The 68,961-nt window shown below is 37.0% G+C and overlaps 10 protein-coding genes and 1 pseudogene across 17 annotated transcripts in view; 5 read left to right on the top strand and 6 right to left on the bottom strand.

The window, feature by feature from the left end:
* Positions 1 to 998, top strand: part of LOC137747217 (arginine--tRNA ligase, chloroplastic/mitochondrial) — a 6,006-nt gene extending 5,008 nt beyond the window's left edge. For all 4 annotated transcript variants that reach the window (XM_068487284.2, XM_088689467.1, XM_088689476.1 and 1 more), the window contains exons 15-18: positions 1 to 81; positions 177 to 245; positions 370 to 471; positions 772 to 998. The exon at positions 1 to 81 is cut by the window's left edge and continues 9 nt beyond it. In XM_068487284.2, the coding sequence (XP_068343385.2) occupies positions 1 to 81; positions 177 to 245; positions 370 to 471; positions 772 to 882 (363 nt within the window). In that variant the 3' untranslated portion in view covers positions 883 to 998. The remainder of the gene's footprint in view (positions 82 to 176; positions 246 to 369; positions 472 to 771) is intronic.
* Positions 999 to 1,585: 587 nt separating this feature from the next.
* LOC137746967 (protein OXIDATIVE STRESS 3) lies at positions 1,586 to 2,516 on the bottom strand. Its single transcript, XM_068486970.2, has 2 exons — positions 2,133 to 2,516; positions 1,586 to 2,035 (listed from the first exon to the last, which is right to left on the bottom strand). The coding sequence occupies exons 1-2, from the start codon at positions 2,411 to 2,413 to the stop codon at positions 1,780 to 1,782; spliced, it is 537 nt and encodes a 178-aa protein (XP_068343071.2). The 5' UTR covers positions 2,414 to 2,516; the 3' UTR covers positions 1,586 to 1,779.
* A 1,937-nt stretch (positions 2,517 to 4,453) lies between these two features.
* Positions 4,454 to 7,779, bottom strand: LOC137748828 (mitogen-activated protein kinase kinase 6). Its single transcript, XM_068489017.2, has 8 exons — positions 7,488 to 7,779; positions 7,033 to 7,117; positions 6,280 to 6,420; positions 5,425 to 5,649; positions 5,168 to 5,350; positions 4,863 to 5,086; positions 4,730 to 4,775; positions 4,454 to 4,635 (listed from the first exon to the last, which is right to left on the bottom strand). Exons 1-8 carry the CDS (start codon positions 7,571 to 7,573, stop codon positions 4,543 to 4,545), a joined length of 1,083 nt encoding a protein of 360 aa, XP_068345118.2. The 5' UTR covers positions 7,574 to 7,779; the 3' UTR covers positions 4,454 to 4,542.
* Positions 7,780 to 22,838: 15,059 nt separating this feature from the next.
* Positions 22,839 to 26,248, top strand: LOC137746554 (glucan endo-1,3-beta-glucosidase 13). Its single transcript, XM_068486569.2, has 4 exons — positions 22,839 to 23,270; positions 24,471 to 25,751; positions 25,842 to 25,872; positions 25,967 to 26,248. Exons 1-4 carry the CDS (start codon positions 23,213 to 23,215, stop codon positions 26,103 to 26,105), a joined length of 1,509 nt encoding a protein of 502 aa, XP_068342670.2. The 5' UTR covers positions 22,839 to 23,212; the 3' UTR covers positions 26,106 to 26,248.
* Positions 26,249 to 26,694: 446 nt separating this feature from the next.
* Positions 26,695 to 28,420, bottom strand: LOC137746555 (profilin-2). The gene is made up of 4 exons (XM_068486570.2): positions 28,154 to 28,420; positions 27,767 to 27,904; positions 27,348 to 27,490; positions 26,695 to 26,910 (listed from the first exon to the last, which is right to left on the bottom strand). Exons 1-3 carry the CDS (start codon positions 28,274 to 28,276, stop codon positions 27,356 to 27,358), a joined length of 396 nt encoding a protein of 131 aa, XP_068342671.1. The 5' UTR covers positions 28,277 to 28,420; the 3' UTR covers positions 26,695 to 26,910; positions 27,348 to 27,355.
* Positions 28,421 to 29,958: 1,538 nt separating this feature from the next.
* LOC137748847 (profilin-2) lies at positions 29,959 to 31,577 on the bottom strand. Its single transcript, XM_068489035.2, has 3 exons — positions 31,207 to 31,577; positions 30,518 to 30,655; positions 29,959 to 30,327 (listed from the first exon to the last, which is right to left on the bottom strand). Exons 1-3 carry the CDS (start codon positions 31,333 to 31,335, stop codon positions 30,193 to 30,195), a joined length of 402 nt encoding a protein of 133 aa, XP_068345136.1. The 5' UTR covers positions 31,336 to 31,577; the 3' UTR covers positions 29,959 to 30,192.
* A 481-nt stretch (positions 31,578 to 32,058) lies between these two features.
* Positions 32,059 to 35,089, bottom strand: LOC137748517 (derlin-1). The gene is made up of 7 exons (XM_068488683.2): positions 34,912 to 35,089; positions 34,124 to 34,259; positions 33,965 to 34,038; positions 33,614 to 33,707; positions 33,082 to 33,210; positions 32,805 to 32,965; positions 32,059 to 32,410 (listed from the first exon to the last, which is right to left on the bottom strand). The coding sequence occupies exons 1-7, from the start codon at positions 34,926 to 34,928 to the stop codon at positions 32,290 to 32,292; spliced, it is 732 nt and encodes a 243-aa protein (XP_068344784.2). The 5' UTR covers positions 34,929 to 35,089; the 3' UTR covers positions 32,059 to 32,289.
* A 6,479-nt stretch (positions 35,090 to 41,568) lies between these two features.
* On the top strand, positions 41,569 to 43,974 carry LOC137748703 (uncharacterized). The gene is made up of 2 exons (XM_068488881.2): positions 41,569 to 42,277; positions 43,052 to 43,974. The coding sequence occupies exons 1-2, from the start codon at positions 41,682 to 41,684 to the stop codon at positions 43,710 to 43,712; spliced, it is 1,257 nt and encodes a 418-aa protein (XP_068344982.1). The 5' UTR covers positions 41,569 to 41,681; the 3' UTR covers positions 43,713 to 43,974.
* Positions 43,975 to 44,411: 437 nt separating this feature from the next.
* Positions 44,412 to 47,475, top strand: LOC137748797 (acid phosphatase 1). The gene is made up of 3 exons (XM_068488983.2): positions 44,412 to 45,056; positions 46,860 to 47,069; positions 47,171 to 47,475. The coding sequence occupies exons 1-3, from the start codon at positions 44,671 to 44,673 to the stop codon at positions 47,346 to 47,348; spliced, it is 774 nt and encodes a 257-aa protein (XP_068345084.2). The 5' UTR covers positions 44,412 to 44,670; the 3' UTR covers positions 47,349 to 47,475.
* Positions 47,476 to 49,004: 1,529 nt separating this feature from the next.
* On the bottom strand, positions 49,005 to 50,407 carry LOC137749044 (leucine-rich repeat extensin-like protein 2 pseudogene; annotated as a pseudogene). The gene has a single exon (XR_015958602.1). The product of XR_015958602.1 is annotated as a leucine-rich repeat extensin-like protein 2 pseudogene (transcript).
* A 9,971-nt stretch (positions 50,408 to 60,378) lies between these two features.
* On the top strand, positions 60,379 to 63,476 carry LOC137748227 (phosphatidylglycerophosphate phosphatase PTPMT2). Of its 4 annotated transcripts, none has more exons than XM_068488342.2 (7): positions 60,379 to 60,730; positions 60,882 to 61,107; positions 61,717 to 61,839; positions 62,206 to 62,299; positions 62,405 to 62,487; positions 62,603 to 62,692; positions 62,839 to 63,476. In XM_068488342.2, exons 2-7 carry the CDS (start codon positions 60,904 to 60,906, stop codon positions 63,103 to 63,105), a joined length of 861 nt encoding a protein of 286 aa, XP_068344443.2. In that variant the 5' UTR covers positions 60,379 to 60,730; positions 60,882 to 60,903; the 3' UTR covers positions 63,106 to 63,476. The 4 variants fall into 4 exon arrangements, with proteins under 4 accessions (XP_068344443.2, XP_068344442.2, XP_088545567.1 ...); XM_068488341.2 differs by having other exon boundaries at positions 62,110 to 62,299; XM_088689441.1 differs by having other exon boundaries at positions 60,400 to 60,571.
* Positions 63,477 to 68,961: the final 5,485 nt, after the last annotated feature.

Genomic DNA, 68,961 nt, shown 5'->3' with positions numbered 1-68,961 from the left:
GCTGTTTACTTGCTCTACGCTCATGCTCGGATCTGTTCCATCATAAGGAAATCTGGCAAAAACATAGAGGAATTGAAAAAAGTAAGTTCAGCTGCATTTTTCCACATTGTTAGCTTCCTATGCGCCACTGGAAACCGGGGGATGAGGTCTGATGCTATTTTTTTTATTTGAAACAGACGGGGGAAATTGTGTTGGATCATGACGGTGAGCGTGAATTGGGGCTTCATTTGCTACAGTTTTCAGAGGTATGCGCATGCAATAACTGAACTAATTGTTGCTTTCCTTGTGTCCCTAGTTTGAGTCTTCGTTGATTACTGCCGCAATACATGTGGCACTCACAGTTGTATTTTTTTTCTCTTCACTTTTCAGAACGTGGAGGAGACCTGCACCAATCTATTGCCGAATGTTCTGTGCGAATACCTATACAATTTATCAGAAGTCTTCACCAAAAAATTCTACTCCAATTGCCAGGTACATCCGTCATTGCTTGTCTCATGCTTTACGTAGATGAGTATTGACAATGTGACATTTCTGGGATGAACCGAAGCCAACTATAAACTCAACGATGGCTTTTGATCTTCTACTTAATAACAGAATCAAGTAACCAAATAGTTGTTCATTTTCCAATTTTGCCTTACCTTACTAGGCGAATGCTAGAAAAATCGCAATGCCTTGGCGTATACAATGGAATTTGGTGAATATACATGATGTTTTGTTGAATATGATCGCAACAATCTGAATGAATCTTCATTGCTTTCCGAAACTGGGCAGGTTGTCGGGTCTCCTGAGGAAACGAGCAGACTCTTGCTTTGTGAAGCAACAGCCGTTGTGATGAGGAAATGTTTTAATCTTCTCGGAATTGAACCGGTTTACAAGATATGATGGTGGACCAATACAGTGTTGTAACCCATCTTAGCAGAGATGTTTGAATGCTTGTTTTCCCTTGCACTGTAAAATTGTAATCCGACTCTTCTCATACACGACTCGTCGTTTTCGTATCTCCCTCATTTGAAGTTTTGCATCAACAGATAGATAAAAGTAGATAAAAATCAATGGCTATGGTTTTGCAAACAGAAGAACCATGTGAGTCCCATAATTAACCTAGGAAGTAAGTTTCATGCTTCCATTTTTCTTCTTCTGCAATTCTCTCATTACTTCTGTCCGATTTTTATTTGATTTGTTCAGTTTGAAAACCGCAACAATAAAGGTGTAAGATGAGAAAGAGAGCGAGTATAACTTCTTTTAAACCTATTGGAACGCCTCATTCTTTCTGTGAAAGCCTCCATACCGGTGTACAAAAAATTTGTCACCTAAAAGTCCGTTCGATAACTATTTAGTTTGATTTCATTTGCTTACACTATTTTGATCCGTATATTCTCCTCCATTTCTCCCTTTCTCTTTCTTACCACCCTCCATCCATCCTTTCCCCATATCTAATTTCTTCAATATGCCTTGACCTCTAACACAAAAAAATGAAAACTAAAAATTATCGCGATGAGAAAGGTGATCGGATTATGAATTATAGTTATAAAAATGTGCAGTTTATGTACAGAATTCTATAATTACATATTCAAAACAATAGAGCTCTGTAAAATAACAACTAATTAGCATACAAAAAAAACCCAGATCGAAATCTAAATTTTTTTTTTCTCGGTTACAAGGTTAAATCCTAACTCTGCAATACAAAACCATGCCAAAATTCTAATGTGTTTGCGCATAATTAGATTTTTTTTTTTTCTGTACAGGGATGGATAAATTAAAGCTTAATTAGCTAATTAATTAACCCAATAATTTTCCTCTGTTACTTAAGGAATACAAGAAAGATCCTTCTCCTCTCGAAGTTTTCTTTGAAATAATGGCTTTTGGAGAAAGATATGGTGATTTGTGACCGTCAAAAGCGCCACCAAAGCTCTTGCATGGCTTCATCTTCTTCCTGTAAGGTGCCACCTTTTTTCCCAGATCCTCCAAGCTCGTCGCACTTGATAGGGTTGTGAACGATTGTGACTTTCCTTCGTAACATTTCGATAAACCTCTCCTGCATATACATAACAAACCCTAATCAGAAACCCTATAATAATAACGGAAACATAACTCATCAACCTAAACAGAAAGAACATTGCCCGGCTCCGTACTTGATAGGAAGATGGATCATTAGGTCAGATAGTCCGAAGAGCGGCCCGTTCGAAGACAACGACGTCGTAGAAGAAGAAGAAGAAGCATCTTCTACCAAGTCAGATGAAGATGATGATTCCGCGGAGCTCATAGAGTTTTCCATGGAGGATTCAACAGATCTCGAGTCACAGATATCTTCTTCATGTTCTTCCTCGAAAACCCAACATTCAACTTGGTGAGCATGATTTTCTTCTTTATTTCGATTCCCAGAAACTCTCTTTTCTTCTGCACGACGACCCATTTCCTGCTATCTTAACGTTGAAGATTTTGCAGAACATACAATACAATTTCCCAATAGGTTTCTGTTTAAGGGAGCGCATATATATATGTGTGGATGAGTGGATATATATTAATGAGGAGATGGATAACACTCAGTTCTGTTATATTTTTATATTAATTTTAATTTACCTATATAACGCTTTATCCCAGATTTTGTCGTCATCACATTCTTATGGTCTGAATTTATTTGCTTTCCCTTACTACTAGAAATAGATAAGCTCCATTGCTCCAACTTGGAAGACATCCATATCTGAGTCATCATCTTTAGGGCAACTTTTGCCTCATAAAGTCATGACAGATTTCCTTATCGTGGTGATAATCTACACAACATTTGTTACTGTATACATACATTTTGTTATTTTTATTGTTTGATTTTTTTTTTTAATTCATTCGATTAATTGTCGAAAATTGAAAAAGATATGTATATAGCAGAAAAGGATGTGAGAATATCACTACCTTTTATGAATGGTTAACTTTTAGTTTGTCTTCAACAATCCAAAGAGATGATTTAAAATTTAAAATTTGAATAAAAAGGTGAAAACATAAAGAGAAAGTGTTGAAGTTTTTTTCAAGACAAAGTGAGAAATTTTTTTTAGAATTGTTATTGGCACTCCAAAAATTTCATTCTACACTCCAAATTTTCTATATTTGGAATGAAAAATACATTTATGAGGAGTATAAAATAAAATTTTTGGAGTGCCAATAACACTTTTTTTCTTTTTTTTTTTTAAATTTAACATAACTTTGAGGCTGAATTTAGAGATGATTTTATATGTGTGTTTTAGTGGTTGTAGAGTTCAACTATCACACTTCCATAACTAAAAATTGCAAGCGTACAAAATTTCATGCGTAAGAACAATACTTATTTGTTTTTAAACGATGAGAAATATTATTGTAGTTTTTGTTACGTAAATTCACAAAATTGTAAGTATAACTGTCTTATCTGATTTAATTGCAGATAAGTGCTTTTGTTTTTTGATTATTTTATCTATTAAAATTCGTAAATTTAGAAAAGTCTATAAAAAAATAATTCAAAACAAAATTATATATTGTAAAAATAAAATACGATGTTTTAACCACTTTATAAAACTTTTTTCAGTTGTGGGGTTTAGTAAAGAAAGGGAATGAGGATAAGAACCAAGGGAGGGTTGACTTAGTATTAGTCCAGCTCATGGTGATTGGATGTGTGTTTTGATGGGCAATCTCCCACCACATGCTTTCTTCTGCTTCTGCTGCCATTTCCATGTTTATTATTCTTTTTTTTTTTTTTTTTTGAAGAAATGTTTATTATTCTTCTAAATCTTATATATCCATATTAATTGCAAAAGCTTCTTACAAAACAAAAAAAATTAAAAAACTTGAAAAAATATCTTTTATTTATTTATTTTGGGTCAGGATTGCCAAATCTGCTGGACTTAAAAAAAACCCCTATATAATATAATTTGATGGATTTTTTTTTTTAATACAAAATCCCACAGAAAACCCTAGCTTGATGCCCTTCACTGACCTATCCCTATCCCTATCCCCACCACCTCCTGTTGTCTCACTAATTCACCTTTTCTTGTGTTTTTTTTCTTTCTATTTATAGAAAGGATATTTATTATTTAAATATGGAAAATAAATACCAATAGGCAATAGGATTGCTGTGAAATCATCTTGTTATATGGTGGAGATATGGAGCATTGTCTCCTTTTGTTCGTCAGTCCACCTACTCATGCTTAGGGTTTTTAAATTATTTGGCAAGATCGTATTGGATATAGGAGAAGATTTTTAATAGAACAGTTTGTCTGAATATGTCATTCATGAGATCACTCTCACAAGCGTTCAATAGGTGAGGCCATGAAACCCAATTGCAAGGATTCCTAATTTTTTTGAAAAATTTGTCTTACGAATAACGTTGTCAGCTTTTCATGTTGAAGATTCTTTTGATAGGCCTCACAAGAACGTGAATTTTAAACAATGGCGAGCAAAGTATCTGCCAACCGAACATTACGCCCCTCAATTTTTAAGAACAAATACTTCGAATGAAAAGCTGCAGTTACTACAAGAGAATACATATGGGGAAAAACATTGTTACATTGCAGCGACAAACTATCTTGGAAAATTTACAGGAGGTTCTAAGCTGCCAACCAGAATCCCGAGATCGATGTCTTTGTTTTCGAATTTCTTGATGAAGGGGTGACTCTGAAAGGGATAGCATGAATTCGTTATCAAGTTGATGACTGAAACAAAATCCAGAGCGTTCAAAACCGAAAAAGAAAATCACCGGATTACTAACCAAAAGGTCCAAAGATGATGATCTGCTTTGAGGGTCCTTCTGTATGCTGCAGATCGAATAAGAAAATATAGACAGTCAGCATTGCAGTGCATTGATATGAAAAGGTGAACAATGCATGTAAATATGTGATTACCAGGAAGACACGAAAGAACAGAACTCGGGGGAGAACTGATCTGGAGGAGCTGAAGGTGGTGGACTTTCCACAATTGCCTCCAAAAGCTCATAAAAGCTTGGCCAGCTTTGTTGATCTTCAGATTGCATGTAAGGAAACCTACCGATAGCACACTCGAGTACCACCAAGCCTAAACTCCAAATATCACTGCTATAGTCATAAGTACTCCCGCTAATCCTCTCCGGCTGAAAGACAAATGTATCATAGTTTCATGAGTCTTGTTTGATGTTTTCGGGTAATTACATGTGAAAAAGATCATTACTTACCGACATGTAATTGTAAGTACCAACGAATGTGTCTCTTTGACCCATAGAGCTAGCTAGCGAAGCACTCACGCCAAAATCGGTGATCTTCACTTGCCCTTCATGGTTTACTAGCAGATTGGATGGTTTTATGTCTCTATGTATCACATGTCTTTCATTATGCAAGTACACAAGACCTTGTAAAACCTGATGCACAAGTAAAGATCTTTAGCTAAGGGTAAAACAGACTTGAATTTCATTAATAACATATGCTCGTATACCTGTTTACAAACGACTGCAAGATATGGTTCAAGAATTGTGTTAACTTGTCTGATCACATCTGCAAGGGACCCCCGGTCCATATATTCTAACACAAGAGAAATGGCCCCGTTGTGATAGAATGAGTGGTGACAAACCACCACATGTGGACATTGTGCTGCTTGGTTTATTTTTAGCTCCTGCACAATCTGTTTACGAATTTCCTCTTGTATGTTCATCTGAATCACCTGGAGAACAGAACAAAAAAGAAATCCTAGTCAAACAGAACGAACTGAGAGCCGCAATGTCCTAATTGCATCAGATACTCATCACTTTTTACTCAGAAAGACACAGTTCTAACAAGCAATAACTAAGAGGTGGATATAACTGGACGGCATGCTACAGAAGAATCTCATGCTTTTCTTTCTGGGAAGGGAGGATTAGGAAAATCCTATTGGTTGCAATCCCCCCCATGTCTTTGCTAAACGATTTTCATAACCTCCATCAGATTTTTTTTGTTTATTTAAAAGAATTACCAAAATAAGTATATGAACTATAAGGTGCTTCTTTTCCCCCCTTTCATCACTACGTTGTTCTGGTATGCATAACACGTCAACTCTCTTAATATCCATTCCGCTTGAATCCTTAACTAAATCAAACCTTAGGTTACAAAGCAATGTTAAAAAATCCTTAACTAAATTACAATTGTAATTTGCACATAGGCCCTATGGTTCAAGAAGAAAACTTCATCTCATACCTCGCTTAAGACGACACTAAATCAATTATCATCACATAAGAAACAGAGAAAATACGACATAACACGATAAAGGCAAGTACACAAAAAATAAGAGAGCAGTTGTCATTGCTAGCGCACTGACCTTTAAGGCAAATAGTTTTCCGACCCATTTATGACGAACAAGTTGTACTACACCACCACTTCCCTTCCCGATAACTTTGATAGTCTCAAGATCTTCCAATGTAATTTCAAAGTTGAGCTCCTTACTGTCAGAAGTTTGATCCTACATACCAAATAGGCAATTGTAATATTGAGTCTATAGACCATATAGGAAACAGGAAAATATATCTATTAAAAAAGCATTCACAAGGACATTTCTGTGCAGAAAATAGAAAATATGCACATCAAAAGACAAGAACGCCGAGCATGTGTTCATGGAAGGATGCAAAAACAGACACAAAAACAAGCATTAAACCCTTCTAACTTAAGATCAGAAGTCAATCCCCAGAGGTTTAAATCATCAGCATAGGATTTAAGCACTTAAATGGAGTTTGATACACATTCGAGACACGTTTTAAATGAAATCAAAATCTTCATCCAAGAATACTAAAGGTCAAATGATGATGTTGAAATAACTTGGAATTCAAAAGCAACTCTTTTCATGGTCTGCGTAGAAGCTTACTGGTCATGCTTCTGCAGTGGGAAGCTTAACCAAATTGAGCCTAAATTTCAGGGTGGAAACCATTACGGTCTCCAAATTCCATCACTCCTAACTACCTCATTTGGGATGAGAAACATATTAAATTATCATTTACAACTTACAACCGAACACTTCAAGATCAATGTAAGATCAGAAATAAATAAGAAAAAGATGGAAACCTTAAATTAAACTTACTGGGGTCTCCTTTTCTTCAGAGATAAGCCGCAATCCTTTCTGGTTCAGACGCAGATCGCCGTCATGAAATGTGCCACTGGCAGTCCTGAAATTCAAGAAAAGAAAGCATGTCAAGGCTGGAAATTTTCATAACAAACCTAAATACAAAGGGGGATTTTCCTTCAAAGGACACTAATTATAGCAATCATAAATCCCAAAGTATGAAATTTCCATATAAATCCAGAAACCCAAATTATAGATATTCCCAGCTGGTAGTGAACGATCTAAATTTTGTTTAAGTGCCAAAGAAAAATCCAAAATTTCTTTTCTTTCTTGAAAAGCAACTTTCTTTGCAATTCCATCCATTCTCTCAGAACCCAAATGAAAAACCTAATCAAGAATTGAAATTTGGGACAAAGAAAAATGAAAGATGCAATCTTTACATTCAGCAGAGATAGAGAGAGGGAGTTACTCACAGAAAGGACTTGATGTTGGCTTCTTGAGCAGGTACATTGAGCTTAAGCTGCTTCAAGTTCAAATTCAATGGCGTCTTCGTCTTCATCTTTCGTCCTGCTGGATTTTGAACTGGTCGCTGGGGTTTCAAAGCACAGAGAGAGAGAGGGTCAGAGACTGAGTTTTTCAATTTTATGGAGAATGGATGGGTTTGACTGACTGAAAGTAGTAGACAGGTTCAAACGAGCAGACCGCGAAAATTATATAAAATATTTGTTTTTTTTTTTTTTTCTTCTTTCCGTTGTAAATAGTCTTGGAAATGGAAATTCTATGGTTTGTTTATTTGGCCTTACTAAGGTCATTTCCAACTGAGGGCTGGTCAGATGACTCGTTTTAACTCTCTGGTCCTTCAAGAAATTAATATTTTAATAAACAATACATGGTCATATTTGCCTTCATCTCCAACTAAGGGTCATAGGGCCAAATTTTGTAAAATAGAAGTTATAGGAAAAAAATGGAATTTCAAAAAAATATGAAACTAATTTTGAAGGAAAAAAAAAGGTTTAAATTCATTAAAAAAAATTTGAATACAACGGCTAGTCTAGTCGTTGGTTTCAAATTTTTGTTTAAGCATTCCTATCGGTTATAACCGACATGAATATATTTATATTAAATATGAATACATTCATGTCGGTTATATCCGACAGGATTGGTGATATTTCTGACCAGCCATTTGGCCCTTTCAAATTCCGTGGGGCTCACAAGCCATCTGGCCTAGTCCTCGGTTGGAGACGGTTTTTGGGTTATTTTCGGCCATCTGGCCCTCTGAACCCTTCGGTTAGATATGGCCTAACCTTCCTTAGACTAGACTGGACTACCTATGAATCTAATCTCGAGTTTAGTAGGTGCTAGGATTATGTTTAATGAGACTAGGGTACGTTTGTTGCACCGGACTATCTTGGATTAGACTAGCTTCAGGGACTAAGTTGGACTGGCTTAGACTACACTAAACTGGATTGACTTAATGAAGCGTTTGGTGTAGTGTCGGACTAACAAGAAAAATAATATTTATTTATTTATTTCCTTTTTCTTTTTCCTATTCCTTTTCATTTTTTCAAGAACACTCTTCCTTTTTCCAGACTCTCTCGAGAACCAGAGCTCTCCCTCTTATTTTATCCTTTTCAGAGGTTTTCCACTTTCTCTTGAGAACCAAAGCACTCTCTCTCTTTATCCCTTTCCTTTTTGCAGAAAACTATCTTGAATGAATGAAAGCTCTCACTGTTTTTCTCCTTTTTTATTCTTGAAAAGTTGTTTTGCGTAAATCTATGTTTGGCGATTGAAAGATGTGCAGAGCTTCTAACGAATTTGGTTTTGCAATTCGAGTCTGGGATTTGTGATGGAATCTGGGTTTCGTGATTCGAATGTGGGTTGCAATTTCAACAAATATGGGCTCTGTCGACTGGCTTTCAGGATTGGGTTTTGCGATTTGAATCGAAGTGAATCAAACGACGGTGAGAGCAGAGACAGAATGCGACGGGTTCTGGGTTCTGCAAGATTCGAAACGAGCAGACGATGCGATTCGGGGTTGGCGAGTGTTGACGATGTTGGCAACGCGAGCAGACGAGAGAGGAGATAAAGGATGATGAGGAGAGAGAACGTGATAAGACGAAGACGCAGTGAAGGTCGTAGCAATCTCATGGTTATTGGGGGGTCTCGCTAAGACCTCTTAGTGAAGAGTTTTGTCCATACGAGTCCCCTTTAGTCTCAGTAATGTTAATTTCAGCACGAAACAAACACAGTATTGGACTAACAGCTAGTCCAATCCAGTCCAGTCCCACTTAGTGAGGGCAAACAAACACCCCCTAAAGGGACTCAAATGGACAAACTCCTTCGCTAGGAGGTCTTAGTGAGACCCCCCAAATTGAAGCGGACTGCTAAGACCATCGCAGCCTGTCTGCTCTGAAGGGACTCGCATTGAAACATTAGCTCCGTTTCTGGTATCACCCTTATGTTTGCAGGTATATATGTTCGTTTTGTTTCAAAAGATTGCTGGCTGTCTAGTTGCGGAACCAATAAAAGAAGCACACAAAGTTCATGTGTAGTTGATGGAAGTTCTGATAAAAAGTCCAAAGCTTTTGTTGATGCTTTGCCCTCATGGTAGCTTAACAACTCTGCTGCAAAAAGCACTGCCAATATGAAGATTGAGGACGATGATCAACTATTTCAGAACAAATTGTCAAATTCTCATCTGGATTTCGCCAATTTTGCAGGAGAGAGAGGATAGAGAAAGTGGTGTTGTACTAGATGTGAAGTTCTCTATTTATTTTTATTTTTTTAAGTTTTAGATTTTCCTTTTTTAAAACAACAAGTGTGGATTAAAATGTGAATTAAAAAGGATAAGAAATGAATTTGGGTCCTAAAAATATTCTAGTCCATAGTCTAGTCCGGCACTGTACCAAACACTTCAATATTCTTATCCTGCTTAGTCCAAGCTAAGTCTGTCCAACTTAGTCTCTAAAACTAATCCAGTTGGAGATATTCCAGCGCAACAAACGCACCCTTATAATGCTGGGATAGTATTAGCTTGAAAACGAAACCTATATTACGGCTAGTCGTTCACGTGTTATGTACGAGTGAGTTTTATTTCAAACACCATCTTTATCGTACCTTTGTTATAGGTTAATTTTTCCCGTTTTATGTATGAGTCTTGCTAAATTCTTTCAGAGCTACATTAAGATCAATTAATTGTTCACGTGTTATGTATGAATGGGTCTTATTCTAAACATAATCTTAATTATGCATTTATTACATGATTAATCGTTCACGTTTTATGTACGAGTCTTACTAAATTCTCTCAATCCAAGAAAAAAAAAGTGTTTTGTAATAATCAACAAAGTACAATTAAAATTTAGCTTATAAGATATTATAATATCATATTATCGTCAGTTGTTTACGAACTTCACGTACATTGTTGGTGATAATTTTTGCGGCATGGTCATTTTGCTTAACAAACAATAATAGTAATACCTTAATGAGTTGAGTTTGTTGACCGAACTTATAACCAACCAGTTCAGTAAAACAATACAAACTACAAGTATAACTGATAAAAGATCATTTCTACATTTTTTTTACATGTGTTTGACTTAAAAAAATTTCACACGTGGAAGAGCATCTAGAGATGTGAAAAGAGAAACATTGCAAGAGTTTATGTTAGACTACTCTTTATATTATCAATTGATGTTATGGTGAAATATTATCTTTCTTCAAAAGTTTTTAAAAATGTACAATTTAAAGAATCATTAACATGTGTAAGTTTTTTATAATAAAAAGATGTACGTACGTATATAATATGCATATTATACACTAATTTACTAACTATGATTTTTAGAAGGGTGGCCTTCTGTTTGAAAGATCGTAACTAGATTTGAAGAAGTTATGATGTCAAGTACTATTTACATTTGCAACTTCAGTTTATATATAAAGAGAAATACCTAATTAATTAAATCAAACAATCGACGGCAGATTTTGATGTGTAAAAAAAACAACATATATCATTGTGGATCGATCCACTCAAGGGGATGGACACGATGATTCCATTCATATAGTATCCAGAGTACATAATAATTATTATGTATATATATATATTTTTTTTTTGGGAAGAGTTAATCTTTATCAAGATTCATCTATCAAGAAAAGAAACTATTTAGAAAACTCGTAGACGAAACAACGAAGCTTGAAGATGGCGATGAAATTATTCGGTTTCTTGTTCCCTCTTTTCTCCTTCAATTCATTCAATTCAAAAACTAAAAATAAAAGAAATGTAACACAATCACCAATTCTTCGTTATGATATTTTGTCTTCCGTAGCTTTAAACTCAACTCTTGTTTTTCATTCCCGGATTAACCATATAAATACAGATTATCATTTTGTTCGAGAAATGGTTCAAAAGGCTGATTGTTGGTACATTATATTCCCACCGATGATGAGGATGCAGATGTATTAAGAAAGGGCTTGCAGAGTCTTGTTTTTGTTCGTCGTTGCACGATGATGAGGGTGATTTGGTCGTACTATATAAACTCAATTGTTATGAGTATTGCAGATTCAGTTTTCAGTTCTACCAGAATGGGAAGAAAAAGACTCAAGTCCTTATACAAGACAAAACAGATCCTTTCAAAGTCACAAAAAAAGAGCTCGAACTGGTTACATTCCAGCCTTCCATCGAAGGATAAATTAGAGTACATAACGAACTAACTTAATATAAAAATTTATTAAACAAAGAAATATGGAATTGTCAAGGATGCTATATGAACCAAAGATACTACATCTTGACTTCAGTAATTCGGATGGAAGAGGCCCAAACCCAAACAATACACCTGAATCTAATTATTATTATTTTCCAACACGAGATTCATCTCCTCTCAAGATTCTGTGACATTGTTGTGAAGCTTAAGGGGGATGATGCTATCTTCATAACTGGTAATCAACTTCATTGGTTCTTCTGGATCGTCATAGACAGAAGGCATCCCTGTAGGAAAAGTAAAATCAAGTGTCCTCTCATGTTTGCTCTTCATATTATAAAGATAATATTGGGGTGGGGAGTCATCACATCCTGGTGAAAATCCAAACAAAGTGACCTCAATCAGTAGGTCATCACCTGCGCCAATTGTACCAAAACAATCAAGTTTCCACCTTAGGTTCATATCATGGTATTGTCTCACTGTCGACAGTAAGGGAATAGTCTCCTTAACCCACACATGGTTTTGGTAGTCCTTCAAAATCCATAACGCTATGTCTTGTTTCCGCGAGTTGTCAACAAACACCCCCAGACATCCTCCCACTTCAACTATATATGTAAAGGACAGCATAACACCCATATCCCATTCTCTAGTATAATCATATTCCTGAGGGAGTGGAAAAACTCTGAATGCCTTGTCGCCAAGGTCAAATACTAATATACTTTGATTCTCCTCGTGTAGCCAATGGATAGCCCCATGAAGACACACACTTGTGACAGTTCTGTCAAAGGGGGCATCTTGGAGATCAAAAGGAAGATCGCCAACGTCTACTTTTAATGGCCTCCATGAGTAATCCATACCAAGTGTAAAAATATTCAACGTGATATTAGGATCCCCTTTTTTATCAGAACCAAATAAGATTTGGAGAACCTTATACTCGTTTGTAAATGGAGTGAACCCAATGTAACATGTCGGGCATATCTTGAGGTCCATTTTTTCATGTGGCAGTTGGATAGACTCTCCAGTGGAAGGATTAGATATGGTGACAGGGTCATCACCATAGGATCCAATAACCAGTAAGCCACCCAAACTTATTACCCAGAAGAAGTCATGATATTGCGGATTAATATAAATGGTGGAAAGGCGGGTGACGGGTGATTCCCTTCTTGGTTTAGTTGGGCGGAGAATAAATAACTCTCCCGCAGTAGAAGGAAGTTAGTAGTACCCTTTCTGCACTGAAAGTTGCGGTAAGCAGTGACAAAAGAGTGGTGGCGGATGAGAGTGGACCAGGACTTGCATACGCGCCTGCACTGCTTTATTAAGAACTTGGGAGGTAGCCTTGGGAGTATATGCGTGAATATGATCTTACTTGGGAGCTCTGGTGTTGGATGATCATCAACTTCCATGTCCATAACTCTATATTTTTCTTCCTGTATTAAGCATTGTTGAGATACATAAAAAAGCTATATATATACATATGTATATATATTTTTCTTCCTGTATTAAGCATTGTTGAGATACATAAAAAAAGCTATACATATATATGGGTAAACTTAGTTTGACTATCTAAATTATCACCCCAGTTAAAATGACCCTGAACTTTTTTTTTAATAAATTAACTCCCTAAACTATTTAAAATCAGGAAATTTGAATAAATAACCAAAATTTGAACCCCAAATAAAATTATAACCACACTTTTAAAATTATGATAATTATAACAAAAAGTTGATTTGAAAGTAATAATCTACCTATTTAACCATGTGTCTGCAATGTCTCGAGCTTTTCTTTTCATGTCAAAGTGTTGTCGCTGCGTTGCTCTGCACTCGCACTGCAATGGAAACATAAGCTTCCTTCTTTTTATTCATCAAACACAAGGACAAGTTGCAGTAGCAACAGTAGCACCTTCTTGCCTATAGTTTCCTCTTCAACCAACAACGAAGCCATTTCATCCCCAAACCACCGTAGGTACCCTCTCTCTTGAATTTTCCCAAAATCTGATTGCATTTTGTTTAATTAATGGTGTTTTGGGATTGAAATGGTAGTTGGGTTATGATCCTTCCGAAGGGATTGAAATGGTAGTTGGGTTATGATCCTTCCGAAGACTCATTCATGTTCGAGGCCAATTAAAAGCCAAGGTTTGTAAATTTGTAAAATTTCCAACTCCTAGACTTTCATTTGTTTATAGTATCTCACTGGCTGCTATGGCGCTTCAGGCGCTGGTACGACGGCGATACGGAGTAGGAGGAGTTGGTCAGGGCTTCTTGTAGAAGCCTCTTGTTCCTAAAATCAGAGCCCATGATTTGCTCCACGGTTGCCACGGATTGCTGCGTTTTTTGCAATGGTTGGACCGTACGATCCACGATGGAAATCATCATTTCGGATTTTTTTTTAAATACTTTTTAAATTTTAATTTTTTATGGGTTTTTGTTCGGTTTGATGAGACTAGAACTTGGTTTTGAGTTTGAAGCACCTGTTGTCTTTTTGGATGTTTTGGAAACCTTAGTTTCAGGGTATATTAGTACTTTCATCTCAAATTTTGGTTATAATTATCATAAATTTAAAAAGGTGGCTATAATTCTATATGAGGTCTAAATTATAGTTATTTTTCAAAACTTCCCTTTAAAATCAGTCAATTAACCACTTGCGTTAGATTCCGTCCACTATTTTGTCAAATTCAAGGGTAAATTAGTCTTTTCATCACCAATAAAATAATGACACGTGGATATGGAATAATTTAAAAACTTATAGCATGATAAGAAACATAAAGAAAGGAAATGTTTACACAACGGACCATTTCACATTGTCATTATACATTATTATGTGTCCACATATCATAATTTTATTGGTGGTTATAAGAGACATGTAAGAATTGATGATGAAAAAAACTACTTGCCCTTGAATTGGACAGAATAGTGGATGGAATTTAACATGAGATTGAGTGAAGGAATCAAAAAGGGGCTCAAACCGGGTTGGCAGGCTTTTGGGCACACGGAAAGTAGGAAGTAGATGGAGGGTGGTCGCTATAGTTGCCAGAGCGAGTCTTCCTACACGCGTTCAGCTCTAGACTAGACGAAGCTGCAGCCTACCCTCAAAGCTCTTCATAGTCAGGCGGGGAAGACAATCTTATTTAAAAAAGAGACAGACCAGAGATGACAGAGGAAGGTATTCGGTTCAGAAGAGATATGGCAATCAAAACTGCTTATGTCCCTAGTTTTTTTGGGCTGAAGCTGAGAGTAAGAGATTAATTGACTTATTTCAAATAGTTCATAGAGTTAATATACCAAAAAAATAGTTCAGGTGTCAATTTCAAAAGTAAGAGTTCAAGGTCAAACGACAAGAAATCATCAAGATTAGTTATGAGACTCATTCCATAACGAACTTCAAGGATCTGAATCATCTATTTTGTAAGCCTCGATTCATAGATCATGCTCACAAAAATTTAATTCAATTTGAAATTATTTGCCTATTTAGTTGTCACAACGAAATTTCATTATTTCTTATAGAACAAAGAGGACGTCAATTTATTTGAACTCCATTAGAGTCTTAAATATTTCCAATTTGACTAATATTTTGAAACCATGACAGATGGTTCGGATCGTTGAAGTTTGATGTGGAAATCTTAACCCTTAAAGGCCTCCTATATATAGAATTCACAAATAATCATGCTTCAAAAGTTTAATTAAAGAGCAAATTAGACGGATGAATTTAGTTGTCAAGAATTTGATCAATAAGAAACCAAAAACTTTAAAGAAGAATATATGCAATCAGTCATAAGAAGAAAAGCCGAGAGAGAGGGGGGGAGAGAGAGAGGGAAGCATGGAAAACGCACGGCAATTATATTATATTTTAGACTTACCAATTCACTGCTCTGGGATTTTCTGACCGGCCTCCATACATATCTTGGACCGACCGATTCCCGGCTCTGAAATTTTCTGAAGGGCCTCCAGCCTCGACGGTCTCGACCCATCAAGAAACTTCAAAAGTCAGATCGCAGTAACTAGTGGCAAAGGGGAAATCCATAGTGTATATGTCCTGATACGTTTGCTAAGATTTCCCAGATATTACTTTATTAATAGTAATACAGAAGCAATGAGCCTACCCATCGGTTTCATTTGGATCTCTATGTTTCAAATTCATCAATTTCCGTCCCTCGTTAATTTTTAGTGCGTGATGTGGTACCTAAGCAATCAAATTAATCTCACAGCCATTCAAATAGAGTTGAACACCGAGTCCTAAGTGCCTATTCATATGTACATGACAGTTTTGAGTTTTTTTTTTTTTTTTGGTCAAACAATAAATTTTGTTAGAGTCATAGATGAAATTTGAACTCACGTTGCAATAGTTCAACACCTTTCTACTATTATGGTAAAGGGCTACTTGCGAGTTTTGAGTAATATTTGAGTGGGATATTGTAGTCTTAAAAAATAAGAATTAATGTTTCTTTTAAGAGAAAAATAATATATATAACGATAAAAAATAAAAGGATTTTTATTATTTTTTTCTTGTTGGGATGTCATTAGAATATCTAGGAAAATATGGGATGCAAATTTTCTCCGGACCAATCCCATGGGGATCTCCGGACAGGTTAATATCATCCATAGATACAAATACAATGGCTGAATTATTTTCACACCAAATGAGACTCTCCTATATCTCCCCCTTCCTCTCTTTCCTCTCAACTCTTCTCTTTCTCCCTGACTTTGAATCACCCACCGCCACCTCTGTCGTCTTTATCTTCTTCCCTGGGCACGGCTCTGCATCTCATCTTCGCTAGGTGTGGCTCTGAGCTAAAAAAAATTTAGATTTCTACAACTTAAAAAGAAAAAAAGGACGCTAGTTGGACACCTCGGAGGCGTGCCTCGACCACGCCGGGGTGAGTTTTCGCCTACTCCCGCTGGGCAGAGGTGATTTCATGCCCGCCCCGCCTCCAAAGCAGCCTAGGTGCGCCTCGGGGTGTGTTTTTTTTAAACACTGGTGGGACCCACAAAACTAATTAGGAAATGTCAATTGTCAAGTAAATTAATGGCGAAACCTCAACTTTTTTCAAGAGTTTTTTAAAAAGTACAATATAACGGATCATTAACATGTATACAAAAAAACTGAAGTTAAAAAAAAAATATAATTATATGTATGATACGCATATTAAACATGGATTTACTAACTAATTTTTTTTTTGTAGGGTGCCTTTCCTTCTAAAAGAACGTAACTGGCTTTGAAGAAGTTATGTTGTCAACTACTATATTACATTAGCAATTTCCAGATTATAAATAAAAAGAAATACCTATTTTAAATCCAACAATCGATGGCGGATTACGAGGTGAAACAAAATGAACATTTATCATTGTGGATATATCAATGTCAAAGGGATGGACACGATAATTCCATTTATATGGTATCCAGAGTACAAAATAATTAAGTTTTTTTTAAGAAGAAAGATTCATCTATCAAGAAAAGAAATGTATCACAACCACCAATTCTTCATTATGAATCTATGATAATTTGTCTGCCATAACTTTAAGCTCAACCCCTGCTTTTTATTCTCGGATTAATCACATGGATACTGACTATTATTTTGTTCGAGAAGAGGTTCAAAAGGGTGATTTGTTGCCGATGATGAGGTTGCAGATATATTAACAAAGGGCATGCAGAGCGTTCGTCGTTGTACCAATCTCAGCCTTGGAATCCCTAGCTGAGATGTGGCATGATTGCGTTGGGCTAATGCCACGTTCCCATTGAGAATGTGAGAGTTTGTTAGAGTCGGTGAGGAAACAGGGAAGGTACTATATATACTCAACTGTAATCAGAATTGCAGATTTAGTTTTCATTTTCCTTCTCTCTATTTTCTTGTTTGAAAATTGAATATTAGGATACGCAACGAATTAACTGAATACAAAACTTTATTAACAACAAAATACAAAACTGTCAAGAATGCTACATGAATGAGGCTACATCTTGACTGTGTTATTTTTCGTACTAAACTACCAGCTTTATATATATAGACCAAAATCTAACAAACCCTAATTAAGATCCAAACAATACAATAAATCTAATTATTATTATTTTCCAACACTTCTTCTCTCTAGATTCTGTACAACAGTTATGAAGTTTAAGGGGGATGATGCTATCTTCATAACTGGTAATCAACTCCATTGATTCTTCTCGATTATCATAGACATAACGCATCCCTGTATAAAAACTAAAATCAAGTGTCCTCTCATGTTTGCTCTTTATATTATAAAGATAATATTGTGGGAGGTCATCATATCCTGGTAAAAATCCAAACAAAGTGACCTCAAGCAGTAGCTCATCACCTTTGCCAATTGTACCAAAACAATCAACTCTCCACCTTCGTTTCCTATCATGGTATTGTCTCACTATCGACAGTAAGGGAATAGTCTCCTTAACCCACACATGGTTTTGGTAGTCCTTCAAAATCCATAACGCTATGTTTATTTCCGCGAGTTGTCAACAAACACCCCCACACATCCTCCTACTTCAACTATATATGTAAAGTTATAGGGAAGATCCGAACTATAATCATCCCAGTCCTTCAAAATCCATAACGCTATGTTTATTTCCGCGAGTTGTCAACAAACACCCCCACACATCCTCCTACTTCAACTATATATGTAAAGTTATAGGGAAGATCCGAACTATAATCATCCCATTCTCTAGTATAATCATACTCCTGAGGGAGCGGAATAACTCTGAATGACTCATCGCCAAGGTCAAATACTAATATACTTTGATTCTCCTCGTGTAGCCAATGGATAGCCCTCCTGTCAAAGGGGGGATGTTGGAGATCAAAAGGAAGATCGCCAACGTCTACTTGTAATGGCCTCCATGAATAATCCATACCAAGTACAAAAATATTCAACGTAATATTAGTATCCCCTTTTTCATCAAAACCCAAAAGATTTGGAGAACCTTATACTCGTTTGTAAATGGAGTGAACCGAATGTGATATGTCGGGCATATCTTGCGGTCGATTTTTCATGGGGCAGTTGGATAGACTCTTCAGTGGACCAATTAGATATGGTAACAGGGTCATCACCATAGGATCCAATAACCAGTAAGCCACCCAAACTTCTTACCCGAAGTAATGATATTTCGGTTCAATATAAATGGTGGAAAGGCGGGTGACGGGTGTTAGATTCCCTTCTTGGTTTAGTTGGGAGGAGAAGAAACGTCTCCCCTTCCGTAAAAGGAAGTAGTACCCTTGCTGCACTGAAAGCTGCGGTAAGCGGTGACAAAGGAATGGTGGCGGATGAGAGAGGACCATGACTTGCAAACACGCCTGCACTGCTTACTAAGAACTTGGGAGGTAGCCTTGGGAGTATATGCGTGAATATGACCTCACTTGGAAGCTCTGGTGTTGGATGATTTTCAACTTCCATGTCCATAACCCCATATTTCTTTTCCTGTATTAAGTATCGTTGAGCTACATCAAAAAGCTACATATATACACACATGTTAAGAATAACCATGCTTCAAAAGTTTACCAGCACAAAAGAAATTAAAGAGCAAATTAGACTGATGAAGTTAGTTATCAAGAACAATAATCTTTAAAGAAAACTATATAAAGTCAGTCATAAGAAGAAAAGCTATATCATATTTTAGACTTACCAATTCACTGCTCTGGAATTTTCTGACCGGCCTCCATACATATCGAGGACTGACGGATTCCCGGCCCTGGAATTTTCTGACCGGCCTCCATACATATCGAGGACTGACGGATTCCCGGCCCTGGAATTTTCTGACCGGCCTCCAACCTCGACGGTCTTGACCCATCAATGAACTTCAAAAGTCAGACCGCAATAACGAGTGGCAAACGAGAAATCAAGAGTTTATTTGTTATGATGCGTTTGCTAGGTTTCCCTAGTATTACTGTATTAATACTAAAACAGAAGAAGCAATGGGCCTACCCATTGGTTTCATTTGGGTTTTTATAGTTAGAGCAGCTCCAGCCCACCTCATTTTGTCGGGCAATTGGGCAATTTTTGCCACCACCCCACCGGCGGCCCCCTAAAAAAAAAGCAGCTTCAGCCCATTGGAAAAAAGTCGAGCAAAACGTGGGCCCAAGCCTGCTGAATGAAGCAGTCATGCAATTTGCGCCCAATCTAACGCTAGAGTGTGATTTGATGTCACGTTGATGTTAGCATAACACCGGTTATGTGCAAAAAACTTTTGCATCAAGCACGTGCAATGCACGTGCATGATGCCACGTCAAGAGACAAAGAAGCCTCGTGGGGCTCGAGTTGCAAGTTATCGAACACGTGGCAAAGTCTAGATCGTTGAATTAAAAATGACCGTTGCGTCGACATGGCACAATTTGTTACACTGAATTGAATAATTTAACATTTATACTAATTTAGTTAGTTAAAATTAAAAAATACAGAAAATTTTTAAATGTAAATTTTAGATGTTGACACATGGCTTAACGAGATTAGTTAAAATTTTGATTAGAAAATAAAAATATAAATAGAAAAATGGGAAATAATTAAATATATTCTATAAATACCTAACCTTACTCTTCTGAAGAAAAAAAATTGTAATTTCGAATAATGATACATGTAATGATGAAATTGATTTTAAATCCTATTCAAAATTAAACATAATATTATATTTTAATTTTAAAATTAACTTTTAGGTTTAATTACAAAAAACTACCTCAAGTATGGGTCAAATGACACTTTCATACCTCATCTTTTAAAATTGACAATGTCATACCTCATCTTACGAATTTGTGTCAATGTTATACCTTCCGTTAGTTTGGCCGTTTATTTCTCAGTTAAATGCTGACGTGGCTTGATCCGGGACCCATTTTTATTAAAAAATTAATAAAAAAATTATTAAAAACAAAAAAAAATCATTTAATATTATTTTAATATTAAAATAATAATAAAATAAAAAAAAAATTATCCATCATCTTCCCTCTCCTTTCGTGCATCTCCCCCCTCTCTCTTCCCCATCATCTTCCTGCAACCCACCAACCCAGAAAAGAAGAAGGAGAAAGAAGAAGAAGAAGAGAAAAAAAAAAAACCCAAACCAAACCAAACCCAGTTCATCCCCCCACTCCCCACCACAAACTCAACCCCCTGCAACGAAAGGAGGAGGAAGAAGAAGGCAACACAAAAAAAAAAAAAAAAAAAAAAAAAAAAAAAAGCAATGGGAAACCCAGTTCGTCCCTTGCAGAAGAAGAAGAGGGAAAAAGAGGGAAGAAGAAGAAGAGAGAAGAAGAAAAAAAAAAAAAAAAAAAAAAAAAAACAAACAAACAAACAACCCAGTTCGTCCCCCTGCAGAAGAAGAAGAAGAAGAAGAAGAAGAAGAGGGAAGAAGAAGGAAGAAGAAGAAGAGAGAAGGAAAAAAAAAAAAAAAAAAAAAAAAACCACCCAGTTCGTCCCTTTGCAGAAGAAGAAGAAGAAGAAGAAGAAGAAGAGAGAGAAAAAAAAAAAAAAAAAAAAAACAAACAAACAACCCAGTTCGTCCCCCTGCAGAAGAAGAAGAAGAAGAAGAAGAAGAGGGAAGAAGAGGGAAGAAGAAGAAGAGAGAAGAAAAAAAAAAAAAAACCACCCAGTTCGTCCCCTGCAGAAGAAGAAGAAGAGCAAGAGGGAAGAAGAAGAAGAGAGAAAAAAAAAAAAAAAAAAAAAAACCACCCAGTTCGTCCCCTGCAGGAGAAGAAGAAGAAGAAGAAGAGCAATAGGGAAGAAGAGGGAAGAAGAAGAAGAGAGAATAAAAAAAAAAAAAAAAAACAACCCAGTTCGTCCCCCTGCAGAAGAAGAAGAAGAAGAAGAGGGAAGAAAAAAAAAAAAAAACCACCCAGTTCGTCCCCTGCAGAAGAAGAAGAAGAGCAAGAGGGAAGAAGAAGAAGAGAGAAAAAAAAAAAAAAAAAAAAAAACCACCCAGTTCGTCCCCTGCAGGAGAAGAAGAAGAAGAAGAAGAGCAAGAGGGAAGAAGAGGGAAGAAGAAGAAGAGATAATAAAAAAAAAAAAAAAAAACAACCCAGTTCGTCCCCCTGCAGAAGAAGAAGAAGAAGAAGAAGAAGAAGAAGAGGGAAGAAGAGGGAAGAAGAAGAAAAAAAAAAAAGGGTTTTTATTATTTTAATATTTAAATAATATTAAATGATTTTTTTTGTTTTTAATAATTTTTTTATTAATTTTTTAATAAAAATGGGTCCCGGATCAAGCCACGTCAGCATTTAACTGAGAAATAAACGGCCAAGTTAACGGAAGGTATAACATTGACACAAATTCGTAAGATGAGGTATGACATTGTCAATTTTAAAAGATGAGGTATGAAAGTGTCATTTGACCCATACTTGAGGTAGTTTTTTGTAATTAACTCTAACTTTTAACGCTAATTGCTCGAGCAATTCATTACAAAGTAAAAATACACTCGAACAATTACAACTCATTAAGACAATAATTGTATATTGCCCAATTGGCCAGACAATTATTACCCTATGCAGTGAAAGTGCTCTTAAAAGCTTAAAGGGGATGTCCCTACTCCCAAGCCTTGTCATACATTCATTCCCAGTATTATTGAGGAAAATACTCAGGTTATTAAAAAAACACGAACACAAACCTTGCATAAGTTTAAAAGAAATTTAGCCACTCTTTTATCGCCAATTGATTTAAAGTAATATCTGAATTTTCTATTACTATACCGAGCGAACAAGCTTGTTTCACGTGCTTCACGTAGCTCAATTAAAGTTTTACACACGTTAAACTTAAAAATTTGCTGTACATGATGAGGTGTGAGAGAAGAGTTGAGAAATATTTAATTTAAAGGTGAAACCTCAACTTTCCGAAGTTATTCTTATTATCACATACAAAGACGGATGAATTTTTTTTAATAACAGCTAGTTGGTGCAGGTTGAAAATCTAAATCTCCTCCCTTCTCCTTCCTTCTTGTCCTCTCATTTTTTTTTTTTTATCTTTCTCTAGCTATAAAGAAGTCAATACAAAATGTTAATAAAATTAGTCGTAAGCAATGAGAGAATCCGGATCGAGACAGATAACTTGTAGCATAGGTAGTTCTAGATTTTACCCAGCAGACCAAAATCCAAAAGCAATAGACAAAGAGAAGTTTTACCTGCAAATATTCACTTTAAAATCCTAATATTCTAAATATTTAATCGAGGCAAGCAGAAAACCAACAGTAGCAGCTAACAGTGGGAAACAGATGCAAACGGACCCGATGCCTTTGAATTAACTAGATTTTATAATCAACTGCCAAGTCCGGTCCTTCCGCTGACACAAGCACTAATAACCCTGAAAAGCTTCTTCCCCCTACTTATAACTATGCATACGTACATCCAAAAGTGCTTATTAGCTTAAGTGCTTTCACGATCGAGCTCTGACTCTGACCAGAGCATAAAGGACTAAGGACAAGGGAGCCGTTGCTATTCACAAGTGGTAAGGAGAAGAACGTTGAAGAAATTGGTTGGAGCTCAGAGAGGAAGGAGAAAGGCAGAAGCAGAAGCTGTTTGAGAGAAGAAGGAAAGAGAGCAAATGGGAAGTGGGTTCTTCCGGCTTGTCATTGCCACTTCAGTGCTGCTTACACTTTTGGGTTTGTTTTTCTTTCTGGGTTCTTCTTATTTATATCTGTTGTTTTTGCTTTCTTTCTCTTTTCATGGGCAATGTTGATGATGGTGTTTGAAGTGCTTTCAAGTGGGATTTCTTTGTTCAAGAAGTGATTTTTCTTATTTGGATCTTTGTTTTCACCAAGTGCTTTTAGAGAAATTCACACACATTATGCACACAAAAAAAGGAAAATGTCGAATGTCGGTGCGGTTTCTTGCAAGTTACTATTTTTGCTGCATTATTGCTCATTATGGGATCTTTTTCTCATTTTTACCTTTTTTTTCAATATGGTGTGTGAAATTCTAAGAATTTAGGAGCTTAAAGTATTCAAGCTTCCATATTTTTTTAAAGAAGAAGAGTCCCTTTGTCTTCGTTTCTTAGATTAGATTAAAATATCGCTCAAATTATGATAAAAAATTTTATTTAAATTTTATTTTGGTCAGCTAGGTATATTTAGTGAAGGAGAGATGCCAAGAGACTCTCAAAAGTGAAACTTTCTATAGATTCTTATTTTAGACACAACGTTTTATAATGTTAGCACGAGAATTGACGTTAACTGTGAGGTCAGGCATGGAGAGTCCCACTTTAAGAGTCTCTAGCATTTCTCTTAGTTAAGTATTTATCAAGGTTACCTCATATACTTGTTTTGAAGTTGGAACCTTATTTATATAGATCTTAAAGGGGCAATGCCAAATTAATGATTTTCTTATTTAAGGTCCTCTACTATCTCTGCATCTTTAACCTTTTTTTTTCCATGTGGGTGGGATTTTGGGATATCCATTTGGACAGAGAATGCAATAATTGAGCTTTTGGGGACCCTATCTTGGCTTGGCCATATACAATATGATATGAAAACAACAAGTATAATGCGCTATGGTCAAGTGGAAAGTATTCAAATTTGAAATTTCAGCAGTTGGAAGGGTTCATTGCTGATGCTGCAAATAATCTTGAGAGGAAGCGATTATTCCGAATAATTAATGGATTTTGACATTGTTTAACTATCACTAGGAATTTGTTACGGGACTTGGTAATAGGGTTTCGGGTTTAATGGTAGTCCTTGGCTGGAAGACCACTATCCGTTGATGGTCATACGATCTTTTCAGTTGGTGTTTGTGTGTTTGAGTTACCGGACATTTTTGAATTGAATGAGTTTCATTTGTTTGAATCTTGTTGATCTTTGTGACAGATGTTTGCCGAGGAAGTACCATTGGAATTTGCTACGGTAGAAATGCTGATGATCTTCCGACGCCTGACAAAGCATCGCAGCTTGTGCAGCTCCATAACATTAAATATGTTAGGATTTACGACTCCAACATACAAGTTCTCAAGGCCTTTGCAAACACTGGCGTTGAACTTATGATTGGGGTTCCAAATTCAGATTTGTTGGCGTTTTCACAGTTCCAATCCAATGTAGACACCTGGCTCAAGAACAGTATCCTGCCTTACTACCCAGGGACGAAGATCACATACATAACGGTTGGAGCTGAAGTTACTGAGAGTTCCAGTAATTTCTCTGTCCAAGTAATGCCAGCCATGAGAAATGTCCTCACAGCCTTAAAAAAAGTTGGTCTGTCTAAGAAGATCAAATTATCAAGCACACATTCCCTCGGTGTTCTGTCCCGATCATTTCCTCCCTCAGCAGGGGCTTTTAATAGCAGCCATGCGTCTTTCCTGAAACCGCTGTTGGAATTCCTCGCTGAAAACCAGTCACCCTTCATGGTTGATATTTATCCATACTATGCTTACAGAGATTCTCCAAGCAATGTCACTTTGGATTACGCTCTATTTGATGCATCGTCAGAAGTTATTGATCCAAACACTGGTTTGATATACACTAACATGCTCGATGCTCAGATTGACGCTATATATTACGCGCTGATGGCCCTGAATTTCAAAACAATCAAAGTTATGGTCACTGAGACGGGCTGGCCTTCAAAAGGATCGCCTAAAGAGACAGCTGCAACTCCTGATAATGCACAAACTTACAATACCAATTTGATTCGCCATGTCATTAACAACACTGGCACTCCTGCAAAGCCGGGAGAGAGGCTGGATGTGTACATCTTCTCTTTGTTCAACGAAAATAGGAAGCCAGGGTTGGAATCTGAGAGGAACTGGGGGCTATTTTACCCAGACCAGACTAGCGTCTACAACCTGGATTTCACTGGAAAAAGTTCGGTGGATATGATTACAGAGACTAATGTTACCAGTTCAAATGGAACGACACCGACATGGTGCATTGCTTCGAGTAAGGCTTCTGAACTCGACTTGCAGAATGCCTTGGATTGGGCTTGTGGTCCTGGGAATGTGGACTGTAGAGCTATTCAGCCTAGCCAGCCTTGTTTCGAGCCAGATAATACCGTTTCTCATGCGTCATACGCATTCAACAGTTATTACCAGCAAAATGGGGCTACTGATATTGCTTGCAGTTTCGGAGGAACAGGGTTCAAGGTCGATAAGAACCCAAGTATGTATTCACGGATCCAAACTCCGCTCTTAAATTGAATTTCTTTTACAAGTCTCGCTGAAAACTAACTAATTTCCTCTGTTTTTGCAGGCTATGACAACTGCATCTATATGACTACTGGGTAAGTTTTATATATACGAAACCCTACGGATTCTGTTTGTTAATGTTGCACTCCATATTGACCTAGCTTTTCTTGTTTTGCAACTGTTGTACAGGAGCAACAAAACCGTGCCAAGTAATACGACTGCAATATCTTCTACTTCTTCCTCTTCCACAATGAGCGGAGTTCCGGTGTGGATTTGTAGTTGCTTTCTGGTGACTTTCATGTCGTTTCTTTCCCCCGATACCAGATAATGGCGATTCTTGTATTCCGGTGATTAGTGTAACGCAGGGAGCGGCGTTGGTTTGAAAGTTTTTGCCCCATTTTCAAGGGGAATGTAATTGCTGAACATCAAACTGCTCCCCAAGTTTTGTATGATAGTGCTTCGTCTTCTGAAGATGCGATCACGTGAATTACATATTTTTGCACACAAGAGGTTTAAGTTTGAACTAAAGATGTTGCATCTTATGTTGAAACTTCACGCCTCAATTGGAGAGGACGAATCGATGTAGCTACGATGAACATCTGCAATATGTCGAGGCAATACTGAAGTTTATGAATCGATTAAAGTTCAGCAAGAGGAATTAAAATACACCTCCAAGCATTACAATCGTGTAACTGTGCCTGTAACTTCGGCCACCATCACCTCAACGGAAGCCGGAATGTCACATACGTAGATTTCATCAACCCGACGCCCCGATGCTAACACGGCTTCCCCTGAGTCAAGGGTGCAACACAGATTTCATCGACTCGATGCTAACACGGCTTCCCCTGAATTCAACCGGTGTAAGGGATCATATCTTGTAAACAAAGAACCATTCACTGAAAACCGGAGAAAAACCATGATAAAAATAGAATTTCTATAAATTCATGCAAATTAATTTGGCACATCCATTTACTGAAATCCATTGGGCAAGCACCTCACTTGAAAATCATACAATACAAATCATCAAAGAAGTACAAAGACAATAATACAAGACCAATAATCATCAGTTCTCAAGCACCAAACTTTGTTTCCAAACGAGGTTCCAACGCTAGCAACACAGGTAGTTCTTCTCACTGCAACAAAACAATTCCGGCAGACGGGTTAGGATGTGCAGATGAAAACTTCTATAGAAATCGAGACGATTTCCCTAAGTAAAAGCATAAGAGCTTGCGTAAACTAGGATACACCGTGATCGTATCCCAAGCCAAACAAACTAGAGCATTTTTGCTCACTACTCTTACGCTGTGAGCATTACCACCACATTAAGTGCTGTTGGATGAGTTTAAATTTTGAGATTTGTGTAACAAACAGAGTAAATCACACTCATCCAATGGGGATTAATGTGGTGTAATGTTCACCGTTTCTTAAGGACAGCGAGCAAAAATGCACTCCTGGTCAAGCACTGAATCTGCATGTATTATAACTTTTCCACATGAAAGTGCTTCGTTGGCTTGTAGCGACATCCTAGTTGTATGTAAGTTTCTCTCAAGTGAAAGAGCGAGCAACATACCAAGGTATTTAGAGACCCTGCTCAACGAGGTAATCGCCAAGCCTTTCGACAACCATGTTGCATTGGCCAGGAGTCATCGGCTCGTCATAAATCCCGATCAGCAAAGCCATAGTGCTCTTCTTGACAGTAACACCACCAGGGCCCTGAAATTAAAGTGAACAAACCCAGATAAAAAACCATGAAAACAAGAAACTAAAGGGAAATACGCACAATTGGAACCCGTTACAAATGAAATGGAAACTAATCTGCGAGTATTTCCCAAAACCAAAATGCATAGGCATGAATCCTAATTTTGATTAAAAGTCATGTAACCGGTTCTATCTGCGAGTATTTCCCGAAACCAAAATGCATAGGCATGAATCATGCATGTGGGTTGTAAGTATTGGAACGAATGAATCAAATTAAGCGATGAAAATTACCTTCTTTCCTCGAATCACAACTCCTGGTTCACCCTGGATGACCATGTATTTGGTCCCTCCAAGATACAGCCCGGTCGGAGCAAGTGAACCCGGTTCATTGAAGTCATTCATAATGCCAGTCACCTCCTCAGGCTTCAACTAATTATCCCAAACAAAAACAACCAAAACACTAATCGATCAATAATTAAGCACAAATCTTTATAAAATTATAACATCCAACGATTCGATCAGATGAAAACCCAAACCACAGATCGCAGAAATGGATTTGTTTACTGAATCAAACTCTGACTTGCCCACCAAAATCTAAGATTTAAGCAAGATGGGATCATAAAAATTGAAAATTTGAAGTGTTATTGTGAGAAGAGAGTGAGAAAAAACGATGGGTACCTGAGGGAAGGTGGCACTCTGGGCCCAGACGCTGCCGTCGTGGCCGATGATGGCGGCGGCGGAGAGGTGGTTGCCTTCGATTTCGCACATCAGATGGTCGTCGACGTACGTTTGCCACGACATCTTGTTTCTGTTTTTTTTTGAGGTTTTTCGTAGGTTTGTGTGTGTCTGGTGGGATTTGCTGCTGAATCGGAGGTTTTGGGGTGTCTGCGGAGGAAATTCAGCTCTCGTTTCAAGCCTCTGTCTTCTATACTCAACAGCCAGCGTTCAAACAACGCACGCTGTTTTTAAATATGTTATTTTTATTTTTATTTTTTGTCTGAAGGGTGAATCAATTTAATTCAGAATTTTTTTACCATTTTTTGGTCGGATCCTATTTTTTCCTTATAAAAAAAAAGGGATGTATCAAGTGATTTTTCCCCTAAAAAAAACACATAGTTAGGAGATATTATGTGTTCAATATATTTATATGGTTGGAATTTGTGTGATTACTGGAACTCGTTTGGATAATGTTTTTAGAGAGTTAAAAATACTTCTTAAAGAGTAAAAGCACTTTCATTTTATAAATAGTTGTTTGTCAAACATTTTAAAAGTATTTTGAGATAAGAAGTGAAGCACTTTGAGTATTTTTTTTTTACAAGCACCGTTTTCTCTTAGAAGTGTTTCCAAAGGGAAACACGGGAAGCACTTGGCCTGATTAATGAAATTTTTTATATGCCTAAACTACTACTATTTGTTAATTTCGGAAGTCCAAAGTATCTCTGACTTTCACAAAGCCTCATAACTGACTTTAGACTCTCTATCACTCTCTTCGGGTTGGCATTTAACCGCTCATAGATTTCAATGGTTGGCATTGAGATCCACTCTTAATCTTTGTGTCCAGAGTCTACAAACCGAGAGATTCAAACCACTCAATTTAACCATACTGTCCCAATTAATCCACTACACTAATCCACCTCACAACAACTCAAAAACTTAAACGATCTGGATCTCTTTCTCCCTTTATTCCGCGAACTCCCAAACGCATAAATCCAAAGTGAATCTCATTCATCAACGACCACCCTCTTCCACCTCTTAGATCTCTCCGAGTCGACCTAGATCAGATTCTTTTTCTTAACCCTAACAGTTAACTTAGATTTCTGTCCTATCACTTTCCCAAAGAAGTCCTTTTTCTTTTTTTTTGATTTGGAGATATTCTCTATGATATGTGAGGACATGCAGCAACTTACAATTCTGAGGTCCTTCTCATTTCTTTTTGAAAAATGGCAATCCATGATGGTGGATTTTCCCCACCATTAAAACAAAAAAGATGACAAGTATTCCCTTGCCAGCAAAACCATTAATCAAACACCAAAATGGGAGGATGTATTATTTGAAGATCAATGGTTGCCAACTAGCAATGTGGCTTACAAGTGCATCAATGATTAAGAAAGAACTTTCATGCAATTGAAATGTCATATCTACGATATCTTAAGTCTATTATGCATCGTCGTATGAAAAAGTTAACATAATTGACGTATCTCATTAACTTAAAATACCTTTAAATTGATCATTCTATTGTTGATAAGTTTCCCTCATCCCATGGACACGTCCTTCTTTATATGCAAGTAGTTGTTTGATTCATTATTGTACTAAACGTGTAGAGAGCACATTCTCATAATTTTCATGAGAAAAAAAAAAAAAAAACCAAATCACATACTCACAACCAGCTATGCAAATATGTGCTGGCAAGCTTTTGCCAGGCGTAGAGATTCTTTAAGAAAAAACTACAAGAAATTAAGGAAAATAGGGAGGGAATAAAAGAATGCAAAAAACATAGAGTTTATGCAATTTGAACAATTTCAAACACCAAACAACTGCTTTTAGTCCTTGTCACATGGTTATTGTCTGCACCAACTTCACCACCAGTTTTTAGGGTTTTGGATGAAGGAGATGCAGACTGGGAACCAAAACCCCGAAACAAAAATAATAGAAAAATAAAAATAAAATCCAAAATTGAAATACTAGGAGATGATGAACATGGTATAATATTAATTAGCCTACAGGCCCTGATCAACGAGGTAATCGCCCAACCTCTCAACCACCATGTTGCACTGCCCTGGAGTCACTGGTTCTTCGTAGATTCCGAATACTAGAGCTTGCCCAGTTTTCTTTATGGTGATTCCTCCAGAGCCCTGCGAAACCAAAGTAGGAAGAATATCTTAGTCTAAAACTTGTGCATTGAATATGTGTAGTCCGACTATATATGAAACGGACAAAAGAACAAATTGTTGATATGAAATCAATAATGCGTCAATATCATTGAGCTAACAAAACGTAATGACATGTTATTGATACATTATCGACATTATGAAAGGCTCGTACCTTCTTGCCACGAATGACAGCGCCAGGCTCTCCCTGGATTACCATGTACTTTGTGCCTCCAAGGTGCAGGCCAGTTGGAGCAAGGTGACCCGGTTCCTCGAAATCCTTGTTGATACCAGTCATCTCCTCTGGCTTAAACTGCAAGTAAAGATTGATATATAATGTTCCCTAAGTAAATCCACAAGCACATGCATTTCTGTGTGAAAGAGGTCAACCACAGATTCACAATGCTGCATGCAAACAGCTACATTGAACACCAACCAACATACAATAAAGACGGAAATATAAGTATATTATGGTGTCAAACTGTGAACTCGTAGTATTAATCACGACGATTTATGGATGAATGTGTGTTTCGATTCCCAATATGCCAATATAACCATATATTGTTTGGCAACATATTTCTCTAAGAAATCACTATCCTACGATATTTTGAATATATGGATCAGATGAAGTAAATCATGTAGTACAATCATATTGAACACCAAATACATACAACCAAGACGATGGTAATATACTATGTTGTCAGATTGTGGACAGGAATAATAACCATGACGATTGAAGCTTCAAGATCGTCTGTGTGTACAGTGTGACGATACAACCAATTATTATCCAGAAACACAAGTCCGAAAAGAAAGCACAAAGGAAAGCATGCAAATGGTGAAAGGTGGAGCGGGGTAGGGTTGGACCTGAGGGAAGGAAGAGCTCTTGGCCCAGACACTTCCATCAAGACCGACGATGGCAGCGGCGGTGAGATGCTGTCCCTGGCCGTCAATGTCACACATCAAGTGGTCGTCCACGTAGGTCTGCCACGACATTTTCGATTACCTCGATCTTGTAATGCAAGAGTCTGTCTTCTGTGTTGCTTGTGGTGCTATTCTTTGTTGTTATACAGGTAGCTGTGAGGATTGTTTTCTGAAGGAAGAAGTGATTTGTTTGTTTGGTGGAGTTATTAATGTTGTGGTTTGGTTACTCCATTGGGGTTAGTTTGAGAAAGCAAATTATAAACAGAGGGAGGAGAGAGAAATGTGGGGGGAGAGAAACATGGATCTCATCTGATGGCTCACCTCCCTTCTCTCTATCCTTCATATTCATGCTGCCACGTGTCGCTTTGTCCTTGGTCTTTGCTCCACTTTGACCATTTTCCCTCAGTTTCTGTTCGAGAAATATTGCTGTTTATCCCAAATCTCATTTCTCTCCAAATCCATCCATCATACTCTTACCTGAAATTGCCAACAGAACTACAAGCTGTTTAATGTTGTAGTCCGATTCTGGAATAGACGTCTGTTCTTTAATCCGTCATTATGATATAAAAAACACGTAATTGTCATTGTAAGCCAACGGAATGTATGAACATACTATTAATGCATTCTCGACAATATCCTGTCTATTTTGTAATGAAGAAAAGAACGTCTTGCACCAAGAATTTCTAATTCAAGTTGACAATTTGATTATCATACATCATCTGTTGGATCAATTGGTAACAAAATTTTGAGCTATCGTATTTAAATTCAAACATATGGTGCACCAAGAACGAAAAATTGGTAAAAAAATTTCTCTGCATCATTGGCATTCATAGTAACTTACACAACTTCACGAGTTCAACAAACTATGAAAACGTATCCTCAATGGGGAAGGAATTTTTTTTCTACATTTGCAACAATTATGGCCCTATGATTAAATTGCTTCCTTTCTGCTTGTTAGTTTCGGCCTCCACAAAAGTGAGAAAGTTGAAATGATCGGAAAAATCTCATCCCCTTTGCAGATCACAATCACTCACTAAGTCGATAAGACCTCCCTCTGAAAGCCACACCAGCAGCAGCTGGGGGAGGTGGTTGGGTTCTGCTAGTTGGTGGAGGAGCTCCGATCCTCCATCTTGCGACTATTTTACGTCTGTTCAGTAACAGTTAAGGAAATCTTTATGGACAAACTACCTTCAAGTGGGTATGATTAATTGACTAGTGATAAATCAATTACTACCATGTAGCGCTAAAGCATGGCAATGCCCAGAAAAGCGTGACAACTATACTGCAAAAAGAGGACGATTATGATACGTAGAACATGGATGAGCTACATTTATTTAGGTATGCAAATGTGGTGATCCAAATACGAAACTAAAACTTGAGTGCAATGAGCTACAAGTAGAATGCAGTAGGCAAGCACGGAAGAAACTAAAGTTCAAACAGATGATATGTGAAGGAGAATGAATAGCAATATGATAGCTTCGATTTTGCATGAATTACTTTGCAACTTTAAAAAAATAAATAAATGAATCGAGTAAGGATACACCCATCTCGGAGTCTGTAATATGTTCTTTCCACCTGCCAATGGATGCAACACAGTCAAGAAGTAAAACAGATGTCCGGCAATGATTCCCAGCAGATCTGGCATAATTGGGGAACCAAAGATGACGTCCAAGGCAAGCATTGCCCAGGGAAGATAAAACGCCTGCAATCACAATATACAGAAATTGCATGCACCAGACATTATGAATAAGTAGATGCAGATAAATTACAAAACAGAAGCACCCAAGAGAAACTTTGAATGTATACCAATGTCCGTACCTTAAGTTGCACGAGACCATATATGTTGACGTTGGCATTTGGAAATTCTCTACTCCAGACATAAACAAGCATGAACACGAGAGATATTCCCAAGAAAGGAGAATAAAATATAGGGATAGCAGATAAAACCTAAAATTTCAAGACAAGAGTAAAGATGAAAACAGGAAATATGATTGGAGTACAATTCACTGACAATAAGATCCTATCAAGCTACACTATATGAGACATAATCAAAAGCGCAACAACTTCCTTAAGTTTAAAAATTTCAATAGTATATTTCCCTGTGAAACAAAAGGCTGCAATAGTAGATTGACACTGAACAGGAAGATAAAAAGGATACATGATGAAGAGTAAAAACGAAGTAAAATCGGCCTTTTGAGTTAAAAAAAAAAAAAAAAAAAAATCAATTCCCCTTTAATTTCTAGACAGCTTATGTGATTGTAAGTTAGCCTAGACACCACAGCAAAACAGACTTGACCTTTCTGAAGAAACAGACTAAAAAGCAAAAGTATGATGATGACAACTCACGCACCAATAATGTCGTGGCTCCAAATATCATCATCCATAAGAAATCTGCTGTTCGTCGATCAAATGGTCCCTTTTCAAGTTGAACTCCATATCTTGCTCTGTGCAATAATTAACATTTTTGTATTAGTGCATGAATAATCATGTTCCATTATTCAAATATCAGTTGATCCATTAGTTGAAGAAGTATGAATCTGTCTCCGACTAGATAACATGCTGCATTAAAGGGAAAGTTGTATGCTTTCAAAAGGAGAAGTACCACTAGGTATCCTATATAACTATTACTTACAGAAGTATAGACTGACAAAGATCTATTTTCAGTTCATCTGACTAGGTATACTACAGAACTATTACTTACATCATCAGAAGGCGGATTCCAAAGTTGACGGAGAAGTTTCCAAGGAAAAAGAAGTTTGTAAACAACCTCCAAACCTACAAAGAATGGTGAAGTTCAAAATCCCCAATTGATATCTTAACAACTAAGCACAAATCTTATATTATCTGATGGGATACATACCTGGAAATGTGAGAATACTAGTTCATGCACTAATGCAATACTTTCCCGATCATAAAGCCCCAATTGAAAGGTTGTCGTTGCAATTACACAGAGGGTACCATAAGCCTTGCTTATGGGTGGGAGTGACTGATACCATCTGAAACAAGCAAATAATGGTTGTAACTTGCGATCGGAGCAACTGTATCTTCAGGGAAAACAATAAGATGCACAAGATAGCTGGATGATCGTACTCAATCATCGTGGACAAGAGCAGAGCCATTATGAAGATAAAACCATATACAATATATCAATCAAACCCTATATTGTCATCAATCCAATAAACCACTCGTTGCTATGCTAACTTCATCTGGAAGTTATACACCCACAACAATGCCTAACTTAGCTAATCTGTCCAATCCACAATCACAAAAACCCGATTTCTTGGGGCAGCAACTCAAAGTCCTCAGGGCCATGAAACCAATGCAAACACTCTAAAACATTTAATATAACCAACACCAGCATCTCAAGAACTCCCATTTAAAAATTGGGTTTATCATCTTTTCTCCAAAAAAAAAAAAAAGGGTTTATCATGTTGTACACAACACAGTTGAATTCAAGTTTAGGATTCAAATTGCTACTAAAATATAGCTAAACAAAAACACCATCAAATGCAACCTAGTAAAATTTAACAGCACCAAAATCAAAACCCAATATATAAATTCAAGTATAATGGCAGAAATAATTTATAATAATAATCCATGAATCTGAGAACGAAATAGAGAGAAGAAAGAAGAGGGTATTAGTATTACTCGGCAGGAGAAGACATGGGTGAACCAGAATTGAAGAAAGCTAATTTGAGCGGTGACCCAGTTGAGATCTCTGTCCAGTTCCTAATTGCTCGGTTCGATCTAATAACTTCGATTTGAAGGCAAGGGAAGAAGAGGCTTGCTCATACAAAAACGACCACCCAGAACCGGAAGCTTCTGTAAGTCCATCGCTTTCGTACACGTTTTTTAGTACTCGCACGTGCGAACCGCTTGCAATTGGGTTGTTAATTGGGCTGAGCATGTGCTTGTTGGGTTGAGCCCTATGAATTGAAGTTGGGCTAGGAATTGACCCAAAAGTTATCAGCTGGCTATGGGGTATCTGGGCCACTGAGCCTACAGGTCACTGACCCAAAAGTTAGGAGTTCAATATGGGATTAAATTTTCTTTTGTATATGGGAATTGTTATTAGTACTCCAAAAATCTCATTCTACATTCTAAATTTTCTATATTTGGAAAGAAAAATGCACTCGTGAGGAGTGTAGAATGAGATTTTTGAAGTGCCAATAACACTTCCCTTGTATATATGATAAGATTTAGTGGCAGATTCAAAAAAAAATTCCTTGGTGGAGAGATGTATCTTGGTCTGGAGTTCTTGCCTAAATTTATCTCTGTGTTGGTGAGTGGATCTTATCAATTGTGAGGTCAGGGCGATTAAGGAAGTTGAGATGAAGAAATTTAGATAAAGTGGGTGAATTTTGGTGAAATGGGGTTGAAATGGAAGAGAGAAGCTATATATGGTCACTAGTTTTGGGTAGAAAAGGATAAATGTGAAGAATATTAGGCTCCATTATAAAATCAATTGATAACATGGAGAATAGTTCAACGTCTTATAAGTTCTTGCAAGGTATCTTTTTTTTTTTATTGATGTGGGACTCTTTTACCTTCACATCCTCATATGCTCATCACGTGTGATCAATTTTCAAGCAAACATGTGGACAACCCAAATTGGGTGACGTAGAGTACGTGTGGCCACTGGGCATCACACGCGAGCCAACTTGCTCTGATATCATGAAGAAAGTTGGGGCTTCACTATAAAACCAATTGGCAATATAAATAGTAGTCTAACCTCTTATAAATTTTTGCAAGATTTCTCTTTTTACCCATATGAAACTCTTTTACCCTCACATCCGCGTAATATGCAGCCCCACACCAACTTTCCTTTCCCAACTACTGGGTGGGCAAATGCAGTCTGGTACGGAGATTTTTCACAGTTTGGGTGTACAGCTGACCACCCTTGTCATTGAGCGAGTCTACCCTTGCGCATCTTCATGCATTTGCCTAGGACTACACTATTGTACTCTTTGATGTGTGGTGAATTTCAAGCCTAGCATGCAGACAATACAATTGGGTGACGTGGGGCACATGTGGGCGTCAGACTTCACACATAGACCAACTTGATCTGATACCATGAATAAAGTTGGGTTTCACCATAAAATTAAAGAAAAACTAATGAAAATGATTTGAAAACTTTGAGTTTTAACGATAGAGACAAAATAACGGGTAAAATGAATAATATTATGATTGATTTTTTTGTGTAAAAATGTGGTTTTTCGTTAAAATAAATAGTACCATGAGTTTTTCGTTAAAACTCTCTAAAATTCATTGACAATATAAATAGTAATTCAAGTACTTATAAATACATACAAAGTAATTTTTTTTTTCCGATGTGATCTCGAAATCCACCACTTATAAGATTTAATGTCACAATTCTATTTAAGCTACAACTCATTGACTAAGAAGAGAAAAAGTTGCATGAAACATTTTATAGGGAGACATATCTTCATCATACGTTTCACCTAAATTGATCATTATGCAGTGGGTTCTAGAGGGTCCTAATGCATGATTAAGAATTAGTTAGTCTTAAATTTCCATAATTTATGGTTTGATTTAGAAGAATATCGTCACTGCACCAATTATGGTCCTGGTGGACCAAACCAAACCTACCCAATCTTCGTAGGAGATTATACAGTGTGCCCGAATGACCTGTCTGCTGCTGCTGTCAACTTCTTATATATTAATTGATATCTTCACCAGCAACCCCATGCTGCTCTGCTCAAATGCTTGCCTATAAATGTTATAAATAAAAGTCACCTGAGTAGGTTTTGTAAAAAGACCAAAAGGGCAAAACTAGAACGAAATGGATGCACCATACGCTGTGTGCTATGTTCATGCACTGCACGTTCAATGTATACTAGCTAGCTAAGGCCAATGATTTTCCGGTTTCTTCTTTCGCACTCTCAGTTTCTTCGCTTCCGGTTTTTATGGATAGTGTTGTTCACACTCTATTTTTACTTCTCACACACCCCTATTAATTATTGGTCAACTGATCTTCTTCAATTCATTCGATTAGATGACATAAAATTAAGGGAGGTTTGAGAAGTAAAAATGAGTGTATGGATCGCACTAGCCGCTTTATGTTTTTCATATCATCTTGTTTTTGTCTTTTGATTCTCTTTTAATTTATTTAATTCCAAAACTAGAAACAAAGGAATGAATGCAAAACAGGTAAACAGGAGTGAAAATTATGATTCGCGTGATAGTCGTTTCCTAATGACAACACCAAAAGCTTTGATGGTAAAGAATTTACTCTCGTCCTCCTGATGGATGAGAGATCGACTTTCATTCGGTTTCACGCTTAAATATAAGGAGGATTTGGTTCTAATGTGTATTCACATTAAAGAAGAAAGAGCGTTGCTTTAGACATGATAGTCACTCTAATGTATGGTATACCATTTACCCTCATATTTTGATAACAGTTCAACTCTCGTTTAATTTCACTCGTTACTCTCATATTTGGTTGACTTATCAACTCTCGTTTAGTTTCACACAACTAGAAGTACTCGATGCTAGACGAAGCATTCACATCAAAAGTTCGACTAGTCTTGCTGCGGACGGATTAATTACATCAGTTCTTAGTAAGTGCATGAAATTAAGTTTGTAAACTCACAAGCCCCATGATGCTTCTTGTCCCTGCAACACAAAGCAAAGCCAGCCGACAGAATGGTACTACATTGTTAAATATTGTTGTTATTATTAGCCTATTACTTTTGGCTAATAATTAATTAAGGATGTGGGATTAAAGGTTAGGTTTAATTGGATTAATAAGCTCCGTAATGCTAGGGTAGTCGGAAGATAATTCCTGTATCAAGAAAAATAAAATTAAAATCATGTGATAAAGTCTATTAGGATATAGGCCCAAAATTAAAAGTTTTGTCAACTCTCTATTAATTGTTAGCTCGTGAGCCTCACATATGAGGCTAAAAATATAAAGTTTCTTCCACTCTCCATTTTATTCTCATATATTTAGCTTACGTGCTAACAATTAATGGAGAGTTGAGAAAATTTTTAATTTTGAACCTAAACCCTAACGAACTTCACCACATAACTTTAAATCTTAAATTTTTTACCATATGAACTATCTTCCGACGCCCTTATCATCGCAAAGACAAATAAAATGAGAAACAATTATTATATGGCTTTACAGTGAAACATTGGAAGCGTAGCGACGCAACAAGCATCATGGTTTCAACGAGACATTGCCAAACAAACAAATGTGGTATACCTACACGCTTGCTCCCCACAAATCAATATGTCTGCCCACCGGTGACGAATTAGATAAGGTTAATTACTACAAAAAATCATGAAGGTTTAATTAATCAACTAGTTAATCAAGTTAATTACCTGTCTTATTTCTATTGTTTCGCAGTTTGAAAATGCTTCTCTAAAAAGCTTTTTTGTTGTTCATAAACATTTTTGTGGGAAATACTTTCTGGAAAAAAAAAGTACGTTGAAGTGTTTCTTAAAAAATTGTCAAAAAATGCTTTTCGCTATCCAACAACAGTTCTACTCATTTTAAAAACACTTTTAAAGAGTTAGTTCTAATTGTAGTGTATTAGTGGGATTAGAGAATTTTCTATCGAGTTGTGCCTTATCGCTCTACGCAAGAAAATAGTAGCTTGAAAAATTGAAGCCGATTATCGAGCGTTGATGTGTTATCTTGCTCACCTAAACTATACTAACTCACCATTTCAAATTTCAATAATTTTCTCTCTTTTTAAAAACAAAATAAAATCAAGTAACCTCCCCCACTAGTGACAAAATGGATTAAAAAAAAACATTCCAAAATGCACCCAACAAAAAACATTGCATATGACCTTTAATTAATATTGACACTCGAGAAATTAAATTTCTTTTTCTTGGGGCCATGCATGCACCTTGAATAAGACTTAGGTGTGTCGACAATTTAATTTTGTGGACCAATTAGAATTTTTGTTATGAATTCACACCAATCTTTTGTTCACTTGTTCGTATATTGCTAAGTTGGGGCATTTTGTTTTTCTTCAAATTGTCTTTGAATTTAATCAGAAATATGCTTAATTCATGCGATATAGGATTAAAACTGTGTACGATAGATATTTTTTACTGACTTTCGCAAAAAGGAATTTTGTTGACTTAGAGTTACTCTTTTCATGAGATATAAATAGGTTTCTGAATAAAATTATTTGCACCTATGACTTATCTAATGACAAGTAAGCAGAAAATAAAGGGAGGGAAATAGTTGAAAGTATGAGATGAATATTCATGACGTTTAGTTGTCATCATACTTAATGTGTCATAGGAGCAAATAATTCAACACCCAATGAAAGGTTAATAATGTTAACGCGGTGGAAGATGGATGGACTTTCATAGCACGAGAATATTGGTATTATGTTGTATTATGTACGTGTTTCATTTCGAGTTAAATACAGAGGTTAAAAACTTTAAACAAAACTAAGAAACAACATCAGAACAAACAAAACGAGTCTTGAAGATCCCTGAACAATCATCCGTCAACACTATCCGAATCAACATATGAGGATCATGAAAACTGCAAACCCCAGATTCATATTATAGCTCAAGCTAGTCAGATAATCAGCAACAAAAATATTTCCTCTAAAAATATGAATCATTTGTCATATTTTGCTTAATCAAGTTGACAGTGAAAATATTTGCACCGGATTTCTCAATAGCGGTGTATTTGTGTTATGAAAATTGGTCCAATTAAAAACGGAGGCAGATTGTCTGCCCTTTTGTTATGGTGCTCTCCTCATGTCCTCTTATTTGTGTGGTCACGGTTAAGCCACGTTAACATTTTATATTCATATTGCTTTTTGTTTATCTCTATAAAAAAATTAATATAAAATATTAACGTGATTTAACCGTAATCGCACAAAATAGAAGAACATGAAAAGAGCACTGTATTAGGAGGCCAGACAATCTGCCTCTATTAAAAACAACTGTCCTGAACGCCGATTAGACGGCGCCAACAGAAACGAAAAGCCACGTGGGGAGCTTCTAGTGCTTTCTTTTATTTCCGGCGAGTGGTTGTAAGTCGTTTTGCAAAGACAAATGGTCACACAACAATCAAATCCAATCCAGGTAGTCCAGGCTGGAAAGGGCTCCTCTAAGATCCCTTCCACCAAGTCGTCTTCATCAAATAATTTAAGTCTTTAAAATTTAATTTAACAATTAAAATTATTATAATTTTTAAAATAAATTTTTATTTATAACCGTTAAATCAAATTTCAAAAATCTGAATTAGTTAATGAGAAAAATTTCTTGAAATGGATCGGATAAAATCCCTTTCCGTCCAGGCTTTTGAATGAGAACGTGGTGACAGCCTTTGCCAAGCTGTGCTGTGACCCCACTTGACACACTTGTGGGATCCACTTCATTTTCCTTTTCTTGGTCCTTTGCGTTTTATCCTTTTCCCCATCCCCTTTTTTTCCATTTCATATCACTTTCTAAGCCTTGACTCTTGAGTCAATCGCCAAATCAACTCCAATTATCACAATGTTAATCCAAATTGTATAATCATTTGTTTGATTTATTTTTTTAATTTTTTTTTGGAAAAATCATTTATTTGATTAATATAATGTGTAAAATATCGATACAGGTAAAAACATCAATATGCAATTTATAAAAATATTGATAGATATATTAATATCGATATTGGTTGACTATTAACAATGACAATAGAGTGAGTATGTCAACTAATTTAGATTTAGTTGAAATTAGAGAAACATTTTAAAAAAAAATTCAAAAGCTCGAAATTTGCAATAAGTTGCGACAAAATTTTTGTAGTAATCGATAAATATCGTCAACATTAATTTATTTTCTTCTATTTCGCTGATATAAGGTGAAATTCACATTTCACCCCTCTTTTCATATGGATCCTTATTTTTTCGAATATGCTTAAATTATGACTTTTCTTAGTTTACTAAAATGTTAGATTATTTTAACTTATGATTTTACATACGTTTATTAACACGTAAGAAACATTAATCGCACCTTGTTCTTTCATTCATTTTTCGGATTCACAACTTCTCTATTCAAAGAAATGTCATTTTTCCTGATTCATACAAATTACAATCTGATATACATACAAAAATAACTTGCTAAAATCACAAACGCTTTTAGGACGCAAAATAGTCCACCAATTGTAGTAGAAAATATAATTAAATGAAAAAATGACAAAAAAATACAATCTCACCTGGCGACAATAAAATACAGAGAATATCCACTCCACAATAAAAACATAAAGAAAAAATGGAAACAAAAAAGTGAAACGCTAAAAATGGTAACATGCAAGCAAATATAATCCAAACAACACAACCTCCATTTTTCAGTCCCCTCACTCCAAAAAGCTGTCTCCTCCTCCTCCTCCTCCTCCTCCTCCTCCTCCTCCTCCACTCCCACTTCTCAAAAACTCAATGGATCCATGCCCCTTCGTACGTCTCAATGTCGACTCTCTGGCTCTCAAGCTCCCCCACGCCACCAGACCCGCCGGTCCCGGAGTCCACTCCTCCACCACCCCCTGCTTCTGCCAGCTGAAGATCAAAAACTTCCCTCCCCAAACCGCCCTTCTCAACCTCTCCACTTCTGCCGGCGACTCCCCGCCCGACTCCTCCACCTCGGCTCCCGGCTTCCACGTGGACCCCACCCTGCTCCGGAGGCTTGCAGGGAAGCCCGTCGCGCTTCGGGTCTCAGTTTATACTGGTCGGATGGGCCAGACATGCGGCGTCACCAGTGGGAAGCTGCTAGGCCGAGTCCAACTCAGCATTGACCTGGACTCGGCTAGGGCTCACTCGATCGTGATCCACAGCGGGTGGGTGAAGTTAGGGAAGGACCGCGACAAGCCCTCCGCCAGGCTGCACTTGACGGTCCGAGCTGAACGAGACCCCCGGTTCGTTTTCCAGTTCGGAGGTGAGCCGGAGTGCAGCCCCGTGGTTTTCCAGATTCAGGGGCGGGACATACGACAGCCCGTTTTTAGCTGCAAGTTCAGTGCGGACCGTAACTCGAGAAACCGGTGAGTTTTCCTTTACATGCGGTTCTGGCGCACTATAGTCCAGAAGATTTGACTTTAGCTAACGTGTGCCTGAAGTGGTGGTTAACTTGAATGTGTAAATTATTAACTTTTTTCTTTTTCTAGTGTTTGTTTTTTTTGTATGAGTTACATTTTGGATAATGTTATTCATAAATTTTTTTTATTTCTCATACATTTTTATTAATTTTTTTTTTATTAATAATCATCTTCGATTCATTTGATATAATTAAAATTTAAAAGAGGTGTAAGAAAAATTTTAAAAATATATATAAAAAATAAAAATGGTTAACACTACTCTACTTTTGGAATATTACGTTTCTTGTTCATGCTAGGCTTGCTAGTTAGTGCCTCCCCATGTGCTTTCTTTGATGAATTGCTTCATGAATTCCGGGACTGGCTAAGATACATTAAAGTACTCAATACATCATCCATTGACGGTCAGATGTGGTCATTAAATGTCGTTACAACATATATGACCGTTAATCATTGGTTGTTTGGTTTCAAAAAGATCAATCTTGAAAGTAATTTTCTAGGAATGATAAGAAGTTTGAACAATTAGTGGTAGTTGCATTGCATCTCTAGTCAAACAGAAAATGTCAACTACTTCCCTTCCATGTGCAAATATATTTCGTCTCAGATTCTACATGTTCTGTTTAAGATTATATTCCTGTTTGACAACTCCATTCTGTTTAAGATTAATTAAATTAATACGATCGTAATGATTAATTAGTTATTGATTTTGTGTGTAATCTGCAGATCTCTCCAATCAGATTTTACCACCATTAACAGAGGATGGATGAGAACACTATCTGCTGATAGAGAAAGGCCAGGGAGGGAAAGAAAGGGGTGGATGATAACAATTCACGACCTATCCGGCTCGCCCGTGGCGGCCGCTTCCATGATCACTCCCTTTGTACCCTCCCCCGGTACTGACCGTGTGTCCAGGTCAAACCCTGGAGCATGGCTCATCCTCCGACCCCATGGCTTCTCAATCAGCAGCTGGAAGCCATGGGGCCGTCTTGAGGCATGGCGCGAGAGAGGGCCCATTGATGGCTTGGGGTACAAGTTTGAGCTTGTCACTGACAACGGGCCTAGCAGCAGCATTACCATTGCCGAAGGCACAATGAGCGTCAAAAAGGGCGGAGAGTTTTGCATCGACAGTAGGTTAAATAGAGATTCGGGTTCGAATTTGAGGTCACCGGTGAAAGGTTTCGTGACGGGTTCAACCGTGGAAGGTGAAGGGAAAGTTAGCAAGCCTGTGGTACAAGTAGGAGTGCAGCATGTTACTTGCATGGCTGATGCTGCTCTTTTCGTTGCACTTTCTGCCGCCATTGATCTCAGCATGGACGCTTGCCGGCTGTTTTCGCATAAACTCCGAAAGGAGCTCTGCCATGATGAACAGAATTGCTTCTCCTAATTTAAACTGGTTTAAATCCTTAATTTCCTTACTAATTTATCCTCTCTGCCGCTGTGACAACCAATTAGTTTTTGCTCAGTTTGTGAGGAATTGTTGGTTTGAGCACTCGATATGTATAATTTTTTTATCTTTAATTTCCTTTTTTCTCCACATTCTTTGAGTTTGATTTTTCTGATTTGATTGTGCCCCTGGTTTTGGCGTTGGTTACACCTTGTAATATTACATCATTTATTCTATCATCTATATACAACAAATTTACAAATTGCTATCTGTGAGTCTTCTCAGCTTCTAAAATAGCGGATTGTAATGAGCGAATCCAGCTAATCCCTTTTTTAAGGTTAATATTTGATTATCCAATAAGGTGGCCACACAAAAAAACATATGATCTAAATAAAAAGAAAAATTATTTCGCGTGTCTGTGTTGCTCTCAAGGCATGCAATCTCTATTCATTTAAAGGAGATTTCATATGTGACTCATATGAATACGAGTAACGTATACTAAGTTATGATATATTACGAAGTGTTACAGGTAAGTTAATGATTTGATGTACAAGTAATATTGTTTGTAATTATCTTAAAATTGCTGGGGTTTTTGTTAAAACCGTTAAACCCGTTGATGTGATTTATTTTCTAAAATTGATTTGTGTTTTTTTATTTTTTATTGTATTAATTGTTCTGATAAGATTTTCCAAAATTGATGTGGTAGCAAATTTGATTTAGTTTCATTTTCGAAATTATAATTATTTACCCAAAATACAAAAAACCAAACGAAAATGCGTTAAAATTTGTACTTTTTGCGGCGAAATTTGTACGTTAATAAACAGAACAAAATCCAAAATCCCAAAAAAAACAAAAAAAAAAGCTCTCTCGGAGTCTCTCCTCCTCCCTCCATCTCGATTTTCAATCCGAAACCAGAAAGCTCTTTCCGATTCCCGCAAAGATCTTTCTGGGTTCATCAATGGCATCAGTCCACCACCGCCTCCTCCTCCTCATCACCCTCCTCGCAATTCCCGCCTCCTTATCATCCCAATCCGTCATCCAGATGCCGAGGAAACGACACCGCTTTGCCGCCTCCGACGACAGCCTCTACTGCGACAGCTGGAGATTCTCCATCGAGACCAACGACGCCGGAACCTGGTCCAACATTCCGTCCAGGTGCGTCCGATTCGTCCAGGACTACATGACCGGCGACCGGTACCCGTCCGACTTGGCGTCCGTCGCGGATTACTCGCTGAGCTTCGCGAAGGGGGTGACGATGGGCGGCGATGGGAAGGACGCGTGGGTGTTCGACATCGACGAGACTCTGCTTTCCAATTTGGCCTACTATCAGGCCCATGGATTCGGGTAAGCTCCAATCGATCACAGCCGTCCGTTACGATTGGTTTGATTTTTTACTGCAAATTAAATTGTTGTGGGGTTGGAAACCAGGAAACGTATGCCTTGTCGGGGTTGCTGCGGCATATACATGTGATTGATGAGTCATTGGCAGGTGTGATTAGCCAATGACAGGCTGCCACGTAAGGTGGATATGATAGTGTGCTGTGTGATGCATGCAATGGCGCAGCACCCCCGTGGTATAAATATATGGAATAATTGGAATTGATGGTGAAAGTTGAATTTAGTGATGGGATTAGACATGATAAAAGAGAAATTGAAAGAAAGTAAATGGAGAAAATGGAAAAGAAATCCAAGTAAATTTATATCTTCATTTATAGTAGCATTTAAATATATTAGAAAATGAGTTTAACTATATTCAATGATAGTAGCATTTGAGGTGTAGACAAGCTTGATGGATAGTAATAACAAAACAATAGGTGATCCTGCTAGTCATAACCGAAGCCTAATAGCTTAAAATCGCATTAGTTAGCTTTATAGTCATGCGTTAAGCATGTGAAAAAACATGCACAAGAGAGCTTAATATGTCACACGACTGCGTTATATCTTCTTTTGTCATGTAGTAAGTGCTTTGCACACGAGAAATTGAATCATACTTAGTCATGTTAAAACACTTGCATAAGAGAGACTTTATTATGAGAGAATATGTCACATGATTGCATATATATTCTCTTGTGTCATGTGATAAGTGCAGCTATGTACACGAGAGTTTGAGTCATGCCTAAACATGTGAACACATATGCACAAGAGTCTTTATTAGGAAAGGATATGTCATACGACTGCGAATATATTCTCTCGTGTCACTTGATAAGTGCTCGTGTCACGTGATAAGTGCTCTGTACACGAGAGTTTGAGTCATGTCTAAGCATGTGAACAAACACGCATAAGAGAGCCTTTATTAGGAGAGAATATGCCTTATAATTGCAGAGATATCCTCTTACGTTTACAACGTTGAGATCACGTGATAAGTAAGGCTAACGCAAGGAAATACCCAACTACACAATGGATTTTCTACTTTTTCGAGGACACATTTCTGTAGGCTTGTTTTTGGTTGGTTTATTTGTTGGTCATTTGGTTTGTTAACTTGTGACCAATGCATGTAAAAGATGCTGCTTCATATACCCTTTTAGTTCGTGCCAGAGTGAACTCTCACCTGTCTCACCTGTAGTTGTAGTCTTGTAGATGTGAGAAGGAGAAATGTTCCCTGGACTTGAATAACTTACGCTAGTAAATGCAGTTTGCTGTGGAAAAAAGAAGGGCTTTGCCGCTTTTCACATTTAAGCGTTTGGTAACATTATTTAGAGAAAAACACTTCAAATCCAATACTAGGAAAAGAAAACCCAACTAACTTGGTAACGAAGGAAAGGCAAGGAATTTCACAACTAAGATTCAATTAGAGTGACAAGTGGATAGATGAGTCGTATAAAACTTCTTGTCGGGGTGTTTTTTTTCTAATTTACTTACGGGGAAAAGAACTTATAGCTGAAGTATGGGTGGATTGCACAATCAGCATTTTGTTCATTGCCTTCCAGTCCTCAAGCATCCATTTTATCACTGAGAGTTAACACTGTGAAAACGTATTGCTCGATTTCCCGACAGATACTCTTACCTGGTTTTGGTCTGGTTTTTATGTTCTTCAACCAGAGTTAGTTATCCAGGATTACTAGATTACATCAATGTTTTTAGCTGTCTTAATTGATTAAGTGTTTCATAAGATGAAATTTGACAAGGTCTACATTCTTTTGGACACAGATCGGAGACGTTCAATGAAGCATTTTTCGATGAGTGGGTGGATTTGGCTGAGGCACCTGCTCTCCCAGCAAGTTTAAATCTATACAAAGAGCTTGAGCAGTTGGGTTTCAAGATGTTTCTGTTAACTGGGCGGAGCGAACATCAGAGAAACGCCACCGCGAGAAACCTTCTATATGCAGGTTACAACAATTGGGAGAGGCTGCTACTGAGGTACAATGGGGGATAAGTTTCCCTCTTTCCTTTTCCTTTTTCCTTCTATTTCTTCGTAACTCTGCAGTAAGGATTGCTGATATGTTTGGTTAACGATACAGAGGACCTTCTGATCAAGGAACACCGGCCACGGTCTACAAATCCCAGAAGAGATCGGACTTGATAAATGAAGGTTATCGAATTCACGGGAGCTCAGGAGATCAATGGAGTGATCTGATAGGTTTTGCTATTGCTCAACGATCGTTTAAACTTCCAAACCCAATGTATTACATTGCCTAGCAAATACCAGCATTCAGATTACATTGTTGTATTGGTTGCCATCGTTCGTTTGCTAATCCGGCATGATTTAGAAACTTTGTATTCATCTTTTCAAGTGGTATGAAAGTCAGCATGATTTAGAGTTGCATATGCCTTGTTTGATTTGATTGGAAGAGGAGTGTCAGGAACTGTCGCACACGCATGTGAGGATGATTAGACCAAGTGTGTACACGATTGATCCTAGAATTGCTTGTGCATAACTTAAAGGCCTGTTTATGATTGCTTTTGTAGGAAACAAAAGTGCTTCTTGAAAAAAAAAAAAAGACAATTGAAAGTTTTCGTTTCTTCAGAATTCAATTTTATGATTTATTAAATAAACGTAATTAAAAACGTTTTTTTTACTGTCATAAAACACCTTAAGCCATTGTTCATATTATCAACATGTCAACATTTTATTGAAAATTCAAATACTTCTTGAAAAAACACTTGAAAGAGTTTCATAAAGAAGTTTATTATTCGGAAAGCGCTTCTACAATCTATAAACGCTTTTAAATTTTTCTATTTAAATGTAAGTAAAAGCATTTTGACGGTTCAGAAAACACTTTGTTTAGGATGGGGATTGTCTGCCCTCCACTTACAATCCCCTTCCCATCCCCTCCTATTTAAGCGGTTACAGTTAAGCCACGTCAACATTTTATGTTTTTTGTCTTATTATCTCTATATAAAAAATTAATATACAATGTTGACGTGGCTTAATCGTGACCGCTTAAATAGGAGGGGACGAGAAGGGGATGGTAAGTGGAGGGCAGACAATCTCCATCCCTTTGTTTAAGCGTAAAAAGTTTGGACAAGATTGTCTGCCCTTCCACTTCCGGTGCCCTCTAGTGCCATCCTATTTTGTGTGGTCACGGTTAAGTCACGTCAACATTTTATATTGTTTTTTTATAGAGATAATAAGACAAAAATAAATAGTAATATAAAATGTTAACGTGGCTTAACCGTGACCACACAAACAGAAAAACATCAGAAGTAGGAAGACAGACAATCCTTGTCCCAAAAATTCTCTCAAACTATTCCCTAGTTGAGTTGGAGTACCTTTTACTTTTAGGTAGAAAAGAATCATGCAAAGTTTCCAAACATCCTTGTTCAACAACCATCGATAAAGACGAATGCTTTTAATTATATGAGCACTGAAATTTTTTTTTTTTTTGGAAACTTTATATGAGCAGTTAATTGGGAATGCCAAAACAAGATTTCTAAAGTTGAGAACAAGTCACGTGACACAAGCCGATAAACACATACATCCCAATGTGCCACAAAATACCACATAATTTCCATAAGAATGTCACATGACAAACAGAATCAAACCACTTTTTATATAATCCGCTGATTCTGCTCACGATTCTTCCTTTACTGAATTCGAGAATTCTTGAGTGTTGAAAATGCGGTTTAGTACAGAAAGTGTCATAAATAATACAATTGGATGATTTTTTTAATTAAAACTTTCAGACATTTACATTATTACACTTAATACACCGAATTGTATTGCTAGAGCATTGAAAAATCTGTAACTGAAATACAAAGCGAATCATATAATCTGCTTTTTTTAAAAGCATTTCTGGATATTATAATTCCAGATGAACAGAGTTAATAATAAAGAAATTAAAATGAGTAGGATTCAGGAAGCTTGAGTTATAATTTGCTATTAATAGTAGATTAAGTTGTACAAAAAGACTGAAATCTCCTGTTTTTATGGAGAAGAAGTAGAAGACGATGTGTAGAGGGACCCACATACCAGAGGCTTGGACCCCGGAATTCTCAGGCAGTTCAACCCACCGCCCGGAATCAGAGAGCATTCCGGCTCCGGCCGCTGCATGTTCCACCCGGGAATGCAATTCAGGGAGAAATCAAACCCCACATTCCGGTAGAATAACTTCGTACATTCCTGACTGAACCCGGAAAAGAAATTGTAAGCAACGGTCAGATTCACCAGACTTTTCAACGAACACACCAAGTCCGGCAGCACCCCAGACAGATTGTTGTGCGCCAAGTTCAGAACTTCGATGTCTTCCAGGCAAGAAATCGTGTCGGGGAGATGACCCATCAGGGAATTATGGCTCGCGTCGAAAACCTTAATGTCTGTGAAGATCCCGACTCCTTCGGGAATGCAGCCGGTTAACCGGTTGTTAAGGAACAAAACCTCTTTCAGCGTCGTCCCCATGAAGCCGAAGCTGGCCGGGAGGTTGCCGGTGAACTGGTTGTTTGCGAAATTGATGACGGAGGCCTGAGAGTTTCCTAAACTTTCGGGGATTTGGCCTTCGAAATTGTTGTTGTTGAGGAAGATGGCGTCGAGTTTCCGGTTGAAGAGCTCGTCCGGGATCGTGCCGGAGAAGCTGTTGAATCGGAGGTCGAGGTAGATGAGGTTCGGAATTTGTAATGTGACCGTTGGGAAGCTGCCGGAGAAGAAGTTGTTGCTGAGGTCGAGTTCTTGGAGGGCGGTGAGGTCTCGGAGACTTTCAGGGATTTGGCCGGAGAATCTATTGCTGTTGAGGTGGAGGAGAGAGAGTTGAGAGAGAAAAGAGAGCTCTTGGACGAGATTGCCCTTGAGATTGGCGTGGTTGAGATCTATGCCTGCAACTTCTTGAGAATCCGGCGAGCAGAAAACCCCTGTGTAAGAACACACATTCGGGCCGACCCATGAGTCTAAAACCTTTGATGGGTCGTCGGAGATGGCGGATTTCCACGCCTGGAGGGCGGTGAAAGCTCTGTCGAGGTCTGAAGGTGAAGGCCCAGATGAGAATGGGGGATTCCCATTTCCATTGATTCCTCCACCAATCCAAACACCGCCGCCGCCGCCAACAGGGCCGACATTGACACCAACTCCACCGCCCACATTAAACCCAGCTTCTGTGGGGATAGCAATCAGTAGGAGAAGGGCTAGAAACCACCATTTCTCCATTTTTCAGTGGAGAAAACACTATAGTGTTTATTTGCTGGGTTTACTTGTGAAGTTTGTTCAAATCTGGTTGCAGCAGCATTGAAGAGAGTAGAAACTGGTGGGGTTTATTTGGTCTTGAATTGGAATAAAGTACGTTGCTTCAGATATCAGTGTAGTAGACTTCTTAATGAATTGTGTTTGTCGTGTTCGTGTCATGTTTATTATCTTAATGGATCATTTCATGTCAAACCCATTATGTTAACGAGATCTTAACATGTGACCCGAGAAGGACCAAATTCGTTAACAGATCGTGTCGTATCAGATTAACGGATATGCAAGAAACAGTCATGTCTAATGTCTGAACTTGACAAACGATATCTTAATAGATTATTAACAAGTGACACGATAATGACCCAATTCTTTAACGAGTTCTTAACGGATGACCCAACAATGACCAAAATAGCTAATGGGTTGATCCTGACCTATTATTTTTATGTCAGATTATCGAATCACCCAAGAAATTATCAGACCTAAACTATAGTGATATCTTTATCACATGAAAGTGTTCACGATCAAGATATTATTGCATTAATATCTCCGTAACATAATAGTGCTCATGATCAAAGATACTACCACAATGACATTTTCATCAAATAAAATGATTCATGACATTTTTGTTTTATTTATCTTTTATTAGTGTTTTACCCTTTTTTATATATATATATATATATATATATAAATGTTTTGGCTTTCATGGTGATAGAACTGGCTGGTAAATTGCTTTAGGTGATAGAGCTGTTCTGGTCAGTAGGTTGGTCAATTAGTAAACTCACCAAAATAAATGAGCAGGGCTAAATTAGTCTGTATGAGCTTGCATAATGATATGATTTAGGTCCTAATCATTGGACAGAGAATATCTCCACATCTCACTGTTTGGAGTATAAGGATCAGATAATTTGAACAGTTCAAATAAGACGGTCCTCATTAATTTATTTTATTGATCCGTCTCTCAAAAATCGAAAATTTTAATTTCTCTTTCACACAACCAAGGTTCTGAATTTTCTGATCTTCAAGCTCCGAACAGTAAAGTTCGGAAAGATTCCAAATTCCTAATCATTGAGAGAAAGCAAAATGAAAAGGAAATAAACACTTTAGTCTAATATCACCTATTGTAGGCTTGTATTATAACCAGACTCATTATTCAAATAATAGCAATTACTTTTTCTATGTGCCTAAAGAACGAGACTAAAATATAGAAATCTCTTACTTTGGTAAATTGTCATACAAAATAACGTGGTCAAACAAATGTACACAAATTTTTCTCTCAAAACACAACGTTACCCACTATAGACTTCATTTGTTTTCATAGGAAATTAATAGAACTTATGATGTGTTTCCAATACATACAAGCACCACAATTATTATCCAAGAATTAAACGGAGTATATCCCAAATATGAGATGGTTTAAATCATTTGCTTGTTTTGTGAAACGAATGGAGCTTCTCTTGACATTAATATGCACCGGTGCATATATATTGAATCCTTAACGCATCTAGCCTTCCGTTAAGTCTGTGTAACTTCTTACACACTATTGTAGGCATAACATGGAACATGCAGTGTGAAACCAAAAGGGATTCATAACATCGTTTACCAATCATAGAAAGAAACAGTTGATGTGCCTCACTCTAAGCGGAAGCCCTGCAAACTATATATATATATATATATATATATATATATAAATATCTTGGCCACAAGGATTTTACAACTTTTCTCTATTCATTTGTGATACCCAACAATATAAAAAAGGGTAATTTAAAAAATGGAGGAATCAAGACTGCATGTGAATATTAGGTAAGAAATCAAGATTATTTTGAGGAGGACGACGTCAATGGGCACTCTGTTTTCACGTCAAATTTCAAGAATGTTGAGAATCAGATGTTTAGGGCTTGTAGCTCACGTGTGGTTACAAGCATCTAGTTATGCACTCAGAAGTTTTGGATTCGAATCTTCCTTCAAAACATCACTTGTACAACAAAAATTAAAAAAAATTAAAAAAAAAAATCAAAAGATAGAACTTGGGTCTTTTGGGTTGGATCTTTTAGATGTGTTTTGAGATTAAAACCAACAATTAGGACTCTGAAATGATAGATTGAATCTTAGGGCCCAAAATTGTGAGAGTTTAGACTTTTTGTTACCCCAATATTTGGACTGGGCTTATGTAACATGGGTAGGCCTAATACATAACAAAACAGTAAATTGTAGCTATGATCTCTTGACTTTAACTCAATTAGAGTAATGATCCCTCAACTAAAAATCCATTACCATTGGTCCCTCAACTTTAATTCAATTGGAGAAATGGTCCTTTAACTTTATTCCAATTGTAGCAATTGTCCTTTCAACATAACTCATTTTGACAAAATTTTTGACGTAGTTGACAAAAATGATCATAATTACACACTTTGATGAGTTGAGGGACCCTTATTATATAAATGGTTATCCCAACATAACTTATTTTGACAAAATTTTGACGAAATTGATGAAAAGAACTATAGCTACACATTTTGATAAGTTGAGAGACCAATGGTAATAGATTTTTAGTTGATGAATCATTGCTTTAATTTGACTAAAGTTAAAGGACCATTACTACAATTTACTCCATAACAGAATAATCTGGTATTAGTTTCTTTCACTAATTAATGAAGTGTTGACCAGCAATTACCATGGAGTTGCTCAACGGTTATAGAAGAATTTCAAGATCGTATTTTCGATTCTTGACGTTAATGAATCATAATGATGACTAGAAAAAGATTAAAATGCCTTTAAGAATTCTCAAGTTTCCCGAAAAAATGAATTGTCACCTACTGGTTTTTTTAATTAAAAAAAAGAGAAGAAAAAAGACTAATAAAATCTTGATCGGCAGCCAGTCCAAATTGCAATCAACTAGTCACTCAATCAGTAGTTTTGAAGATAGGGAACAGATGGGAACTGCTGCCACTTTAAAATATTCATCTTACAAATAAATCCAAAAGGGTGACGTTGGATCGGGGCACGTCAAAACCCAGAAAGAAACACTCCAATCCAACAACTACACACACATACATATTTGTCACTTTCATCCACAACAAAATCAAACCATATGCTGCCCTTTTTCACACCACTCACGGGCATACTCTCCCGAGCAGGAGTGACACTGACGAGCATTCTATTGTGCCGGTATTTCAAATTTCTCACATAATAGCACAATATCAAAGTAGTAGTGACATGGACGAGAATCTCATTGTGTTGGTATTTTAAAACTTCTCACATGAAAATACAATATCAAAGCAAGAATGACATTGATGGGAATCCTATTGTACCAGTATTTCAAATTTTCTTACATGAAAGCACAATATCGAAGCAGGAGTGATAATTACAAGAATCTCATTGTGCCGGTATTTCAAATTTTCTCACATGACAACACAATATCAAAGCAGAAGTGACATTGATAGAAATCCTATTGTGCAGGTATTTCAAATGCTCTCACATGATAGCACAATATCGAATCAAGAGTGACATTGATGAGAATCCCATTGTGCCGGTATTTCAAATGTTCTCACATGACAACACAATATCAAAGCAGGACTGACACTGACGGAGATTCTCATTGTGCCAGTATTTCAAATTTTCTCACATGACAGCACAATATCGATTTGAGATGCTAACACAAGGATATACCAAATGTGAACAAGTCTAACTCCTTCACATGTGAACGAAGAGTTAATGTGACGCCTACCATTGCATCTGAAAACTATGGCTTTGTGAATGCTAATCTATAGTCGGACGTTTGTAACGAAGTTAATGCGACACCTACCATTGCATCTAAAAACTATGGCTTTGTGAGTGCTGATTTATAGCTGGACGTCTAGTAGAAGATTAAGACTACACTTTCTTTTACCTCTGGAGACAAAATATGTTGATCCCTTCTAAGAGATAGGGCCAACTACTCTGGTATTAAAGATATGCAACCCTACCAAGCTTAGCTACCCTTCATGCATGGTTGAAGAGGACTAGGATTCTCTCCCCTCTTTTTTTATCTCCTTGCATTGCCTCCTCTCACACTCTCTATTTTGTCTTTCTTTTTTTTTTTTTTATATAAAAAAATTAATATAAGATGTTGATGTGGTTTAACTATGACCGTTCAAATGGGAAGGAAGGGAAGGGAAGGGGAGGGAAAAAAAAAGAGGAGATAATCCTTCTCCGGGTGAAGCTTCCTATTTGCCGTCTTTGTTCTATTGCCCACTTTGGAAGTGCATACCTACCTGGAAATTATCTCATTTTGAAATTTAAAACGTTCAGTTAAGAAAACTAATACGAGACCAAATGTAATTATTGGGATAAAGCTTACGATTTAGGGAGTTTTAACCAAACACTTTCGGTACTGTTCACTTTAACGAAAAATTACATTTTTACTCTAAAAAGTCAATCCTGGTACTATTCACTTACAACACCTTTTTGACATTTTTGTTAAAACTCAAAGTTTTTAAGCTATTTTCATTAGTTTTCCTTTGATACACTCAGTGGCGGATCCAGGATTTTAGACTCGGGGGGTCCCAATAATAAAGATAAAAAAAATTATAGTAAAAAATGTCTTCTCCACAGAACTATTGATCTCCCATTTTGTTGTGGAGTAGACCCTCAAGGCTATTCATAGCGAAAAATGTCCTCTCCATTGTTGCTTGCACATCCATGACGGCAACAAGCCTCTCCATTGCACCCAATGACAGATGCATGATTTTAAGATTGGGTGGTCTCAATATAAAAGTTCAAAAAAATATTAGACGAAAATATAAATTACAAAAAAATGACGAAGTTTCATACTCGAAAATGTGTCATTATAGATTTATTGCAAACTACAACGAAAATATCCAGAATATAATTGAAATTATCTAAAATTGGAATTGAACTACTTAGTTTGTGAATACAGGGAAAGAGACTGGGGTTGTGCAAGTGGGTGGGGAGGTGACTGAAGAATGGGATTAGCCAATTAGGAGTTAGAAATGGAATTGGAAAAGTTTTGACTCTGTTTGAAAGTTGAACCATTTTGTTTAATAAAAAATTGTAAAAACTATATATTAAAGAACGTTGTATCGACACACTGTTTTACTTAGAAGGTTTTTTCAAACCATACATCAAACGCACCGTTTTCCCAAGTCATTTGAATAAAAAGTAGTATTCTTTCTTCTTTCTGGTTTGCAGAATACCAGAACACTCTGCAGCTCCGCTCATCTTCTCCTCCACCATATATGCCCAGACTTGGGTGATCCTTGGAGGTCCTCACAAAAATTTATCTTGGCTTCCGGTGGTGCTAGGACCACCCAGGCCCCTTAACAAATCCGTCCATCTGCACTTGCCCAAATTGTTGGAGGGTCCTGAAGGTCGATCACAAGTGTTTCTTCAGGCTTTCGTAGGGTCCCCGGATCTCCCGAGTCCTTATATGGATCCGCCATTGGACACACCCCGACCCAAAATATCTACTAGGACTCCAAATCGAGCTGTGTTGGCCGACACCTGGAAGGTGACAAAGCCATAAAGTGTAGTGATGTGGAAAATGTGAGTAAATTTAAACCTAAAAGTACCTAAGTATAAAAATGTTCTTTGAGCGAGAATGAACCCATTTCACACATGATGTCAGAGCATAAGTACAATACAGTAAGATATGGTGAGAATTATACCATCGAAGGTAATTGTTTACACCAAGATTTGCCAAGAATCCTCGCCTTAAAACAAGTATAGTTTCCAAAATATACATACTACGTATAGTATGAAAATACCTACCGTAGCCTGCAAAATCACAAGATTGCCATATGTCGCAATATTGCTTAAATGAACATATAACAACCAATAACACATAATATCGCATAAGAAAACATATCATATTAGGTGCTCATTGACACATTCTGACACGCGAGTTCATGCAGAGGTATTTTGACATGAACTGGATTGGGTGTAATAATAATATACGCTATAGTGCTACAATCATGTAAATACTGGCGCTATTCGCGGTCACATATGAGTTGGAGTTGCCTATTACAACTTGTACGACAAGACCGATACTTACTTAGATCCAAGGTAAGCGTGCAGTGTGGATGTGAACATACATGTGAAAAACTGGCCTTGGCCCTAGGTGAGCACTAACACCGGTGCAAAAAACGATGAACAAATAACATAATTATAATCATGCCACAACCATTCAACAATTCTAGTCAATATCATACTATTCATGACCATAAATATAATTAAGACGTCCCCTTATAGTAAGCTTACATGTGTATCCTGTATGATTGTCTCATCATTTCCCAACAATAAGGCATTTCTTATAAACGTAAGTTTAATCATGGTAATCACGTAAAGAATTTATTTATATATCAAAGAAAAGACCCACTTACAAATCATGTCGCCAAGTCGAACCCGTCTCGTAGCATTGAGAGTCCTTACGATCCGTTTCTCCTAAAAACGAAACAATTTAGGTAAATATAATGTGCTAATAAAATTACGCGTTTTCGTACAAAATACGGCTAATAAAGGAACTATCTTACAACGGTCGAATTTCAGAAAACGGACGGTGAATTTGGAATCAGCACATTGAAATACGCTAAGGAGGGTCCACAACCCTATACAAGTCAATTTGGGACATCCGCCCATGGATTTTCGATCCATAACTTCCCAAAGTCCACACTATGCTTCTAGAACAACATAGTAAAACTTCTTTACGATCCAACCGTCGGATCGCCGCCAATCGCAAATTCAAGTGGTAGTCAAAGTTAGATTTTACAAACTTTAGAAATTCAATTCGAGAAGATCCGTACATCAGATTCCCGATCCGTAAGTTTCTAATGTCCAAAAATATTACGTACTATCATGTATTAAAGTTTGGTGACAATTCAACAGTCGGGTCATCCATTCATATAATAAACAAGTAGCGGCCAACTAGGCGGTCCACTACGAAACTGTATTCAAACATCAGGATTTCACTAAATGGATGTTAATTATGAAATCGGGGCATCAAATTATCCCATGATGGTTAGGTGGGGCCTCGGCCCACGTGGTAGTCGGCCGCCTCGACTCGCCTTAAAATTCAACTATTTTCAAAATTTACCAAATTTCACAGAAATGTAGATCTCGATGAGTGAAGCAAGTTTCATACCTATTGCCAAGCCCAATTTGGCCAGTAAAATTCCCAATTTCCCCGAATTCGCCTGAAACCCTAGAAATTAGTGGCTTCGATCCATCACCTTTGGTGTTCCGCCGCCCTTATAGTTGCTTGGGCTTTGTTACCTGCCTCGCGAAAAGTAGTTTGATGGTGGTGGTAGACTGCACTACCTTAAAAAATGGCAGAATTTAGCCATACACCCCAAGAACTCGCCGATGAGTTCATCACGAATTCAAGGCCAATGTAACTCGATTTTTGATGAAATTGGAAGAGGAAGGGTGCTAGGTCAAATCCAGGTGGTGTGTGGCTTCTAATCGCCGGAGAAATCGCCTGAAAATGCGTCAGAAACCATGGCTACAACCGGGTCGGGCAGCGGGTCAAGGGATAACCCAATTTGGTTGGTTGTTCCCTTCCCCGCTTCTCCCCCCCCCCCCCCCCCGCGCGCCCCCGCCCGGTCGCCCCCCCCCCCGGATTTGGCCAACCTCTTTTTTTTTTTTTTTTTTTTTTCTTCTTCTTCTTTCCTCCTGTTCTCTCTTCTTCCGATGGGCCTCCCACTTCCTCATTTATTTCTGATTGGGCAGCCCCCAAGCCCTCATTTTTTTTCACGGTTAACAAAAACTTTAAGAGTGAAATATTGCTTCTTTTTCAATTTGAATTACAAGCGTTGACTATAAGATTATTTGAAATGCAACTCATAGTCAATTTGGCAAATCGACGTCTAAATACATGTTACACTCATTACTCGTAGGATATTAAATCAAAATAAAAAAAGCTTAATTGACTTCGAGATTAACTTCAGCAAATAAAGAAAAACATATTACTAATTCCTTAACAATTTTCTTGGTCATGCATCAAATTAATTATTATTCCTATGGTCATGCATCTAATTAATTATTAGGATAAATCTCAGTTTACTACTCTCAAGTTTCATGGTTTTTAATATTTGGTACATGAAATTATTTTTTTCGTTCCAGAGTCATACCTAAAATGTTAATTTTGGGACAGTCTCATACATTCGTTAGTCTGGCTGTTAAGTCTCCCATTAACTGATGACATGAAGCCAATATGGACAATGACTGAGCACCACGTGCCATTAAGAGGTCCACGTGGAAATTAAAAATTCAATAAAAAAAAATTTGGTCGTCTTTTACCTCCCCCGACCTTCCTTTTCTCCCTTATCCCTCCATTCTCTCCTCTGCATCAACCCACCAAACCCTCATCTCATCTCCTCTTTGACTCATCATACATCCACCATTCCCCCTCCATCTTCGACTTCACCCATCCACCCACATAACCCTCATATTTTCTTCAATGACCTTCATAAGGTCGAACCTCCGACCTCTATCTACCTAATTTGAAAGCGATGGAAAGCCACGGGGTGCTAACCAAAATTACAACCCCTTTGCCGCCGATGTTCTGGATCGTGGAGCTTCTCCGATTGCAACTGGTTTCAGTGTTGCCTTCGAGTCAAACCATGACGTCAGTGCTTCGTCAACGATCTCTTTGACTACCGCAGCTTGGAGCAGTAACCTAAGATAGGCTGTGTCGTCAATCAGATTTGGAATGAGGGTTTGGTGGCTTCGTGCATATGAGAGAAATGAAGGATAAGAAGGGAGAGAGCGAGGTACAGACGGACGGAGGAGATATCGACGTCGTTGCCGGTGCAAAAGTGCCAAAGCTTTGATCTTGTCTTAGATCTGGCGGCAAATGGCTAAATATGGAAGGGGAATGATGGATTTGCAAGGAGTGAGAGGAGGATTGGGTAGGTGCAGAGAACAGAAGGAAGAGAGGGAGGGCCGAGGGATGGGATGGGTAGGAGATGAATTTTTTTTTTAAATTATTTATAATAATAATAATTATAATAATTATAATAATTTTTTTAATCCACGTGGCGCCCAATCATTGTCCATGTGGGCTCTACGTCACCAGTTAACGGTTAATTTAACAGCAACCTTAACGGAGGTACGAAAGTGTTCCAAAATTATGACTTTAGGTACCACTCTGGGATGAAAAAAAAACGTAATGTATCAAATGTTGAAAATCAAGAAACTTCAGGATAGTAAATTGAAATTAATCCTAATTATTATTCCTACCAAATGGGCTTTAAATTAACCTTTCTTTGCCTTTACTTTGTTTATTCTATAAAAAGGAGCCATTTGTGATTTTGTTACTACATTCCATCTTTTTGTGACAAAAGACTCATAGAGGTTTTTTAGTTTTCTTTAGCCATCATGTGATTCACCAGTATCAAGAATCGCCCCATTATGTGTCGTGCAAATACGAATTTGAAATTCATCCTTTACAATTGGGTCTCCGTGGTGTTTAACTTATAACCAATGTTTGAAATATCCTAGATATGCTCGATATTTTCACGGAAATATCCAAAAATTTAGGAACGATATGGAAAGAGGGATATTTCTGGAAATCAGTCAATTTCCTCAATGTATTTTTTATATTTTCAGGAAAATCTAGTGTTTGCATACAATTTGCAAAAAGTTTGCAGGAAATATTCATGAGCCTATGCATTCTTTGTTTTTAATTTCTTTCTTTATGATATTAGTTTACCTCAATAAAATTTATGTTGTTTTCATGACGAAAATTTCAATTAAGTTATGTATAATTTATTCCTCCTAGTGAAATGCTTTATTTATTTATTACTTGTCATTATAAGGAAGTTTTTCTTTTAACATATCACATACTTATTGTTTACACAATTATTAATTCTTAATTCTTAATTCATACGTGTGTTGTGACTTTATATGACTTCCCTAAACAATAATTGTAAATTTTCATGTTTTTGAGCAAATTTTCATTATTTCTATCGAAGACAATCGATATACCTATTGTTATTTCCACAAATTTTTACCGATCAATATTTCCACCGATACCAATATTTTAAACACCGTTTACAACTTTTAAGACTTGTCCTTTTTTGGATTACCCACGGGTCACCGTCAGACACGAAACCTCGAGAGCATTCAACGTAATAAACTCAAACTCCAGCCCCCAATTATCACCACCACCACCCTCCATTCCCAGATTTTGACTATATAAAGATTTCCAATTTCAGTTACCAGAAATTATTCGCACGCTAAATCCGATTGCTTGGCATCTAAGGTAACAGTGCACACTCCCTCTCTCTCTAACTCCCCAAATTTAGAAACCCACCTCTCTATTTCCCCTAATTTTCGTTTTCCCACCCCCACAAAACCCTAATTTCCCTTCCGGATCGGCCCCAATTTGCCAATTTTTTGCAATTCCGCTCCTTGATCCCAAGTATGTAAATTTCTTTTTCGTCTTTGTTTTTTTCGTCGGTAGTTTATGTCCCAATTTGCGAAATTAGGGATTCGGAAATTTGAAATCCGGAATCTTTTGGGGATTTTATTATCTTTTGTGTTTTCTCATTAAATTCGGATCTGGTGGTTAGGGTTATTTGTTGTCTGTGCGGAATGAAGATCGAGGAGTTGGAGGCGGAGGGGGATTGCGGCGTTCGGAACGACGCCGTTTCCGGGCGGCAGGTAGTTAGGGTTGACGAGGCTAAGAAAGCGCTTGTTGGAGCCGGGGCGCGGATCCTTTTTTACCCGACCCTGTTGTATAATGTGCTTCGGAACAAGATGGAGGCTGAGTTCAGATGGTGGGACGAAGTTGACAAGGTTTTTCTCTTTCGAATTTTGTCAATTTATTAGTTTTTCTGATTGGGTTAGTTAATCCTCTGTTTGTTGACTTTGGAAAGCGTAGAACATTTTAACTATTTTAAATTTTTTTTTTTCGGATTTTATATTTTATTTTTGTTATGTAGCTACGATTTGTTTGGTTTCTGGGAAAATTGGTTTCGAGAGAAGAAACTAGTTTTTGGGATTTATCAATTTTGTAAGAATTTTGTCTTGTGATTCCAATCGAAGATATGTGGCTTCATATAGGGATTAATTTCCTACAGTCAGTTTTCTCACTTTCTTGGCAATCAATTGGAATTTGGATGATGGATAAATATTAAGAAATTGAAAATTTCATGTTTTCAGGACTCTAGACAAAAATGGGTTTTTTTTTTTTTTTTTTTTTGGAAACTAAATGGGTACTTGTTGCTAATACATATTTGAACATCTGGTTAAATTTCTAATATTGTATTATTATGGAATAGGCGGAGTATATCATATGTATGAATATCATCTAGGTTTTGTTGTGAGAGATGTACTTGTTTGGGTAGAATGTATTTCTTTGCTCATGTTGTGGTGTTTAATGGATACGTGGTGTTGTTCTTTCAGTTTGTTCTGCTCGGTGCGGTTCCATTTCCCAAAGATGTTCCCCAGTTGAAGCGGCTGGGTGTTGGTGGTGTGATCACTCTCAATGAACCTTATGAAACTTTGGTTTCAACATCCTTGTATCGTGTGCGTGACTGCTCTGCACCATATGGCTGTGAATTGCTGCTAGCAAGTTAGATATGCATATATATATTCTTGGCTTTTGTTTTTGGATAATATGAAGTAACAAAGTCATTATTTCAAGTTTTTTTTCCTCCAACAGAAATATGGTTTTAAAATATCTAAAAATGGGCAAGTTTGAATTCACTGTTATGTGTTTTAAATTTTTAATATATGAGAAGAGGAACCTAAAGATTAAGATTTGAAATTAGAATGATTGTTTCTATTTGTTTTCAGAAGTTTTATTACCCTCCCAATAAGACGAGTGAAATCCATTTAAATCTTGTCTATTTGGATCCTACTTATTCGTTTAAGATGTTTGAGGGTTTTCAGGCCCATGGAATTGACCATCTAGTAATTCCCACGCGAGATTATCTTTTTGCCCCTTCATTTGTTGATATCAACAGAGCTGTAGAATTCATTCACAGTAAGTGATCCTTTTCTACTTCAAGATTTTGCTAGTTTGTAATTTATTAGCTTTCATTGGTAGAGTTGTTAGCTTAATTATGTAACCTTGGTTTCCCGAACACAGAGAATGCATCATGTGGTGAAATTACTTACGTGCACTGTAAAGCTGGTCGGGGAAGGAGCACAACTATTGTGCTTTGCTATTTGGTAACTATCTCCTGCTTTCAAAAGTTAGCTGGTTGCGTTAAGTGAAGAGTTACTGATGATGACCGCTTTTCAACCTTTAGGACATCATAGGATTGAATTGATTTACTTTCTGTAGGTGAAATACAAGAACATGACACCATGTGCAGCCCTGGACTATGTTCGGTCTAGAAGACCTCGTGTGCTGCTAGCCCCCTCACAATGGAAGGTATGTATTGTAGTTCTCTCTTATATTTTTGCATTTTGTTATTACCTGCAATCTTCTATCATTTAAAACGTTTGATCGTTGCCGACTGATTTTATTATTTCCCATTCCCATAACCTCAATCACCATTTTTTGCTGTTTCTTGGCAGGCTGTTCAAGAATACAGCAGATGTGGACCAACTACCACACCATGTTCTCCCTCCGGAGATGCAGTTTTAATTACCAAAGCTGATCTTGAAGGGTACCATGGAACTTACGACGACACTGCTCGTAAGCAGTTGGCAATTGTTTCTAAAATGGTGAAAGCCAGCCCCATGATAGCTAGATTATCGTTCCTTTTTGCATCCTTGAAAGTCTCCGGAAATTGTGGACCAGTCACGAGGCAGTTGCCTGTGCCGGAACCACGTGCTTGCTGAGCTCTCCCACATATCATGCAAGTGTCAAGCGTTGTTTGCTTGTAGAGAAGAGCACGAATACATAGAAGTTTTATGAAGCGCTGGTGTTTCAGGTTGCATCATGTTTACGAGAGGGAGAAAGGTAAATGAAGAAATCAAAGAAAAACCAAAAAAAAGGTTTCGGCAGCTTTCTTCAAGGTTGTGTATACTGTATAGCACTATGGCAATGGCTGAGGAATGTATTGGAGCTTCTACATGTACATTACAGCGCATCAATTTTTCTTCCTTTTTTATTGTCATTTTTTTCTGTGTTAGTGTTCCTAGTTTGTACCCATGGCACACTATGTACTGCTGCTGCACTGCATTTAAAGGACCAATATTTTGCTTTTTAACCTTTGTTGTTGTGTGTAGATTATATTTTTATTTGCTTTAGCTGCTTATGTCAACCGTGTAAGAGGCTGCAAATTTTTAGAAGGTTTCTTTCTTTCTGTTATACGTCAGCTGATGTCTATGTTCTGAATGGCGGCAGGTCTTTAAGAGGGTGAGGTGCCATAAACTATGTTATGGAGACGAACTTTTGTCCGACCGGCTGTATATGGAGAATGACTTACATACGGAGAATGACTTCAACAAAACAGGTTCACTATTACTATGGCGTTTTGTTTAAAAATAAAACAATCACGTGTATGTGGGACCAAATACAGGCGACGTGTTAGTAAGGCTGCATGCCACGTGGTATGGGCGGAAGCTAGAATTTGCCATGGATGGGTTACAAAAGTTATCTTCTGCTTGGTTGTGAGAGGTGTCATACAGATGATATGGTTCTGCATCCAACCTAAGATTTGCCTCTATTTGAATGCAATGTCCAACTATTGTAGTTGTAGAGTTGGACCATTTTGGTCTTTTTGCACAGAATGAGTGGGTTATCTGTCCGGCTACATTTCATTACTAGATTGTTTGGGTTAATTTGTAGTGATTTATCGTGTGATTTATGAATTCTAGGCCCATTAGGGTCATCTATTAAAGCCTTTCTTCACTAACAAGGCCCACATACTCTATTTTGTATATGCCCAAAACTACTGAAATTCAAAGACATAGTTAGGCCAATGGTCAGAGCAGTGTAATCGTCTATTGTATTCAAGTTTCAATCTTTCTCGGCATGAATTAAACAATTTAGAATATATTGCGCCACTTCTTTAAAATGGGTTAATTACACTAATACTTTATGAGGTTTATCGTGTTTTTACAAAACCTCCTCACGTTTGAAATATAACACTAATACTCCTTGAGGTTCTAATTCTTTTCACATAACCCTTTTAGGGCTAACATCACATTAAATAATTTCTTAAAGACAATTTTGCCCTAATTATTAATTACTTTATGAAAAATGCTTTATAAATAAATAGAATAAAAATTCAAATTAAAATCTTACATTAAACAATAAAAGGAAATAAAAGAAAATTGAAGAAATCTTGTTACCTTCTTCCTCTATGCTGTTAATTCATATCCCAATCCTCTTTTCTTAATTGGAAAAACCCTAGCAGAACAAATCTTTCTCCTGTTAAATCATTTGGGCATTTCGGAGTAGGAATGTGGTCGGGTAATTTCTTCCAAGAAGCCAAATTAGGTCCTCTTCTCCATGTTTGAAATCAGGGCTTTCTTCCATATCGTTTTCTTGTCGAAATTGGTTTCAGTTTGGGTGAACAAGGAATGAAGGAGGTTGACGAAGAGATGGAGGTGGCGGTTTGAGGACAAGAACAGAAAAATAATTGAGAGAAAGATCCGAAGATGCATAGGTGGCTTTCTATTTTCAATTTTTATTTTTATTATTTTTATTTTATTTTTATTTTATGGTTAATGTATGTGTTTGAAGTCCAACAAAAAAAAAAATCTATTTTCTTTATATTGGTTATTATTATATGTATTTTTAAAAAGCCTTTTTTATTTTTTAAAGTAATTAATAGTGAGGCAAATTTGTCTTTAAGAAATTATTTTAAGGTGATGTCAGCCCTGTAGGGGTTTTGTGAAAGTGAATTAGAACATCTAGGGGTGTTAGTGTTATGTTTCAAATGTGAGGGGGTTTTGTGAAAACACGATAAACCTCAGGGGATGTTAGTGTAATTAATCCTCCTTAAAATAGTAATACACGTATTAACTCATATCTTCTATATATAGTTCATTTCACGTGGAAACACACTTTCTAATTCAGATGTTACAAATGAGTTAATTTTGTGTATGCGAATAGTTTTGATGTTCTTTTAAATATCCCATCGACTTGATGACTCCCATACAAAAAGATTGAGAGCAAGCGAGAGAGAGAGAGAGAGAGAGAGAGAGAGAGAGAGAGAGAGAGAGAGAGAGAGAGAGAGAGAGAGAGAGAGAGAGAGAGAGAGATGATCAGTCTTTTGTTGTTGCATAAAAACAGAAAACAGAAACAGAAGTTCCACACTTGAGAATCATATCAAATGGCCATGGTGCAAGACCTATTAAGTAGGGCTGGAAATTTGTCCCGAACATCCCAAACCAAACCAAAAAAATTCCGATCCCATACCAAAAAATTTCCAAATCAATAATACCAAAATTTTTGGGAATACTTATGTAAAAGCACTTCAGCTTATAAGCGACACTGTTATAGATACGTTAAAAAAATTAACTTCAAGTGCTTCCAAAAAGTACAATATATGGAAATTAAAAAATGGTTTTTAACTTTTGTTATCAAACGTTGTTAGGAGGGATTACTTATTCTAAAAACACTTCTATACATACCCTTAGAATTATAAACTAGTTCGTTTTTCATGGCAGTTTCTAATTTATGCTACATATTAATGCATCTCTTCTTTAGCTAGTTGCTTAACTTCAAAAGAGGCATATGATTGATTTCATACTCTTTTCCACTACATGTACATGTTTTCCTTCCAATCGATGTTTGCATACGAGAGATTTTTTTCAATGTGCTAAAACACGGTGTGGTACACTGCATGTTATTATACAAATTAAAAGATACTCATAAAATAATATGTGTACAAATCTGTGTTTCAGATACACTGAAAAATTTATCTTTACCGATGATCTTACATAAATATAACCACTCAACGTTTGGCAGTTTATATGTAATGACTCTTTTCTCATTCATATCCAAACCCTATCCTAGCATATATGCAATTGTTTTATTATTATTAGAACATTGTGTTTTCAACATGGATAACCCCTACATATTCTATTAATTGTCCAATAGGACACTCATTTCATTTGCCCAATTAGTCCGTACAAGTTACATATGGAAGATATATACACTTATAAAAACGGATAAGGACCCTCTCCTAAGCAAAATGTGATGATTCTTCTGACCAAACTCATTAGGCCGTTGAAATTTTATTCAACGGCTACAATAATTATAATTTTATGAGAAGCTCCCTGTTTGTAGCTATTGGATAAAATTTCAACGGTCCGATGAGCTTGATTAGGAGGATCCTTACCCTTTGCTCAGGAGAGGATCCTGATCCTATAAAAACCTCTCTAGCTTAAGCTGATGTGATGTAATTGGGCCCCCATTTACTTTTCAAAGAAAGCTCCTTTGCAACCTTAGTCGGCAGGGCTGGCTTCTGTAGCTTTTCTGTAGGTATGTATACACACAAATGTCTGGTGTTTATATATGATACCATATTCACAACATGATTGCAGAGCTTTTACGTAAATTAACAAACCATATTTGTATTGTTACTCCTTTCATCACAATTCTAATATCCATATTTGAGTTGTTTATATCTGATACCATGTTCACAACATGATGGAATGCTATCCTAATATATAAATTAATATGAAAAAAGTAAGAGCATTGTACTTCACGTAGTTAAGATGATTATTCTGTATTCAAATTTTCCTACCCAACACTGTGTTTATCAAAAAAAACGAAGATAAAATTACGATAAGAAGTTGTCATTAAATCCTCAAGATATAAAGAGTATGTAGTTGCTTAATTGCTGCACCCATGCACAATATGCTTACCAAACCCTCCAAACTAAAGATAGTCTCTTGAAGATCGACCCCAAATGATAAGGATATATATGTGCGTAGCCACAGTAGTGGACCATATATATATGTGTGCGTGTGTGAGTGTGTGCGCGTGTTTTATATGAAAACTGAAAAGCAAATCAAAAGAGGTGGTGGGTTGTTGAAGAATATATCCCAAAAAGTGTGAGTTTGGCCATGTTGTGATATTCGTCCTTGCACTACCTACCACCCATAATTCTTTCTGCAACTTCTTTATGGACCAAATCTCTATACAACAAGAAATACCAATATATATACTTGCTACTGCTAGCCCTACCAGTGCGTATTAAACTCCAATAATTAGATACTAATCTCAGTTTCTTTCTTACCCATCTATCTCTACCCAAAAGATTAAAGCATCCAAAAGCTTCCACAAAGCGAAAGAATTGAATATCACCTTTTGAGGTTGATGTTGAACAAGACAAACGCATACATGTATTTCCTTTAATTTTTTTTTATTCCATTTTTTTTATTTGCATATCGAAAGAGACACTTCCTTCTATCCACATATAGTCCATTTTGTTGGTGTTTTTTTTTTTTACTGATATATAAACGAACCCTAGCAATACACAGCACAGTGCTGAATTCCAGCTGCAACTCATACAGCCATATACCCCCAGATGTTATTCTGATACAATAGCAAATAAATGTAGTATGCTACACACACACACACACACACACACACACACACACACACACACACACACACACACATATTGTACTAGCTAGATTGGGACAATATTCATATGAATATATATGCTGCGGGGTATTTTTAGTTTGTTTTCTATAAATATATGTGCTAGAGGACATGCCAATTTACAAGTTCATAAACTAACTTTATATAATTTAACAAATACATATATTTCAGAGCCCTTGTATTTGTATAATCAGGGTAATTCGGAATACGGATTCGATCAGGAGGTGTTGGTCATTTTGAAAGTAAAAGTTTATTCTTGTCCTTTCATTCTTGGTTCCCTCTTTATTCCCTTCAGAAACTACGATGAAGCTGCTTACCCTCCATGTTGTTTTAACCTTTATTTCAATTTTCATGCACGTCCCATGAAAATAAAGATCGCATGCACGTTACTTTCTCTCTCTCTCTCTCTCTCTCTCTCTCTCTCTCTCTCTCTCTAGCTAAGAACGGGAGAAGCATATCTTTACTCTGTAATACTGCTGAAAAAGCTCGAATCTGGAAAAGAATAAAGCAACAAAGAAGGCTTTCAAGTAACAAATTAAAGAACGGAGAGACCGACTAAAAATGTGAACTTCATGTTACTATATACTATACTAAGATTCCAAATTAATTTCAAATAAGAAAATTATTTTAGCTGAACCCCATTTTCACTTCCTTTTTTAGTGGAGTAGTTCAAATATAGGAAAAAAGCACTAAACGACCTTTAAGAAAAGCATAAAAGCCATGCACTTCGACTTCGAAAATCCACCAAAAATGATATCGTTGCTTTCATAACAGAAGACCAATTAGGATGCAACTTCCACTTAGATGTGGAGATATTTCATTTGTCACTTTCAAGAAGTGACATAAAATCTATTGCAATTTATTTTATCTTAATTAATTTTTCAAGTTTAGTAGGGATCCACTTAATCGGTGGCATGGGGAACCAACAGAGTAAAGTTTCTATCCGAACAAAAATAGAAAGCAAACTTCCTTTTTATAATGGGAAAACTAGAGCAATGCAAGCACTCAAGATAATTGTATCTAAGCCAGAAAGCTCTTCGCACTAGTGAATAATTTGGAACCCGTGCAGAGAATTTGCTTCACTAACTAATGGTCATCACCACCCTCATCAAGCCATCACCTCCAAATTC

Source organism: Pyrus communis, chromosome 2 (genome assembly GCF_041283825.1).
Source record: "Pyrus communis isolate YQ-2024b chromosome 2, ASM4128382v1, whole genome shotgun sequence".
NCBI classification, from domain to species: Eukaryota; Viridiplantae; Streptophyta; class Magnoliopsida; order Rosales; family Rosaceae; genus Pyrus; species Pyrus communis.
Note: the sequence above shows the minus strand (reverse complement) of the source record. Positions and strands in the feature narration are given on the sequence as shown.

Coding starts and splice junctions, on each gene's coding strand:
- LOC137748828 (XM_068489017.2), bottom strand. CDS start 7,573: ATGAAGACGAAGACGCCATTGAATTTGAACTTGAAGCAGCTTAAGCTC. Junction 7,118..7,487: donor GCCAACATCAAGTCCTTTCT/GTGAGTAACTCC, acceptor CTTGAATTTCAG/GACTGCCAGTGGCACATTTC. Junction 5,351..5,424: donor TTGCAGTCGTTTGTAAACAG/GTATACGAGCAT, acceptor CTTGTGCATCAG/GTTTTACAAGGTCTTGTGTA.
- LOC137746554 (XM_068486569.2), top strand. CDS start 23,213: ATGGGAAGTGGGTTCTTCCGGCTTGTCATTGCCACTTCAGTGCTGCTT. Junction 23,271..24,470: donor AGTGCTGCTTACACTTTTGG/GTTTGTTTTTCT, acceptor TCTTTGTGACAG/ATGTTTGCCGAGGAAGTACC. Junction 25,752..25,841: donor CAAGGTCGATAAGAACCCAA/GTATGTATTCAC, acceptor CTGTTTTTGCAG/GCTATGACAACTGCATCTAT.
- LOC137746967 (XM_068486970.2), bottom strand. CDS start 2,413: ATGGGTCGTCGTGCAGAAGAAAAGAGAGTTTCTGGGAATCGAAATAAA. Junction 2,036..2,132: donor ATGATCCATCTTCCTATCAA/GTACGGAGCCGG, acceptor ATGTATATGCAG/GAGAGGTTTATCGAAATGTT.
- LOC137748517 (XM_068488683.2), bottom strand. Junction 33,211..33,613: donor TTGGAGCCACGACATTATTG/GTGCGTGAGTTG, acceptor TTGAAATTTTAG/GTTTTATCTGCTATCCCTAT. Junction 32,411..32,804: donor TTACAGACTCCGAGATGGGT/GTATCCTTACTC, acceptor GTTACTGAACAG/ACGTAAAATAGTCGCAAGAT.
- LOC137748703 (XM_068488881.2), top strand. CDS start 41,682: ATGGATCCATGCCCCTTCGTACGTCTCAATGTCGACTCTCTGGCTCTC. Junction 42,278..43,051: donor GACCGTAACTCGAGAAACCG/GTGAGTTTTCCT, acceptor TGTAATCTGCAG/ATCTCTCCAATCAGATTTTA.
- LOC137748227 (XM_068488341.2), top strand. CDS start 60,904: ATGAAGATCGAGGAGTTGGAGGCGGAGGGGGATTGCGGCGTTCGGAAC. Junction 61,108..61,716: donor GGTGGGACGAAGTTGACAAG/GTTTTTCTCTTT, acceptor TTGTTCTTTCAG/TTTGTTCTGCTCGGTGCGGT. Junction 62,693..62,838: donor TAGCCCCCTCACAATGGAAG/GTATGTATTGTA, acceptor GTTTCTTGGCAG/GCTGTTCAAGAATACAGCAG.
- LOC137746555 (XM_068486570.2), bottom strand. CDS start 28,276: ATGTCGTGGCAAACGTACGTCGACGACCATCTGATGTGCGAAATCGAA. Junction 27,905..28,153: donor AGAGTGCCACCTTCCCTCAG/GTACCCATCGTT, acceptor TGGGATAATTAG/TTGAAGCCTGAGGAGGTGAC. Junction 27,491..27,766: donor TTGTGATTCGAGGAAAGAAG/GTAATTTTCATC, acceptor CTTTAATTTCAG/GGCCCTGGTGGTGTTACTGT.
- LOC137748847 (XM_068489035.2), bottom strand. CDS start 31,335: ATGTCGTGGCAGACCTACGTGGACGACCACTTGATGTGTGACATTGAC. Junction 30,656..31,206: donor AGAGCTCTTCCTTCCCTCAG/GTCCAACCCTAC, acceptor CTTTACTTGCAG/TTTAAGCCAGAGGAGATGAC. Junction 30,328..30,517: donor CTGTCATTCGTGGCAAGAAG/GTACGAGCCTTT, acceptor TTGGTTTCGCAG/GGCTCTGGAGGAATCACCAT.
- LOC137748797 (XM_068488983.2), top strand. CDS start 44,671: ATGGCATCAGTCCACCACCGCCTCCTCCTCCTCATCACCCTCCTCGCA. Junction 45,057..46,859: donor TATCAGGCCCATGGATTCGG/GTAAGCTCCAAT, acceptor TTTTGGACACAG/ATCGGAGACGTTCAATGAAG. Junction 47,070..47,170: donor TGGGAGAGGCTGCTACTGAG/GTACAATGGGGG, acceptor TTAACGATACAG/AGGACCTTCTGATCAAGGAA.